General features: G+C 34.9%; 6 protein-coding genes across 6 annotated transcripts; 2 read left to right on the top strand and 4 right to left on the bottom strand.

Annotated features, from left to right (window-relative positions):
- Positions 1-11,271: 11,271 nt before the first annotated feature.
- On the bottom strand, positions 11,272-15,655 carry LOC127075072 (probable polygalacturonase At1g80170). Its single transcript, XM_051016523.1, has 10 exons — positions 15,470-15,655; positions 14,768-14,955; positions 14,540-14,668; positions 14,287-14,457; positions 14,156-14,176; positions 13,859-14,066; positions 13,386-13,467; positions 12,309-12,417; positions 12,104-12,220; positions 11,272-11,819 (listed from the first exon to the last, which is right to left on the bottom strand). The coding sequence occupies exons 1-10, from the start codon at positions 15,579-15,581 to the stop codon at positions 11,514-11,516; spliced, it is 1,443 nt and encodes a 480-aa protein (XP_050872480.1). The 5' UTR covers positions 15,582-15,655; the 3' UTR covers positions 11,272-11,513.
- Positions 15,656-15,669: 14 nt separating this feature from the next.
- LOC127075071 (putative pentatricopeptide repeat-containing protein At3g05240) lies at positions 15,670-17,736 on the bottom strand. The gene has a single exon (XM_051016522.1). It carries the CDS (start codon positions 17,671-17,673, stop codon positions 15,670-15,672), a length of 2,004 nt encoding a protein of 667 aa, XP_050872479.1. The 5' UTR covers positions 17,674-17,736.
- Positions 17,737-33,977: 16,241 nt separating this feature from the next.
- Positions 33,978-37,360, bottom strand: LOC127075073 (uncharacterized). The gene is made up of 5 exons (XM_051016524.1): positions 37,115-37,360; positions 36,656-36,980; positions 35,370-35,474; positions 35,176-35,223; positions 33,978-34,447 (listed from the first exon to the last, which is right to left on the bottom strand). Exons 2-5 carry the CDS (start codon positions 36,914-36,916, stop codon positions 34,208-34,210), a joined length of 654 nt encoding a protein of 217 aa, XP_050872481.1. The 5' UTR covers positions 36,917-36,980; positions 37,115-37,360; the 3' UTR covers positions 33,978-34,207.
- A 14,194-nt stretch (positions 37,361-51,554) lies between these two features.
- Positions 51,555-54,705, top strand: LOC127075070 (transcription factor bHLH49). Its single transcript, XM_051016520.1, has 6 exons — positions 51,555-52,892; positions 53,124-53,342; positions 53,425-53,490; positions 53,599-53,667; positions 54,021-54,092; positions 54,190-54,705. Exons 1-6 carry the CDS (start codon positions 52,149-52,151, stop codon positions 54,436-54,438), a joined length of 1,419 nt encoding a protein of 472 aa, XP_050872477.1. The 5' UTR covers positions 51,555-52,148; the 3' UTR covers positions 54,439-54,705.
- A 1,112-nt stretch (positions 54,706-55,817) lies between these two features.
- LOC127075068 (putative pentatricopeptide repeat-containing protein At1g68930) lies at positions 55,818-58,510 on the top strand. Its single transcript, XM_051016518.1, has one exon. It carries the CDS (start codon positions 55,989-55,991, stop codon positions 58,230-58,232), a length of 2,244 nt encoding a protein of 747 aa, XP_050872475.1. The 5' UTR covers positions 55,818-55,988; the 3' UTR covers positions 58,233-58,510.
- A 303-nt stretch (positions 58,511-58,813) lies between these two features.
- LOC127075069 (uncharacterized) lies at positions 58,814-60,900 on the bottom strand. Its single transcript, XM_051016519.1, has 5 exons — positions 60,575-60,900; positions 59,779-60,389; positions 59,535-59,643; positions 59,133-59,453; positions 58,814-59,043 (listed from the first exon to the last, which is right to left on the bottom strand). Exons 1-5 carry the CDS (start codon positions 60,725-60,727, stop codon positions 59,005-59,007), a joined length of 1,233 nt encoding a protein of 410 aa, XP_050872476.1. The 5' UTR covers positions 60,728-60,900; the 3' UTR covers positions 58,814-59,004.
- Positions 60,901-72,089: the final 11,189 nt, after the last annotated feature.

Here is a 72,089-nt window from a genome sequence, read left to right as displayed (position 1 = left end):
CTTTATCCCCTCTTCTATTCTTTCTTTCCCACCTAATAAACTGAAAAGCCTAACATTCCAAACTAACATTAACGCACACAACTGACCTAATGGTTCCCGTTGAGTACAACGGACGTGAGGGGTGCTAATACCTTCCCCTTGCGTAATCGACTCCCGAACCCTGATATTGGTTGCGATGACCATATCTTATCATTTCATTTGTCTTGGGTTTTATCGATATTTCCCCTTTCCTTTTTAGGAATAAATAAAGTTCGGTGGCGACTCTGTTCAGTCCATCATTGCGAGCGTGCGATCGCGCTTCGCTTTGTAGTCGTATCCCCCATTTTTTCGAGGTGCGACACTATCATTTCTATCTTTTGAATGCTTCATTGCTTCGAATAGATCGAATGTTACTTCCTCATTTTGGACTCTCACCTTCATTAAACCGTCATCAACATCTATCATCATTCGCGCGGTCTTCATGAATGGTCGGTCCAAGATGAGCGGAGCATCATCATCTTCCTCCATATCAATAACAATAAAATCGACCGGGAAAAAGAATTTGTCGACTTTAACCAAAACATCTTGGGCTACGCCATGAGGATGGGTTGTCGATTTATCCGCCAATTGCAACGTCATTCGGATGGACTTAATTTCTATGTTGCCAAGCCTTTTTATAATAGACAAAGGTATAAGATTAATGCTCGACCCCAAGTCAATTAGTCCTTTCCCGACATAGATATCGCCAATTTTAACCGGCAAAGTCACTCTTCCCGGATCAACCTCTTTTTTAGGAAGCGTCCTTTGAATAATTGCACTACAGCTCGCATCAAGGACGATGGTCTCCGGTTCCGTATACCTCCGCTTTTTTGTAAGTATGTCCTTCATGAATTTGGCATACTTGGGCATTTGCTCCAAGGCTTCGGCAAACGGGATGTTGATTTGTAGTTGTTTAAAAATATCCATGAACCGGGCGTAATGCCGTTCATTCTCCCTTTTGGACGGGGCATGAGGATAAGGAAGATTTTGGATTGGAGTAGTGCTCACTACCTCCTTTCCCTTTGCAACTCTAGAACTCCTCCATCTAGGCTTTTTCACTTCCTCCCCCTTTACTTCATCACTCGTATTTTTCTCAATCTCCACACTTTTTTTCTTTTCAACTTCACCATTCTTTTCGTTATTTTCAACTTCTTCCTCCTCATTCCACTCCCCCACTTCACCATCAATATTTTCCTCCACTATTTCCTCCTCATTTTCTTTCTTTTTCTCTCTTCGTTCACTCTCAACTCTTTTGTTATTCTCACTCATCAACTCCTTACCACTTCTCGTCATGATCGCCTTACAATGCTCCTTAGGATTTGTTTGCGTATTTGCCGAAAAGGAAGGACCGGTTTGTTGTTCCGCGAGTTGCTTAGCAAGTTGCCCAACTTGAGTCTCGAGATTTTTTATGGCCGCGTCGTTGCTTTTTTTATTTGCCATTGACATTTGCATGAATTGCGTCAATGTCTCTTCCAACTTAGAAGTTACGACCGACGGTTGTTGAGATTGATAAGGATTTTGGGGAGGGTTTTGACGGCTAGAAGAACCACCTCTATAACCTTGGTTATGGTAATAGTTACTCCTAAGTTGGAACCCTTGGTTCCCTTGGTAATGTTGTTGTTGATTTTGAGGGTGCGGTTGATAAGGTTGTTGTTGTTGTTGTGGTCTCGGTTGGTAATCCCTTTGGTTTGCCATGTAGTTTACATCTTCGAACCCCGGAGGTGGACAGAATCCGGTGTCATGCTCACCTTTGCAAAGTTCACAACAAGCTATTTGTTTAGCTTTAGACGGTTCTCTCAACTCTTTTATTTGTTGCGTCAAGAGTTCCACTTGTTGTGAGATGAGCTTGTTTTGGGCAAGGATGGCATCGTTCGTCCCTAGCTCAAGCACTCTCGGCTTCTTCAAAGAGTTGCCTCGACTTTGACTCTGAAGATCATTTAGAGCCATTCGATTTATAATGTTTGTAGCTTCTTCGGCACTTTTTGACAATAAAGAGCCACCCGAGGTAGCATCCAACAACATCTTGCAATTTGGTTGAAGTCCATTTTTGAAGATATGGATTTGAGTCAATTCATCAAATCCACGCCCTTTACATTTCCGAAGCATGGACTTGAATCTTTCCCACGCTTCATTTAAGGATTCATTGATTCCTTGTGCAAACACCGAGATGGCTGTCTTTGATTCCATGAACCGGTTATGGGAGAAGAATCTTTCGATAAACTTTTCTTCTAACACGTTCCAGTCTGTCATGACGACTGGTGTTTGATCTAAGTACCAATCTTTTGCTTTGCCGAGCAAAGCGTGGGGAAATAATCTTCTGAACAACGGGAGCTCCTGAGCCTGATCCACTCCGGCCGCCAATGCTATCTCATAAAATTTTGTGAGAAAAGCAAAGGGATCTTCATGGTCCATTCCGGTGAATGGACTTCCATATAATAAATTGAGAGTTCCCGTTTTCATCTCAGCTTGCCTTCCCGTGTGGTTGGCAAACTGAGCGGTGTTTCTTGGACTGTTTATGCATGGAGTAGAAATAGGCGGTTGTGGTGGTGGCTCCATGTTAGGTATGAATGATGGTGGATTTGTGGTAGAAGAACTTTCTCCTTGCTCTTGACGTTGTCTAGCCTGTTGCCTCCTACGTCTCGTTTTGCTATTGAGCCTCCTTGCGGTTCTCTCGATCTCAGGATCAAAAAGAAGTTCGTCCACAGGGATTTGCCCTCGCATAAAACGTAAGCTGCAAACTAAACCAAACAAATTACAGGCACAAGTCAAAAATTCAAAAGCTAAAAATTAAGCAACCATTGCGATGCTCGCAATATCAATTTACAATCCCCGGCAACGGCGCCATTTTGTTGATTGTAATTTTAAGTGTCGGGTTTTTGTTATCGTATCCACAGGGATTGTAAGATATCACCGCCTTTCGATGGTTGTATTAATTCTTAACTTAAGGTAACAATAGGGTTTTGGTGTTTGTCACGGTGTCTTGCATAAAATGTAATAAAATGCGGTAAAAGTTTTGGTTTGAATATTTGAGAAATATTGCCAAAGTTAGGGTTCAACGATCACTTTGCATGTATTTGTTCGGTCAACAATCTTATAAACTCCTTTAGATGATAAATTATTTCACAAAGTCCTCCCAATGTGTTTCTCTCGAACACACATTGTGAGTTTTCCCATTTTGATCCATTGTTTATCTCTAACACAATCTATCAAAATGATAACTTTTTGGTTCAACCTTATGGTGAACAAAATCATTCATTACTATCTCTAGCTAACAAACAAGATTGGATGAAAACCTAGGTTAAGAGTTGGTAAACATCTCTCGATCATAAACCAACACAAAGAGTTTTGAATAAGAACAAAGTTTTCATCATAGATTCACCATTAAAGAGTTTACAAATGAAGATCCTTACATTTACACACAAAGCTAATGATCATCTACATCTAACCTTGACAAATGGAGGACTTAGCTACTCATTTTCATGGTAGCTTGGTCGGCAAGTTTCGGAAGAAGGTTGATCAACATCCAAGTCGAATAATCAAGATTGGATGGGAATCCACCTTCTTTTTGTAAAATATGGTTAAGAGATGAAGAGAAATGAAATCTAGGTCACAAAAGATTCTTGGAACAATGTTGTAAAATATCTAGAAAAAGTACAAAAGTAGGAAAAATAAGGTATGGCTCTCAAAAGTGGCACTTGCTACTTATAGAGCAGCTACTGGGCTGTCATGTTCGCTAGGCGAACAGACTGCTTCGCCTAGCGAACCCCTAAATTGGGCACCTGAGGCACCTACGCCCAAAGAAACAGCCTATCTCAGACTGTCATGTTCGCCTAGCGAAGGGCACGCTTCAACCCTCGCTCCAGCGAGGTTGAGAGGTTTTGCTACTGGAATCCTCGCTGGGAGCTCGCTAATGGCTCGCCTAGCGAGTGAGTGCTGGTTGCGCTTTTCACCAAGTCTGGACGTGTTCGCCACACTCCTCGCTGGAAGCTCGCCTAGCGAGTGTGGTGATGTTTGCCTCTGTTAAATACTGGAGCATTTCGCTGCACGCTCGTTGGACGCTCGCCTAGCGAGTCCTTCGCCACAGTCCTCGCCTAGCGAGGAAGCTGATGAATGCTTGTTTCATTTGATCCCTTTGCCACATTTCTTGTGTCTTCATTTTCTAATATTTCATGCCTACTTCCTGCACAATAACACACAAATCAAAGGTACCAAGATAGATTATCATTGTATTGCGTTTCATCTGAAACAAAGGTGGTTTCGACATTTTAGCAAGGAAATGGAGTGAAAGATACCCATATTTGATAGCTCAAATAAGCATTTTTGGGTATCTAACAATTATATGGATAAAATGCCCAAAATTACTCCTAAAGAGTAAAATGGTCTTTTCACGAAAAATGGAATATTGAATTAAAATTATATTCTATTTTCTAAATGAGAAATCAATTAGGTTTTATTGAAATATCAATACTCTTTGATTTATCTATTGAAATGTCAACTAGAACAAAAAAAATCCATAGGTTTTGGGTTTAAAAATATGATAGGTTCATCATCATTATCGCTAGGTTCTGAAACCCTCATCTTCTTTGATGTTCCTTTCTCGCCCATCTTTACTCCTAGCATTTTGGCCCCATAAGAGTTGGTAACAGGTTTGGGTTCAGAAGCTTTATGGCCCATTTTTTAACAAGATTAAGGGTTTTAACAGAGATGAAGAGGAATAAATATGCTAGCACAATAGAGAGAGAGAGAGAGAGTCGAGTTTCTCTTGCATGTGAGGAAGGAGTGATTGTGAGAAAATTTTGAGTTTGAAGATATTTTCCTAATCTGAAGCACTGCAATGATCATAAGAGAGAGAAACTTTCCTTTTAGTCTTGCATGCCTCCCTTGAGTTAATTGCCATAAGATTTCACACATGCAAATACCGATTACACCCTTTAGTTTTTCAACCTGAGCGTTATCTAAGGCCTTAGCAAAAATATCTCTTGGTTGTTTAACTTGTAAAACAAGGAAGTAAGTAAAACTAATATCAATTTCAGACTGCATTTGTTGAACATAATGTTCCAGCATCTTGTCTGACATTTCACCAAACACAAATTCAAAACTGAGTTTTCCTTATTTATTCTTTACATATAGGGAGTTATTTATTCCACTCATGCCTCTCACTTGAAAGATTTCTATAAGTTCATATGAATTAATTCCATAACCTTATAGGAGGAAGGACGTTGAAGCATCTTGTGGGACATCTTGCCTATTTAGAAATCTCCACGGGTTTTACCTTCTTCACATTTTAGCTTTGATAAACCCCTAATTTTTTCTTCAAATATGATATTCTTCATGCTCGTGAAGTTGAAATGACCAAGTTTCTAGTTCCCTAGCCCAATTTCATCAACCTTGGATATCAAACATGATGTGGGTTGAGATACCCATATATAACAGTCATCCTTGGATCTTGAACCCTTCATTAACAATTCTTGATATTTTCCAGAGACAATACATTCAGACTTGTTGAAGTTCACATTTAGACCTTGATCATATAGTTATCTTATATTAATCAAGTTAGTAGTTAGACCTTCTACCAATAACACATCATCAAAACAAGGAAAACCTAGACTAACCAGTTTACTTATGCCATTGATTCTTCCTCTAGCTCTATCACCAATGGTAAAATAAATGTTGGAGGGCTTTAATTCTTCAAGATAGTTCTTTTCTCCAATCATGTGCCTTGAACATCCACTATCAAAATATCAATCTTCTCTTGAGGAAACTCTAAGAGAATGAGCTATGAAACAAGTGACCGTTTCCTTAGGTTTCCACACTTTCTTTGCTTGAGTTTTCTTCCATTTCTTTCTGTTGAGCCTGTATTGACTTAAAGAATGAGGATATCCATATAGTCTATAGCATAAGGGACTTATATGACCAAATAAACCATAACGATGACACCTCCAATATGAGTTCGTGTTGCCTCTGTTATGAGGGTATACATATTGAGCGGGATGATGGGACATGTGGTCCTTCATGACGAACTCAATTTTCTTCTCAGGAGAAACAAACTTCTTAGTGGGAATTTTGACCTTTTTCTTCATGGAACTGTATTCAAACCCTATAGCCTTCATATTTCTATACTTCTTCTCAACCGCTAAGATCTAATCTAACATATCAAAACCATTATTCAACATACATACAAATTTTGTCATATTGTCAAGTTTGAATTTTAAAAATGTGACTTCCTCTTCTAGACTTGCAATGGTTGAGCCAAACTTCTCTTTTTCCATAATTATAGGACTTATAGTATTCTTTTGTTTCTCTTCTCTCAAGAAAGCTTCCTTCCACTGGGTAAGAAAAAGTCTATATGTATAATCTAGTTCTTCTTCTAAGACATCTTCAGTGAAATCCATCACCTTATTTGATATCTCTCCTTCACTTTCATCTTCTGAATCAAACCAAGTGATTGGCAATCCTTTTTTCTATTTCTTCAGAAAAGTAGGACATTCATATTTAATGTGGCCAAACCCTTCACACTCATAACATTATGCTCATTTGCCTCTGTTAGTTTTGAGTTCATCTTTTCTCTTGCTCAGAGGACTGATGTTTGACACCTTGTTTGGGACATTTGTCCTTGAATTTCTATCCAGCCTTCTCAAGGATTTATTAAACTTTCTCTCAACAAGGGATATAGCCTCTGATAGACTTCCTTCACCTTGATTTCCATTCTCTTCAATGTTAGATGCAAAAGTTATTCTTTTGTTCTTCTTTTCAGATATGTCATTAAAAGTCATCTCAAAGGTTTGTAAAAAGCCAATGAGTTTATCAACTTTGATGATGATTAGGTCTTGGGATTCTTCAATAGTTGTGACCTTCATATCAAAATGTAGTTGTATGTCCCTAATACGTTCAGGGGGAGTACCCCTAATATAATGGTTTTGTTGCTTGTCTTATCGCTTTCGTTTTCATTTACTTTCATTTATTGAGTTTCCTTCATGATTTCACATCCTCTTTGAATCAAGTTTTGAAACGATTCATTTTTAGCATGCATAAACTAATATTTATATTTGAATCTGATCATGATGCTTTTAGTCAATTGTATGAGTTAGTGGAATAAGAACCATGTGTGTTATTGATTCAAGTTAGGTGCAAAGAAAAATCTCAAAGTATTTTGAAAATCATGAAAAATTGAGATTTTGTGTACTTGATTCGAATCATGTACATATCCTGAATCGAATCAAATTGGACAAAGGCAAACTAGAATTTTTCAAACACTATGATTGGAATCAGAATTTACACTTGATTTGAATCACGCAACTATGTGATTCGAATCAGAATTTACACTTGATTCAAATCAAAATGATCTAGGTCACCTCTGCTTGATTTGATTCGAATCAGACTTTACACATGATTTGAATCAGACAGTTTTTTCACATTTATATTTTAGCTATGTTTGAATTGATTTGAATCAGAATTTACACTTGATTCGAATCACAGGGTTTCTGATTTGAATTAGACTTTGTTCTTGATTCGAATCACGTGAGAAATGGGTCAAAATCAGTTTTCCTTATGTTTCCACTTCACTTGCTCATTTAACTCAAATCATCAAATGCTCTTGATTCAAATCAACCTAACTTTTTACATCATTCTTGTGCTTAACCTTAAGCACATATAAAATATTTTGCCATAATTTTTCACATATGTTTTTTTACAACCTTTACAACTTACACAATGTTTACATTGTGATTTTATGAAGAAAAGAAAATCAACACCCTTTATTTTTTTTTAAAGTTCAAAAACTCTTGCATATTCGACCTCAAGTTTAATTTCAGATCTTAATCATGAGAGATTTGTAATTGATTGAGGGAGACACCGTCTTGAAACTAGTCGTTCTTGAAAAATTGGTTGAGATTTCCGGTTAGTTTGCAAGACTGAGGTTATTGTTTGTGCTGGAAAATTCCAGTGAAAAGAAGGAGGTTCTTCTTTCCATATTACCTTGGTAGTAATTGTGTGGAAGGCTACAGATAAGGCAAAGTTCTTCTCAAATCTTCGGACAATTCATCACTCAAGGAATCGGTAGGACCAAGGGGTGATTTCTACACACAAATGCTTTGAGAAGATTGGTGATACTGGAAGATTTAAGAAGCGTTAATCGAGTAAAGATATTGTAGAAGAGTTTGACATTACGATGTATACAAGTCAAGATACAGATAAGAGATTTATTTTTCTCAGAATTATTGTAGATTGGTCATTGTATGACCTCTTACAATATTTTTCAAAATAAAAAGGAACAATGTAGGTTCTAATGGGAAACCATTGAAAAATGCAGTAGGCAAAGTGGGGACGAACGCCGAAGCACTATGAATTTCGGTGTACTCTTTCTCCCTTAATCTTGCATTTAATTTTCGTAGGATATTGCATGCTTAGGTATTTCAATTCTAGTGTAATTTATCGTTTATTCATTGGTAGTGATTTATTACGTAAGGTTAGGTTTTGTTAGAATCGGTGCCTAATTGAGCTGAGTTGGTGATTAAATTATGAGAAACAATTGAAGTTAAACTTCATTGATATTGAAGCGTTGTATAAACATACCTCATGGAGTATACAACTGAATCAATTGAATACCTTTGTGTTTCATTATAAAATCATCAATTGATATTTGTAAATTGATTAAGTGTTAATACGATCAAGTTTCAATAAAAGTATAATCTTCATAATTTCGTTTCAAACCTTACGTGCACACTTTTGAAACATCTATGATATTGAAAATCGTTTGAATTTCCAATAAGGGTCTATTCACCCCCCCCCCCCCTCAAGATCGTTTTTCTACTTCCATGTTCTCACCAAAAACACAAACTTCTTAGGAAAAGATCTGAGGATTTTTCTGGAAGGCTTTTATTCTGACATTTTTTCTCCTAAAGCAAAAGAAGTGTTAGCAATGTCACGTAGTCTGATGTTGAAGTTAGAGATATATTCACCTTCATTCATTCTCAGATTCTCAAACTTTGTAGTGAGGAGTAGCAACCTTGACATTCTAACCTTGGATGTGCCTTCATGAGTAGTTTTGAGAATCTTCCATGTTTCTTTGGCTTCAGTACACGCGTTGATCAATCGAAACATGTTTTTTCAACACCATTGAAAATAGAATACAATGCCTTAGAATTTCCAAGAGCTTCATCAACTTCAATATTTGTCAATCAACTTCAGGCTTTAAGGTTGATGTTCCATCTTGAGAGATAATCACAAGATGTTTCCAACATTATATAACAACTTTCCATGTTTTGTTGTCCATGGATTTGAGAAAAGCAATCATATTGGCTTTCCAATAATCATAGTTGGTGACATCCAAAACAGGTGGTCTATTGACAGATCCTCCATTCTTAGTGTTTTCCATCTGAACAGAAAATATCACTCCCTAGAGCTCACCCAAACAAAATAGGGTGTCTGCTCTGATGTCAATTGAAATTTTGTTCTTAAGGGAACATATGTTTGACCAGATGCTTAAGCCAATGTTTTCAACATCTTAAACCATAAAACAAATAATATAAAACAGGATGATAAATCAAAACCAATAAAAGAACAACAAGAATTGTTAACCCAATTCAGTGCAAACAACACCTAAGTTCGGGGGCTTAGGAAATCCTCCAATCTTCAATAGAATTAGTACAAAGTGTCTTAGATGAACAACCACATGTTCAATCTTCTTAATTATACTTGTGTATTTCTATTTAGGAATCTCCCTAAATATTAGAATCCCTATCACTTTCTCTCAATCACTAACCCTAGTGATCACAACAATAATCAAAATATTGAATATTGAATGTTGAATTACAACTCAACTAACAAACCATACCTTATGCATTTATATATGAATGAAAGCGCTATAGTGGTGCACAAACAACAACACATACAAAGACTTGAAGTATAAACTCTAACACACGAATCTTCAATACTTGCACACTTCAAAAGTTAGGTTCGAGTCTCCTTAAATAACAATGCAGCTTCTGGGCTTTTCTCCAATTGGAAATTGATGATGAGATCACGTCCAGATTTGTAGAGGATTTAGTTTTTATTTATTTTTCAACAACCTCCAAAAATATTTGATTTGTTTGAATTCAAATTTAATTCTCTAACTGATTTGATTTGATCCTTTTAATGAGCCAAACAAATCTAATAAATGCATTGCTAAAAGATAGCAACAAATCAGATTGAAACACAATTATAAAAATACGCTCAGAACAACATCCATCATAGTCTACTGACAAAGTCCAAATATTAAACATGTGCTGGAACATCTAGTCTTATATATATATATATATATATATATATATATATATATATATATATATATATATATATATATATATATATATATATATATATATATATATATATATATATATATATATATATATATATATATATATATATATATATATATATATATATATATATATATATATATATATATATATATATATATATATAAGGCATTACAAAAAGTATGATAAAATATAAAATAGACATTTGACCTTAAAAGAAAGACATTTGAACTTTGGAAGCTGTGCAGTTTTCTCCTCATCAAATTTCCACCTTAATGTGTAGAAGAAGTCCAACGCACACTAGCAGTGATGGATTTGGTTGGTGTCCTCAAACTATTTTCCATTAGAGTCAGTGTGATACAATATACTTTTGGTAGACATATTGTTCTCAACCAAAATGTATAGGCTCTTCGTTGATCAGTATATTATGTCTCAAAGTCACAAACTGTAGGTGATAAGAACAATATATCTAACCAGTGAGACATAAAATTAAACATTTCATTTAACATTTATAAGCAGATAAGGAAGTTATGGTTATATGAGAGTGAAACAACAACTGTGCCTATTTATAAACAAAAATTCACGCCAAAATATGAGAGAATATGAATAACAACTGTAGTAGGATTTAAATCCTTTCTTTGAGTGATTTTTGAATTACAAAATATGAGAGAATATGAATAAAGTATGCAGAAATTATGAAATAAAAGATGAGGGTTAGAAACGTGATTTTTCCTCTTTGAAAGTAGAGAATTCTTGTCTTTGTTGGTGTACATTTTTTACTCACTTTCACTTAAAAAATATAAGTCAAAAGAAGAAATATATTCCATTTCACTATCACACAAGTCAAACTTTTACTAAGATTATATTATATCAACAAAAATCAAATCAAGAAGTTACACAAATTTAAACACAAAAGTTCATAAAATATCACTATGCAAACTTTGAAACGCAATAGTAAAATAAAAATCTATACCAATCAATATTCTAAAATTGATATATTTTTTCTTCTTCTTAATCTTCAATGTAATTCCTAATTATTCAATATCATATCCTTTTTAATTTGTCTCTGACCTCATCCCAAACATACCACCACTATAATAGCTACACCCCCTTTTGATGTATTAAACTGTAATCAAAAGGTTATTGTATATTTTTTCGTCTTAACTCTCCGATTTTTACAGAGACGACATTCAATTATAATTCCGTGTGACGAATATCATCATCATCTTGAGAAGTAATAGATTGAGATTCATGAACTTGAGAGGTTTTGTCATTGGAATTAAGGCAATCAGCAGAAGGATGAACTACACCATATCCAAATCCTTGAGCTGAATGGCAATATGTTTCAACTGTGCCATCTTGTTTCTCCAAATCAACATTGCTAAGGATTAATTTGCTGCATGGAACACTGTCACTACAATCAAATTTAATGGCCTTAGCACTATTTGTAGTCCCGCTTATGTTTTGGTACATTATCTCACTTATCTCCAAAGCTGATTCCTGAAATTATACCATATTATACAAAGTGAGAATACATAAGAACAAAAAATTTATATGTTTTGGTTTTCTGCATGACCGTCTTTGATGGCGTGCAAGGCAGACAAGTTACTGCATATGGTCCAAAACTTATCACAATCAGGCGTTACATAAATATGGTCTCATAAAATGTTTGTCATAGTTAAATTGTGGTTAAATAAAGTCTCTGTTTGTTTTTTCATAATTAAACTGCGACTAATCTACACAGGACCTCCAAAAACCTGAGACTGTCCTATAGTTTTCTGTACCTGGTTTTGACATGATGTTGGTGAATCACAGTAAAATTGATCTATAAGAATCGGGTTTGATACATTTTCGACTCTCACATTCTGAAAGCGTACCCCTCGAACATATCCGGCACCTCCCTACATGCCATGAACAAAGCTAGTTAATAATGATGCAAAGCAAATGTTTTTGCCAAAATTCAATTGAGATGGAAATAGAAAACTCTACCTGCCAAGTCTTAATTCTGACACCATTAGTGGTGTCTTTTATAAATGCTGTATCCAAAATCACTTTTGTGACTACACCAGTTGAGTTGTCTTTACCAAGGCTTCCAATGCTGGCAAAAAAATAGTGTTATAGAAAAGAAATAACTATTTTACCTAATTGGGTTTTCTAGAAATCTAATGAATTTACATTTAACTTTGAGTTTGATATCTTATGTTTGCACCAAGTAACCAATCCATTAATGCTACATGTGTGCTTCCTTTAACTAACGCTTCTAGAAAGAAAGAAAAAAAGGTGGGAACCACAAAAGTAGCATCAATTTCATTGGTGTTTGAAGCTAAATATACTTGATTTGATGAAATTGGAGTTTAAAGTAAAGTTAGTTCTTCTTGAATGCTTTTTACAAGTACTTATATACGTTATTCTATAACAAAAGATCAATTAAAGTCAACTATTTATATATAAACTATAAATTTGTTTTAAGTTATTCTAGAGAGCTTATCAAAATAAGCTATTTTCATAAAATATTTTTATAAGCTCTCTCAAATAAACTCACTAATGTTTATAGCAGTATATAAATTTAAACAAGTCAATCTAAAGATACTCTTATTCTAAAAGCTACTTTTTACCTCTTAGTTTAATCTATACTAGTTTTAACTTTTAATATCAATTATGTTTTACAAGTAGTCAAAACATCAATTAACATTCGGACAACGGAAACACGACACCGACACTGGCATGTCAACACCAGTAATAATTAGAAAAAATGAATAAATTATCTGTAATTACAAGTGTCAATGTCAGTTTCAAACACCAACACTGACACGGATATCTTTTTTTAGAGGTGTTAGTGCTACAAGAGTCAAGTGACATAAAAGTTGAAGGTTTCCCTAAACGTTTAGACAAAAGTTTAATGAGTCGATATGTGATTTTTTGGGATGTGTATAGTGACGGATAAAATATGTTCATTCTTTCATAAATATTGTGTCAGAAAATCTTTGTGCAACCATAAGCACTCTAAGTTTTAACATTATCAACATTGATTTTGAACTAAATTGAGAGATGAATATTTGATGATACCTTATTCCATGTCCTGGTCCACAATAAATTCTCTTCATTTTGATATTAGAACTGGCATTCACAATTGAAATGCAATCATCCCCTGAATATAACACGCAAATAGTCAATATGTTCAGTGTGAGCATTTTATACGGTTTAAACAAAATCTTGCAAAATTGTTGAGTAAAATTAAGCTTGAAGAAAGTGGTTTATGATCAGATGTTTATACTTTGAATGAAAATTTGATGTAAGACTTCATTATAGCCCAAGTTACGTAAACAAATTTTGATACTCGGTCTTGAGTTTTCTTTGAATCTCTTGTTGCGTGTTTGAATTGCCAATGAATTTGGCATAAACACGCTGTGCCATTGTGATTTTGGAAAAAATTATATATTGGAGTTTCAATAAACTTGTGGTGCAACTCTGATTCCAAACATGCATTTAATTAGGACATTACGACTCAATCAGAAACATGTTGATTCTAAGTTCAGAACCTGTTCCGATTTTGCAGTCTTGGACAATGACATTTGTTGATTCACTAATATGAATTCCGTCAGTGTTTGGACTGTCTCCTGGTGAAGACACTTTCACTCCTAAAATTCGAACAGAATCGCATCGCGAGATCGTAAAATGCATCTGTTGGCTGTTCTGGATAGTTAGTCCTTTCACCTTTATACCTGAACTTGTATCAATGGTAAATGCCTGCAATGAATCACCCTTCGAAGTTAAAAGTACACTTTTTATGCTAATCTTGAATACAATACAACAGTGGTTAATAAAGTTGTTCTTACCGTCGGTGCACCTCTGCAAGGCTGTTTCGAAAGAAAAAAACAAAAACTATATTATTGTCTGCAACATTAATTTTTTTTATAAACTTGTAAAATAATTAACGAAGATAAAAAATAGTTCTGAAAAATTGTACATTAGTCTTGTTCTTTTTGCAAGATGCTGCCCACCATTTACTTCCTGAGCCGTCGATAACTCCAGAGCCTTGGAAAACAGCTTTGTTCAATTTAGAAAAATCGAGCCAAACGCGTGGAAGTTTTGGATCCCAGCTCTTAGGATCATCCGGGGCAACCAATGTTCCATCAATCTGGAGAAAAGCAAATACCAAGTCAGTAATCGTAATGATGAGTTACCGATAAAACTAAATAATCTTTTTGTGTATGCATTACCTGGATGATTAAATTGTCCTTACAAGGCCCTATGAATTTCGTTGCGTTAACAAGGTAACGGCGTCCTTGTGGAACCAATAGAACAGCTTTTGATGTAGAACAAGCAACTCCCCATGCTTTTTGAAGAGCCTATAAATCACAATCGATTAATGTAGAAAAAAATAAAACAGTTGCATATGCTCAACAACCTCAAATGTGTATAACTTGCGAATAAGGAAAGAACTTTACCTCAGTATCATCGGTTTCTCCATCTCCTGCAGCACCAAAGCTATCAACATTGACAAGAACCTTTCCGCCGCGCTGGCTTGTCCACGAAGGTATGTCAGAAAGTTCCTCTATCTCATTTTCTTCCTCGGCGTCCAACTTGTTGAGTTCTTCAAGCATGCCAAAGTTGTTGTTGTCACACATCATGCTTCCTGAAACTCCGTTAGCCACTATCAGCGAACAAAGTAAAAAAACCAAGAAGAATTTGTTTTCCATATTTTTTTGTTCCTGTTTGAAGTTGGTTGATTTGATTAATGCAGATGAATACTTTGGTTATAATTTATATAGCATAGATTAGCTTTCAAAAATGAAGGATTTGGAGTGGCTTTAAGGCTTGGCTTGTAAGTGGATGAAGGTGGTGTTACATTTTTCCACATGCCTACACTTAAAGTTCAAGAAATAAAAAATTTGTAATAGTTTGCTTTACTCATCAACCATTTAAAGAACTCACAACTAATAGTAAAAGTTGCACTATCTCCACTATGCCTCTCTGAAAGAGAAATCAAGATAGGAAAGTTTGATTATTACATATTCTAAACTATTTCTTTTCTTTATTTTTTGCATTATACAATGTGATGATACACAAAAAAAAGGGGTGAGAAATTATTTTTCTATTTTCAGAATCATTAAATTTGTTACACCAAACAGGGAAACACAAATGCATACCCTCATTTTCTTCGAATGCCGACCAAAAAATCCTCCAAAAAGAAATCTTTCCCTTCAATTCTAGGATTGCAAGAATAGACAAGACAATACCATATGAAGAAATTAACATCATCACCAATATAGCGAAATTTGCTTTATCTTGTGTGAACAATGAGCAAGATGATTCATCAATTCAAGAACTTTATTTTGTTTTGTCATTGTCATGTCTTAATCTCAATCAAACTACAACCAATCTCTCTACTCATCTTCCTTGCTATAGCAACGTCTCTTATTTGCCTTGATGCGTCGAATTTTCCTATCTCGGCGTAAAAATTTGAAGCTTGCAACCACACTGCAGGGTCGTCTGGGTCTAGATCAACCAACATTTCTGCTGCTCTTGTTCCAACCTCTTCATTCTTGTGAACCCTGCAACTTTGGAGTAAAGAACTCCACATGAAACAATCTCCTTTTCCATGTGCCTTTAGAAGAAACTCTTCGGCTTCGTGTAGAAGTCCTGCACGGCATAAAAGATCCACCATGCATGAAAAATGTCGTCGATCTGGATGAACATCGTGAAGAGATTCCATCAAGTTAAAGAGTAATCTTCCTTCTTCAATCAGCCCAGTGTGACTACACCCCGTTAATGCACATAAGAAGGTAACTTTGTCCGGTTTTATGCCTTTCTCGATCATAGCATGAAGCAACGAAAGACCTTCTTTCCCCATTCCGTTTCGGGCGTAACCATTGATCATAGAAGTAAAGCAAATAGCATTCGGAGTTCGAACAGTCTCAAAAATCCGATGAGAAAGTTCCACATGTCCATATCTTGAATATGCATCCATAAGGGAACACACAACCGCGGTGTCTCCTTCAACACCAGATTTCAATACAAAACAATGCAGTAACAGAGAGGTGGTAAAACTTGCAGAAGCAGACACAGATAACGCCTTCAGTGTTGTCGAGACAGTAACTTCATCTGGCATAAGACCTTCATCAACCATTAAACCAAACAACTCCACTACATCTTCAGTGGCGCCACAATGAGACAAAGAAGTCATCAATGAATTACAACACTCCAAAGTTCTTTTAGGAAGGCATTCAAATACAGCCACAGAACTCTCAATGTCCAAACATTTTCCATACATATCTATCAAAGCAGATTGAACAAACACACTACTTTCATCAAAACCAAATTTCACAACACAACAATGAATCTGTTTCCCCAAACCAATATCCTTAGTTCTACTACATAAATTCAAGAACCCGACTAACGAACGAACTGACGGCCGATGTCCACACATTTGCATAAAATTAAAACACTCCAAAGCCTCAATTACCAAATTATTGTCTGCATAAACAGAAACCAAAGAATTCCATGAAATAACATCGTCAACCTTTATCCCTTCAAAACACTTCCTTGCACCAACAAAACACCCACAAGAAGAGTAAAAATCCACCAAAGCATTAGCAACAAAAACATTAGATTCCATCAAACCCATCTTCAACACACAGCTTTGAAGCATCTCCCCTTCATGAAACCTTCTATTACTACTACACCCCCTAATCAAATAGCAAAAACTAACCCCATTAGGGTCCACGCCTTCAAAACACATCCTAGAGTAAAACCCAAGCAACTCTTCCAAATCTCCCATTTCACAAAACCCACGTAGCATCGCATTCCAAACAGCCAAGTTTCTCTCTGACAACTCATCAAACAGTTCAACTGCAACCCCACTCAGCTTAAAACCCATATAAAACCCAACAAGTGCACCACCAACAAACACATTCTTCAAAAAGCCAAACTTTACAACTCTACAATGAACCTGAGAACCTTCTATGCAAAACCCAGCATTTGTACAAAGAGCTATAACAGACGCAAAAGTAGTTGAAGTTTCTCTTATTCCAAACAAACCCATTTGGGCATAGAGATGAAAAGCTTTCTTGGGTGGCAAACAAGAGGATGAAATGAGTAAGTTGTAAGTAACAGTGTCACGGATTTGCATGTTGTGGAATAGTTCAAGTGCTGAGTTTGGGTTTTTTGACTTTATGAAACTATCAATTTGGCGATTGGTGATGTAGATGTAGTTGGTGGGATTGTTGAAAATAGGTGTGAAAGTGTTTGAAGGTGGCGGTGTTATGGATGTTGTTGTTGTTGTTGTTGTTATGGGTCTGATGAAGGTGATTTTGAGGTTTCGATAGCATTTGGTTTGTAATTGTTTGTACATGTTTGCTTGATTGATGATGGTCAGGTACTTGTGTGTATGTTTTTCTTTCTTTTTCCTTTTGGAGAAATATTCTAGTGTTTTATTATCAACATGATTCAAGAATATATGATTGAGAGGTTCCTCTAATGATCAATTTTGAAATTTCTATCTAAATAATTTATTTTTTCAAATAAATATCTAAAATAATCCTCTTTTCTAACTATTTTTTTAAAAGTAATTCAAAAAGAATTCTCAAAATAAAGGAGGTGCTAATTCATTTATATATTATCACCAATTGAATTTGCATCTTCTTTTACGTGTTGTACGTTGTCAATTCTCTTTTGTTTTAAGAGTTTTTTTATAAAAAAAAATATTTTAGAAAATATGTGAAAAAATTGATTATTTTAAATATTTATTTTAAAAAATAAATTATTTGAATAAAATTTTCACTACTTTTATAGGACTAAATTTAAAATAAGTTTGCATATTTATAAATATTAAAATATATTTAACTAAAATTTATGTTATCCAAATTTATCGAAGTTTTAATTTATGGTGTCGGGATTTCATCTTAAAGTTGGATACTATCGTGATAAGTGCAAATTGGCAATAAAGAAATATATTTCATTAAAATAGATAGTTATAGCAAGTTTTTTATAAATAAAAAAATTCAACGTTCCATTTAATAATAGAGTGGATTAAAATATATATATATATATATATATATATATATATATATATATATATATATATATATATATATATATATATATATATATATATATATATATATATATATATATATATATATATATATGAGTTTAATGGTGATTCACTTACCGTGTAAAAAAAATTTACATCGTCATCCAATAGAAATATATCATTTCGTCATGTCATATCAGTATTTTAAAATTTTCGATCTGATTTGACGGAATGCATGGTTGTTATTGGTTGACAGTGTAAAATAAATTTACACTGTGCATCACCCCCTTTTCTCTATATATATTATTAAAGGTGTTTTTTTTAAATTATTGATTATAAATATCAACAATATATTTATATTAAGAGATTAATTGAAATACACTGACAGTGTAAAAGGATTTTAAACCGTCAGTTAATCATAACCGTTGGATATTGAAACAAGTTTGACTTTTATTTTAAAAATCTATAAAGTAATACAAACGGGTGATGATAATGAATCGATTGTGTAAAACTTTTTACACTGAGAGTGCATAGGAATTAATCTCTTATATTAATACCTAAATGTAAATAAATATTATTGTCAATCGAATATTGAATAACCTTACATTTATTTAACAGAACTAACACATAATAATTGATCTACTTCACATATCAATATTATTAAAGATAAGTTTGTTTAAGTAAAATTTCGATGACATATAACTATTAGTAGGTAATTTATATATATATATATATATATATATATATATATATATATATTCCACTAAAGAAAAAACAATTGAATTGAATTCTGGTTATAGATTGTTCGCATGGCTCAAAGAAAAAATCTAATAACATCAATAAGTAGTAAAGTGTGTTGAGCATGTGATCTCTTATTCATTAAAGAACAGACAGTTATACCATCCAAAAACTTCTAGCATCGTCTGTTTAGATCCAACAGATACCCTTATAATGTGACTCACATTATGCAGACGGTTTTAATCGCTCTCACTATATGAATGGAAAAACGCATCATTTCAGATATTCAAATTCATTCTAACTCTCACGTTATTTTTCATTCTCTCACTTATTTGAGCGTTGGAATGTTAACCTTGCAGGTTAGTCTTATCTCTATCGCACCGGGAAGTTGCTTTGTTATACTAAGATCATATTTCACCGTTCATTAAACATTATGGTTTCATAACAAAAATGTGGTGTCGTCTCTAGAAAATGGCATATGACTCCCGCGAATTTTCACTTTCATATTTTCTCTTATTTTCTCTGATCTTAATCTCCGTTTCTTGATTTTCTTCCTTGTAGTTTCAAATACCTCCTCCAACATATTCAACCTTAAGCTCCTTAAGTATGTTGGCATCCAAAGCCACTTGATATATCGTTCAAAGGTAAGTTGTTGTTGCTGACACTAAAGCTCCGCCTCTTCCTCCTCCCCCTCAGACAGAAGACGGACCAATTATGGTAGCGTCTGATTATAATGCTACGCAACAAGATCATGCTCCATTGAGGAATTACATTGTGCGAGAGGTGGTCTCCCAAGACATTCAAGTTATGGTACCTAAGTCATCCTCCATTAGTATAATAGCACCACAAGAAGAGGCCCCGAGGTCACCACTTCGCAACCAACATCAAAGAAATAGAACTCATCCACCTGATCCTAAAGGGATAAGCGATAGACATATTCCCCCTGGGGTTCGTCGTCCTCACCACTCACCAGCACGACATCCATAAGTAAAGGAAATATATGATAAATATGTTCTGGTTCCAGAGCAAAAAAAGAACCCATTATTTACCATTATCCTTGGTATTAGGATTATGGGGGTCATTGGAGAAACCTCTGAAGCTATAGAGTTATAAAGGGGTTGGATATCCAAATGAACATGTTGAGCATGTAGACAACCAAATGGCTTACTACCATGCTCAAGGTGTGGTAAAGTTTAAGGTTTTTGCATTAAGGCTTACCAGAGTCGCAATGATATGGTTCAAGACCTTTTCGGATGGGAGCATAGATTTGTGAAAGAACCTATGTGACATGTTAACTGCCTAGTTTGCCGCAAAAAAATTGACAACCCACAAGCATAATTGTACTAAACGGTGTTACCCAGCGAAAGAAGAAAACCATACGTGAGTACACCGTCCGCTTCACAAAAGTTGTGGTAGCAGTGGGGGGCATATATCATGGGCTGAAGTGTTGGATATTTAAGAAGGGATTGAGGTCGAGCTCCATGTTCCGACATAACATAGGGCTTGAAGGAGCTTGTGGCCTTAGTGGTTTATTAAATAGAGCACAACTGTATATAAATTGTGAAGAAGAACTCTTTGTTGAAGAAGGAGATAGAGGTCATGGAGCAAGGAACATCGACACAATCAGACACAAGAAAGAGATAGAGGCCATCATAATAAGAAGGGAATTACGGACCTCGACTCAGACTCGACACTTACACCCCCCTTGAAGTGTTATGGAAAGAATGTGCAAACACTGAGTTCAAGGAAGTTGGGATCAGGAATCTTTACTCGGTCAAAGAATTATTCAGGACTGATAGGTCCAAATATTATTTTTTCCACAACGGTTACGACCGCAACACAAATTAGTGCATCCATATAAAGAATGCAATAGACGAGTTAATTGAAAAGGGTCAACTTAGTGAGTACATCTGAGTTGATCACCATAATGAAGGCCAAGAAAATATGAGAGGACGTAGGAGCCAAAAAGATTCTCTAAAGAAAAAATGTTCCCCTTGTAGAGAAAAAACCTCCAAGAAGATTATTGAAGTTGTCACTAGAGCCAAGGGGACAAAGATGGTAGTATTGAAGAAGAGGAAGATCGGAAAGGGAAGCTTTAATACATCACGTGTATTACTAGTGGTATTCGAATAGAAAGGAACCCCTCCAAAGGGATGATAAAGAGAAAAATCACTTAGTTGATAATTGTAAGCAAAAAATAGAGGGAAACTTAGGTTGGGAAACTAGAAAAACCCATCCTTACATTCAACGATAATGAAAAGGTAGGAGGGATTCTTAACAAGATCATAACTCTAGTGATAACAGCTACCATCACCAATTTTGACGTCTCATGAGTCCTTAATGATGGTGGAAGCTCTTGTGATATCACGTACTCATACCTTTTTGAAAATTTAGGGCTAAAAAAGAAGAAGTTGTGGCCCTATGAAGGATCTGAATTGCAAGCTTTCAATGGTACAACAACCCATCCATGTGGGTATTTCAAACTAATGGTCACTTGGGGGCAGGGAATGGGTATCGGCCCTTGGCCAGACATGATCCCCAGAGACGTCCAATAAAACTTCAAGTACGATCTCAAAAAATCAGTTATCTCCCAAAGAAACAAACTCGTGACTCAAAGAAATGTTGTATAAAGAGGTAAAATAATGGTAACTAACCAAAATTAAAATGCACACTGCAAAGTAGGAACCATGAAATTCACTTATTCATTGAAAATACAAATACATTAGATACAAGCACACCAGGAAAAAAAGGGATGACGCATCTGGAAAATCCGCCATGAAGACCTGATTTCTGTCCTCCATCATCTGGTTAATAAGGACTTGATCTAGTGAGATAGGCCTCGTGGGATAAAAATATTCCACTTGCTGCAAGTCACTCTTAAAAGGGTCGCATGTAATAAAGTAATTCTTCTCCAATGACTTGGCGTACTCCTTGGCCAAGGAAAGATTCTCAAGATGCATCTTATTGAGGTCGTCTTCATCCTTCTATTAACCTTCCTAAAACTCCTTCAAATATGTCTCAAGCTCTTATATCCTTTTTAGGGAAGGATCCAGTGTATGATTTACTCTAGTCATAATGGCATGCATCGTATCTAGGGATTCATTCTTTTTTGTCACCTCTTACGCAAGCTAATTCACCTTTTCAATCAACAATTAGGGAACTAGAAAGGCTCCACAACGGCCCATGTGCCCAAAATTAAAGTAGACTCCCCTTGAAGCTCTTCTAAATATCGATCTCACATGATGGCAAAGGCATTAACACATTATTTGAGCATTTCCTTCATAGAAACCAGTTTTATTAAGATTATCAAGCTTAGTTTTCATGATTTGATTCCAATAACCAAATTTTGTAGCCTCACTATATGTTTTAAGTTTAGTATATACGGTGATTGAAATACTATAACTATATTGAGAAAGATATAAATTGTAGTAAGAAATGAAATTAGACACATGATAAAAACTACCTGAAGAGGAATGATTTGGTGTGTCATTGAAAGTAACATATACACAATTCTTTAGATGTGAGGGTTGATGTCATACTGTTTGAATATTCTCAGGTATTGGAGAAATTGTGTCCATTATAGGAGGGGTGAATAAAAATTATAAATTGGTGGATCAGGTGTGTTGTTATGAGAATTGGACTCTGACTTGTGATACAAGTCACTGAAATATTCACTATCATTTATGGTTGATGAGTCATGGATTGTAATGGATATGAATACTTTTTAGAAATCAAGATCTAGGATGTCAGAACCTTTAAAACTAATTGCATATCCTAAGAATAAAGACTTTTTTGTTCTGCAAACAATTTTGGTTCTATGGCTTTATAGTGTATAAGCATAGCAAAGTGAGCCAAAAATCTTTATTTGACTCATGTCAGGAAGAGAACTATGATGAATTTGGCAGGATGCTTTTTGTTGAGTAAAGGAGTATTAACTCTATTAATGATGAAAGTAGGATAAGAAACATCATATGACCAAAATGTTTTGGGAAGTTTAGACATATATAACAGGGCTCTACCTACATTGATAAGGTGTTGATATTTTCTTTCAATCCTTCCATTTTTGTTGGGGTGATTCCACACAAGACCTTTGGTGTATGATATCTTTTAAACCATAGAATTAAGGGATGAGGAATTTATGACCATTATCAGTCCTAACAAATTTGGGACAACTTTGAAATCGGTTTCAATAAGGGTGATGAAGTTTTGGACATTAATAGAAACTTCAACATTAGATTTGAGCAAAAATGGTTCATACATATATGATAAAATCGTTTAAAATTATAAGAAAGTACATATGACCATGAATGGAGCCGGTGGATAATGGACCCCATATATCAAAATGCAATAGTTCAAAATTATGATTGGTTTAGGAAATTCTAGAGCTATAAGGCAGTCTCTTATGTTTAGAAAAATGACAAATGCCACAAAAAATATTATTATAATTTGTAATGTTTGGATACAAATAAGACATTTTAAGAAGCCTATCATGAGACAAACAGACTAATATAAATTTCCATAAGGCTTGTACATGTACAACATTGTTATTATTGACACAAATAAAACTAGAGTTATGTTTAGGATCAAAGAAACTATTTGAAATTGATTAAGGTATATGTGAATAATCAATTTGAGCATCAACCTCAATCATAAGTCTATATAGTCCTTCAATATTACTATTCAAATCAATCATATTTTTGTGACTCAAATCCTATAAAAACACATTTATTATCAAAGGAAATAAGAACACAATTAAGGAGATAACATAGTTTTGAGACTCACATGAGATTTAGGAAAATATCAAGAGTATATAACACATTGATCAAGTAAAGTTGAGGAGAAAAAGTGATTGTTCCATCAAACTTAGCTATAATAGAAGAATAATTATGAAGACAAACATTAATGTGTCTAATTTTGTAATATGAGCTTAACCAATATAAAAAAGAGCACAAATGGTCATTTTCTAATGATCCAAATTTTAGATTTTGTATTTAATGAACAAGATATAGTGGATACAAAAGTTTTACTATGTCATAGAGCCCTACTTCCAGGACCTCTCCTATTTTTTTCCCAATATGTGTCTCATTTAAGTTATTTTGACATCATGGGGAAGACCCCATATCTGAACCCAAGTAGGTGTTTTTGAAAATTCCAGATTGTTAATATTGGGTATATCATCCCATTCTTGCAAAATGAGCCACATGTTTCTGAACAATCATTGACTCCCTTTTAGTATGCGTTTATGATCCTCATTATTTTTCATAGTTATTAGAAAGGTAGCTAGTTTCACTTCCTTAACCATCAGGTTTTTTGGATTACACCAAATATTTGACAGAGCATTTTGAAAAGACCTTTTATGAATGGGTTTTTCACTTACAATTTTCTCCAGTAAATTGATTGTAGGAATATTTGGTTTTTCTTGAATTTCCTCTTCGAAGAAGAGGAAAAATCAAGGATTTTGCTTGTTAACTTGATTGTTGTTATTTTAGTTTCTGTCTGGAATCCTGATTTCCATCTTGTTCGTTTGATTATAGATCAAAGAATTCTAATTTGATTTTTCTTGTTGGGAGTTTGTGATTATCTTGTTTAGAATTATATCCTAAAGGCATAATGATATAATGTTTTATATATTTATGTTTTTACAAAATGTAGAAATGGAGAGAGAATGACATTTTTATAATGTTGACAATAAAAAAAGTTATTTAATATTTTAAAATATTAAAATTCGTAGAAGATAATTATTTTATTTTTTAAATGAAAATTCACGATCAAATAGAGGACAATTACAATTTATAAAAACTTTCATGTAATTTAAATTTGTTTTGCATTTCATTACTTATTTTTGTAAATTTTTTAATATTCTTAGTTAAAATATATATATTATTGTTAATCCCATTAACATTAATTCTTGGATCCATCACTAGATAATTTATTATGAATTAATCTTTAAATAGTGTTAGATTTAGATGGTGAAATATCTTTGTGTCAAATCGTTTTAGTCCAAGAAATCGTCCGATCTAAAGACCTTTGAAATTTTTAAGTTTATTTAAAATTGATAGAGTCATCCACACTATATATCCAAACAAACTCGTCAGAAAATTTAATCTTAAAAATAGTTATCTTGTTGACCAAGTTACACATATTATAATCGATTGATGTGCATAATAGAAGTAAGGATGTGTCATTGATAATTGAATATGAAATCTCTCAACTCGGCAATGACGACTATGATAGAATTAGTAGAAAGAACATCTATTGATCAATTACCAAACAAAATATGACATAACTCTCATCAGCAACAAACCATATGCAGATATCTTTCACTTTTGAAAGTTTGCTTTTAATTCCTCCCAAATAAAATAGTGAATGTGTCATTGAATAAAACTTATCTTCCTATGACTCTAAATCTAAGAAAGTGAATCCATTAGTGTTGGGAACTAAGGAGCTCTCACCCCAAGCTTTATTATAGTTGTTTCATTAATGTCTCTAAGAAATGTAATGATCAAACCTCCTCAGAGAATAGGAATACAGACCTTATATAATGATATATTATTAATAATTTTTCTATTATTAATATCACCTGCCCATATAAAATTTCGTATCCATTTGTCAATGTTATTAAGGAAAGTGATTAGCCAATAATAAATAAGAAAAAAAGGTAAATGAGCAACACCCTTACCAAGTTCAACTCTTTGAGTAAGAGAAAAAAGAGATATCTTTCAAACATTCAATTTAAATTTGATCTTTGTGAACAATAAATTGAAAATATTTGAATTTAAATATGTTTTTGAAAATAAAAATCTTAAAATAAATCACTTCACATTCAAATGGCTTCTAACAAAAAAAAAAAAATCAATGTTAATCACCACAAAACTAAACATATTATTATTACATCAAGAACCTAATCATTATTTATCATTATTGAAAGAATTTCCATAAACACTAACTTTAACGGTACCACACCAACTATAACATCATCGTTGCACTCACATTTAAAGCAGGCAAATCTAACAACCTTATTCCACTTTCCTTGTCATACACAAATATAACCCATTTTAATTATTTTAATGAAATTTCACTCCTTAAAACTATAAGGGTATAGGGATGACTCAAGATGATGATGCTTAAAACAAACTTTGAGAAATATTAGTATTTTTTTTCTAGCATGTGACATTTACTTCATGGACTTGAGATTGTTCCTTTTGACTATCATTGTTGCCTAAAAATGTGAAATTTATCTTAAATCTATATTGGACGTCTAATTAAAAAAATATACTTTAACTTTTCTTTGAATCCTTTTAACTTCTCAAATTTTATTTTAGTCCTTCACTAAAAATTTGTTAGTGTATTTTTTTCCCTTGATTTTAGTTTAGGTTTCCTTTTTTTTTTCCTTAATGTGGGTATAAATGATTAATGTGGAGCACTTTAGTAAAATTAAGAACTAATTTACACTTTTTTAGTTAGATGTTCGATATAAACATGGAGGTAAAGATAAGGGGGCAAAAATAAAATTTTACAATAAATAAATTTGGTTAGATATCCATGAATCGTACATTAAGCAATGACATGCCAAATCAAAAAGGAAAAAAAATAACTTTGTTGTTCACTCAATAACTATTATATAATTGCATTTCTATTGAGACAAATAATTTAAATGCACAAGAAAGATGACAAAGTGGACATAGAAGTCCTTGCAAATAACTCAATCAAATGCATTAACATGTATAAGCAATGGCCTCCAAAAAGAGAGGTCGTAAATCTCATGAGTTTCTTCATTGATTTTCGACGATAAAAAACACGGAAAATATTGATGGATATATGTCTAAAATGGTTCACATGAAATATTAATATGTGTAGCACAAGGATTATGAAATTTATATTAGTAAGGGTGGGAAAAAAATTATTGTAAATAGACAGTTGTTTGTTGTCATATGTCTTGTCTTCCATAAACTACCTTCTACTAACTTGGAGTAGAGGTAAACTAAACAATTTGTCCCCTTATTATACTCATGAATCCTCTCCAAGTCAATGAAGTATTTAATGTAGACAATATCGACATAGGTCGCACTTTTATCCATAAAAATGTCACTGCCAACCAAAACCATGAAGTATGACCTCAATGCATATACTCTATGATATGTAATTGATGCATCATAACCCATAATATCTACAGTTGTACCCAGATGGTCAGTTTAATTTTTCATAAGGAAAGAAAATCTAGCATGATATCCTCTGGTGTCATCAATCTCTTGTTAGGCTTTACCTGGATCAACTCATAAATATGTCACCATCAGGTTCAGTGCCTCATGCCTACTGATTCTAGTGTGATCTAACAATCATCTTGTGACCGAAAGATGTAAGAGGTTTGATACATCATCAAGTGTGATGTTCATCTCACTTGTCGGAAGATGAAATGACAACATCTCTTTGTTCCATCTCTCTACAAACGCGGACAATAAACTATGGTTAATATAACCATATTCTTCCATGCATAAATCCTTTAGCCTATATAGCTTCAAGACATCCTAAAATCATGGTTTATCAGGTTGTCGCAGCTTTGTTACCTTCCTACCGTGGTTTATATATTTCAATGTATCACGGTGCAAAAGTTAAATACATCATCGTCAAACAGCTCAATTATTATAAACCAAATATTCAAAAGAGTAATTAAATATTTATATTACCTCTCCCTCTCACATGTGCCTAGCAGCAGGGTGTGCATATAGAAGAAGTAGTGAAAAGTATTAGGGATTTCTCAGAAAACTATCAGGCATGGTAACATCAGGTTTAGTATCAAGTAGAGTGGCATGGAGTAGGGCAGCAAGGGCTTCGTGGTGAGGTAGGTCCAGGAAGACGGTGTTGGAGACACATGAACCCAAGAAGATGATGCTTCAGCAAGAAATGAAGATTCTCCAACTATGGGTCACGATGGTCTAACTTCTCCATGCGTACAAAAGCATGTTGGGTCACGATGGTCTAACTTCTCCATGCGTACAAAAGCATGTTGGGACACTCTATCATGTCTCATTCTTTGTTGTGGTGGGCCATTTTTTCTATAATTAAACAAGCAAAAGCATATCATAATCATAGAAAGCGAAACAAAGTATTGGCAAACTGAAACAAAATGCAAAATAGATAAATCTGGATTTTGTTATCTAGACTAAGGATTTAGATTTCAAAATCTGAACTCCACAAACCTAGATCCGGAGCAGAAACAAAGCATTAGGAACCCTAAGCTCAAATGTTCAAATTTTCTTACCAAATCTAACTAAGACAAAATAAATATAGCATAACTAGTGTAACATAACCTAATGTAGCATAACTAATATAGATGCCAAAATTTATATATTGCATTTAACTTAATGTAGCATAACTAAAATCTATTTAGAAAATGCATGTATCACAAACAAAATAAAAAAGTAATGAAATGAGAACTTGCCAAATGTCAAAGATGGATGATATTGAGTTGAATGTAGTGTAATAGAAGTTGAAGGATGTGCTAAACTTGATTCTAGAATTTGTGAGAAAGCTTGAAAAACGTTAGAGCAAGAGTAGGCTCACGAGCTCTATTTCACTTGTTAACTTTTGTTGAAATGAAAGGGAAGGAAGAAAGAAAGGTTTTGGCGCTAATACTTAAACAGACACGTCTGAATTTCAATCTTTATAGGGAAAATCCGACTTTGATGTCCAAATTATTTTAATTTTTTTACGTAGTTTTAAAATTGGGGTTTGGATGTTATGTGGTAGGTGCGTATGAATTTTAATTTCCCTAAATTATTAATTTGAACTTAATTTTACTTTCGCTTTGGCATGTTTCATAGAGAGTTTGTTGTGTATTTAAAACGTCCAAAATTAAAACTGAAATTCTAGGAATATTTTAGAATTTTGTCGTGGAGTTTGAATAATGTATGGGATGTAACCAACAATCCCCTAACATTATCATGGCACTCAAATTTAAATGGGGTGAGTCTAACAACCTTAGTCGACTTCCTTAAAGTTTAAGAAAAAATAATGCACACCGTCCTCGTCATACAAAAATGTAGCCATTCAAATTTCTTGGATGAGAATTTATGGGGATTTCTTAATGTACCATATATGTTTCTTATGCATCATGCAAAAATACTAAAATGCCCCACAGTTTTCAGAGATGCATTTTCAGACGCACTCAATATACACTCAACGTAGACCATTCTGAGTGACGCTCTATAAGTTGAATTTTTTTAATTCCAAAGATGCATCTCCGGATAACAAAAATATGTAATTTGACAAAATAAAATTAACATTCATAACATAAAAATGGCATTACATAGATGATTGTAACATAAAATACAACATTACACTTCAATATTCAGGTGGACACTTCAACATCTTCACAATATCTTCGACCGATCTTGAAATCGTTGTTTCCAACTCGAGCGGAAATTTTGTTTCAAACCGAAAAAATGTATTTCATATAGCCCTTACATCTCCATTTGCCTTGAGCTCAAAGTTGTTGAACTCAATCTTCTCTTCATTGTCAATCGACGGTGAATGGTACTCGATCTTCACAATTCTTCGATTGTCTCCGTAAGGTAAGAGATGATGGATTTCGTATTTAATATATGCAAGAGATGTGTATTCATTGAGCTTAAACTTCTGCCCGGGAGTCGGGCTGGAGAATGAGACATTTGCGACATACCAATTGATGTTTATTTGTGACATTTGAGACATATTCAGTTTGTGTGAAATGAAAAAAAAAGCACTTTAATCTAGAGAAGTTGTTGACAAATGTGGACCATTCAAAACCTGACATGCTGATTCTGGATATATATCTCTGATTCCGTATCCTATCATCTTATTCTGGAGATGCATCTCTAGAATCTCTCATGAATTGAACGTACAGAAAACAGAACTTTTGAAAACAGAAGTTACATGAAAACATTTTTTTAAAAATGAACAAGTGTTATGGAAAAGATAAAAAAAGTATTAAAATATTAAGAAATTGAATATATTACACTTCATTAATATTGAGATACAATTACATACACTTATTTTTCCGACTAAACAAAGACTTAAAATGAACCGAAACATTTATTGTCGGCTAAATCTATAGGTGTTACCCCCTTTGACTTTTTTGCATTTGATTCTCTTTCAATGTTTCTTAATTTCATGAACTCTTGCATCCTTTTTATGAATATATTTCTGGAAAATTCCAGAAATGCATCTCCGGTATTAAAAAAACTCAAATTATATGGCGTAATTCAGAATGGACTATGTTGAGTGTGTATTGGATGCGTCCAAAGATGCATCTCCGAAAACTAGGGAAAATTTTAGTATTTTTGCATGGTGCGTAAGAAACATATAGGATGTTTTAAGAAACCCCCAAATTTCTTGCTTAAAACTATCATAGTACATGGTTGAGCCAAGATGATAATGCTTCAAGCAAACTTTTGAGAGAGATTTTAGTCTTTTCTTGTTAGTAAGTGAGCTTTTTACTTAGTGGGCTTGAGGTTGGTTCTTTTCACCAACATGTGTTGCAAGTTGTTTGGGGATTTCTTAATGCACCCTATATATTTTTTAGCCACCATGCAAAAATACATAAATGCCCTCAAATTCCAGAGATGCATCTTCGGATGCAACCAAGCTTACGTTAACGCTAAAATATTCCCGAGATGCATCTACGGAATAATGTCGGAGATGCATCTCCGGAATAATTTGGAGCTTAAATCGCACCAGAATCCTTCTCATTCCTCATTTCTCATATTTCTCAAAACCTCTTCAAACTCTCTCAAAAAAATTCATCACCAAGTCCAAAATCAAGCAACCAAGGTCAATGGAACTTCAATCAACATCAGAGACATCATTCAACACTAAAGCAAAGTGAAACATTGTAAGTTTTTTTATGTTTTGAATAATCTTTTAGTTCTTGTGTAAATGAGTAGAAATTGATGTAGAAGTTAGGAAATGAGTAGAAATTGGATGATTGATAGTTTAGACATACTATAAAACATGATAGTTGGCTGAAAATGATGATCAATGCAATATTTTTTTTGTTTCCATGTTTGTGTTGCGCCATTGGCGCACCTGCTGAGTTGCAGAAAATTTTGGAGATGCATCTCTAGAAAATTTCAACGTTTTAGTTTCCCAGCAACCGGAGATGCATCTTCGGAAATTTCTCTGTTATTTTTGTTTTGTTTTATTTCTTGTGGTGTTGTATACTTGCATTAATTGTCTGTTTTAATTTAACTTATAGGCATAATGACTGATAGACATGATAGACTGAGGCATATGAGGGTTGCACAACATGCATCAGTGTGGCGGGAGAAGAGTTAGCAGGTTTCGAAGGCTCCTGGTCCCTTTGGCCATGCAGAGCCATATACTTTTGGGGCTTGTGTTTCTCCTCATGTTTTTCCATCATCCTCTTCCAGTAGGAGACGGGTTTCACCTACCGGCACGTCACTCCCTTCATCCTCCCGCATGCACTAGGTTTCACCTATTCAGACGTCTGAGGTACCAGAGTCACCAGTGGTACCGGAGGCACCACTGCCACCTCCTATTGCTGATGATGCTGGGTCAATGCCACCTTCAGAGGATGAGGCTATTGCGGATACTGAGTCATAAACATTTGGGGGAGGCCATGTAGATTTGTCATCATTGCCTCTATACCCAGACCATACTTCCAGACATATCTGGGATAGAGAGGTAGCATTAGTTAGATTCATTCTTTTTAATTTACGTTTATTTTAATTGACAAGTTTGTGACATTTATTTTTATTTTTTTTAGGACCGTGATCCGTTGAAGTTTATTAACCACAGGTAGAAGATTACTAGCTTGCCTCAGCCATATGAAGATTGGTTTCAGGTTGCTTTCTCCTTATCTGGCCTGAAGGACTTATGCATGATCGGTTATATTACGGTCAACTACGAAATGCTTAATGCATTAGTGGAGAGATGACACTCGGAGACCTCGTCTTTCATATCCCGCTTGGTGAGATGTTTATCACACTCGACGATATGCCGTGTTTGCTACATCTTCCAATCAAGGGGAGACTTATAGATCATTGGAGGATTATCAAAGACGCGACACTCAAGATGGTGGTAGATTATCTGGGGGCTAACCTAGGGGAGGTGAAAGAGGAGTTGGATAGGACCAGGGGGTCATGCTATATTTGAATACATGAAAAAGGTATATACACAGGAGCTCTAGAGAACACATCAGGCTATAGGTGATGTCTTGCAGGTGGGGTTCCACAAAGCGCATGCTATGAGAGCATACCTACTATATTTGGTTGGCACTGCAAAAAAAATTGATAAGAGTGCCATTTATACAAATGCCATCTACCTATGGTACTTCTTGGATTTCGAGTGGATCCATGAGTACAACTGGGGGGCGTTTGTTTGGCCTACTTGTACTCGAAGTTATCAGAGAGTTGTAGGTGGAAGACGAAGCAGGTCACATGCAGTATCACACTATTGACGGTAATATTTATTGGTCTTTTAATCTTTTTGTATCATTTCCATTTCATCTTTATAACGCCATTACTTATTATTTGTGAGGTCCAAACTTTTCAGGCTTGGATCCTCCGGCACTTCCCACGCATCTCTAGTTGGGCGAGTGTACCTACTTACTTTGAGGATATGTCGTGTGTTGTTGCATTTGCCCATCTCATAGGGAACCAGGCGACTGAGTCGTTCAAAGTGTATTTTGACCGCTTGGTTGCTGAGGGCATGCACTTCAACAGTTATGTCGATCATCGTGAGACGCAGCCATTTGACGAGATAGTGTTATACTATTGATGGTTGCTCTATGAATCACGTCTAACTGCTCCTCATCTGCTCGAGCGCGTCATGTCGCAGTTCGGCTACACTCAGACCCTTCCCAAACACCTCGTTGTATCTGCTCCTCCTACTTTAACACGTAGACAAATGGATGACATGTTTGATGATTATTAGAGTCATCTAGTACTGGAGGAGGCACGGAGTATCATAGCCCCGAGAGAATTGAGGTATGTGGACGGGTACATCAGGTGGTTCTTCAGGGTGTCACATCTGTATATGGTGCATGCTGCTCTAGAAGACCCATTGAGGTCAGCTCATCAGGAGATACTAGAGAAGGAACAAGCACAGTTAGATCATGTTGAGGATGTCTTGCATAGATGTCGTCGCATTGTGGAGATTGCGCATACAGACATTGACATAGGTATCTTCCCTGATGGGTCTGATGTGATGCAGGTCCTAGATGTCATCATGACAGAGGCATGAGGGACATTAATGTATCAGAGACAGCGCCGGAGGACGGGAGAATTGATGACCGAGGAGGCAGAGGAGATGTAGTCTGACATGCACGGTAGTGCATTAGTATAGAGTAGTATTACTATGGATTGTATTTTATTTTAACATCATGTTACTTTATCGTTGTTCTAAACTTTTTTACATTTATTCATCTTTTATTTCATCACATAACATGGTCCATAACGCTTATAAATCTTCATCTAAATACACGTAAACAAAACATAACATGAAACATTATGTTCTGATGTGTTGCGGAGATGTATCTCTGATATTATTCCGTAAATGTATCTCCAAAATATTTTAACGTTCAATCATATTTTGATGCATCCAAAAATGAATCTCCAAAATTTAAGAACATTTTTAGCCTGGTGACTAAGAAACATATTTTGCATTATGAAATTCCCAATTATTTGTGTAAGTTCATCCAAACACTCGTGGATGTTTATGTAAGAAGGTAAGTTCAAATAAATCTATACAAATGGATGCTTATGTCAGAAGATAAGTAAATAAGCCTATACGAATAGACATTAGAACTACATTATGGTGTGAAATTGCATAACATTTGAAATATTAGCATGAATCAAGCAACAACAAAAAAAATCAAGCCAACAAGATTTTCAACAATCACCAACAGCATATATATTTGTTAAGAGACCACGAGAAGGAATCCCTGAATTGTACATCGATCAACGACATGCCAAACCAAAGAAAAACAAACAACTTTGTTATTCACTCAAGAACTGTTATACAATTGCATTTCTATTGAGACAAATGATTTACATGCACAACCAAGATGACAAAATGGACATGGCAGTCTTTGAAAACAATTCAATCAATTGCATTATTAACATGCAGAAGCAATGGCCTCCAAAAGAGAGGCTGTAAATCTCATCTGAGTTTCTTCATCGATACTCGAAAATAAGGGAACATGGACAAACAGAGACTTGTTACCCTTCTGTTCAGCAAACCGGAGAGAGTGGTAATACACATAATTGCAAACAAATCGTCCGGCGTTATCTGATATCATCACATCATAACTTTTTCCTTTCAAGAATTTATAGATTGCATCAACGGGTAGAGAAGTCTTCATAAAACAAAATAAACAATAATTGCATGTTAGGAATATAATAAAGACATTCTTAGAATAGCTACAACAGCATGCAATGCAAGTATGAGAGACCGGAACAAGGTATACACAATTGGCCGGCTCTCAAGTCAGAGACGTATGCACAATTGGCTGAACTCTGATCAAGTATCGTGTGTTCACTCTGTATTTTTTGAATCATTTTACTTTAGAACGAGGGTTGTTGTTCTAACAAACTCCAAACTTACAAGTTTATAACCATAAACACAATCACTTTCCGTGGCATTGGATTTTGCAACAGAAATTTTGAGCTATGCCCATTATTAAGGCAAGCATAACCCAAAACAAGAATTGTTGTATTTGTCTTTCCTTATTCATTTGTTCTTCCGATCATTTTCTTAACCCAGTTATACAACATCAATGAAAAGTATAACCTTTCTTCAGTTGTTACAACTCCAGATATTACCTCAACCAATTAATACAACATTACCATTCTAAACCTAACTCAACCCCATAAAATCAATTTATAAGATGAAGAAGATTGTCTAAGCTTTATAAGTGTCATTTAGGCCTTAAGTTTTACTAATGTGGAGTTTTAGTTTTTCCCAATACATTAAACAAAACGAAAATGAAAAAGTAATTTGTGCAAAACTTAACTTGTCCAATAAAATGCAATCCAACATGTTTTGGATCACGCTATAGATTTTTACAAGTAATTGCAGTTTTACCTCTCTTTTTCGAGAAATCCCAACATCTTCAAGGACTATTGGGAATTGCTGCAAAAGAAAAGTGAAAAACAAAGAAAAAGGTATTCAGACAATGTAAAACATGGCATGCTTTCAAACCATTTAAGAAAACCTTTTAGCTATTCTAATTTCATTTCATCAATAAAAGATAAACAAGATGCAAGATCATAACCCACCTGTGGTTGCCATCCTAATTCATCTGGACAGCGGAAAGTGGCTTCATTCGCGCCCAGACGCTCAATGGCAAACCTTGTCGCTCCACTATTCGCCCCCAAGTGAAGCTGAAGCATAAATTCATGGGGAAAAACCATTATCAAAGTAATCCAGGAAATATGATCATATTATAAACATGCATTTCTGCTTCACAGTATCTTTTATTCAACATGTACCGATCATTGGTTTACCACAGTGCTGGCAAATAGCAGTTATAGCAATGTCATAGTGGCTATAGCACCATAGCATAGCGGAATTTAAACAAACCACTATTGTTTTGCAATACACAATTGACAATACTGGTTTCTCACACTAACATATAAAAATTAGTTCATAATTAGCAAGGATCATATAACAAGACACCCTAGAAACAAAAAGAAAATGAAGAGAAACAAAAATAACACTAAATAAGCTAACCATCGCATAATTGTATTGGTGAGTTTATTTCTTCTCAATTTTCATTCAGTCAATTTGTTACAATGTCTGGCAGCAACTTCGGGGCATTAATGTGATGAATGCTACAGATTACATGATATGAAAACTCAATTTTTAATGCAATTCAATATGTCACTACCAGTGGTGAAAATGACAAGTGTGGCAAACAATATTCAAGTCTAATAGATGGTAATTCGGAATTCACATACTTTATTAAATTTCTTTTAAGACATTCTAAAGCAAATCCTTTTTTTTCAAATGTGTGCTAGGTCGTGTTTGAATAAAGTATAAACAACTTAATTAGGCGTTTATGGCAGAGACACTTATCATATAGTAAATGCTTATGTATAAACTATTCCTAAAACAAAAATACAATAAAGTCAAACTAGCTTACCAATCATGTACCAGTGCGCGCACCAAACAACAAAAAAAAAAGGTACGGACTAAGTATGTACCATACGCGTACCAGTATCCACTATGTACCCGGAAATTGTACTTTGCCTAAAACGGTGTACCATTCCTTCACTGATTTTGATATAAGCTCTAAGAGAAAAAGTTTATGATCAAATTACTTTGGACAGTAACTAACTAGGAGTAATAAGTTAGTGGTTATATTAATTTACAGTTCAAACCATGGACCTCCAACTTAAAAATCCATTGATGTCCCTTAGCTCACCAACTGAGCTTCCTACTTGAGACACTCTCATAAACTTCAATGATATTTACAAATTTAAAGACGGCATCATGATCAATTATCAAGAATTAAACTGAGATCTAATAACACAAGAAATTGAACAAGAGAAAACCAATTTACCCAAACAACATTAGCATTGCTATTTGTATCTGATTCAGACACACCAGATTCCAAAGTCTGATACAGTTGAGGAAGTGCACCCTCACCAGACACCTCAAGAACAGTGCAACTTCCAAGAGTAACACCATCCGGAAGACCCTTCTTTTCAACATAACTCTTCAGATTACTAACAATAGCCTCTGTAGGGTTTATTGGCACTCCTTGAAACTTCTTAAACCCAGTTACATGAATTGTTATTTCTTTTGGCCCTTGAGATCCCATTTCTGAATTCTGAATTTTGATACAGTTCCCAATTTTCGTTTAACCCTTTTCACAAACACTTAATCTGCAAAATAATTACAACATGAAAAAGAACTCAAATAAATGAAACACAAGGTAGGTGGAATTGGGATTGTGTGGAAGAGACAAAGAAACATGGTTGGAACAAAAACAAGATGAAAAGAAGAGAAGAAAGGGTACCTGGGAATTCACGCAAGAGTTAATGCGTGCGACAAGTTTGGTTTTATGGTTTTAATTTTGGTTTTTGTTAGATGAAAAAAGAAAGAGAGAAGAAAACATACGTTACGATTGCTTGTTTGACTCTATAGTTGTATGATGGGAGTGAATCGTGAGAAAATGCCACTGGGAAATGGAAATATTACAGGAATAGCACTGATTAGTATATAGCGGGAGAAGTACGTCATTGGACAGTATTTTGGATTCGACGAAAGTGTGATTGCTCCACGAGGAGTATTGAAATATAAATTGATTCAAATAAAAATTATTATTTAATAAAAAATCAAAAATTATAAAAAGTTAAATATTATTAACTCATTTAAATAATATTTTTTTAAATGTTTGGTTCATGAATTAATTTTTTAAAACGATTATAAATTAAACTGAATTGTATGTATAGTTTTATAGTTATTTATTTTTTATGAATATGATATATGATATGTTGTGTTAATTTATTATTGAGTTAAATATATTTGTAGAATATTTTTTTAAAAATAAAAAATATTTTTAAATTAAATTTTAAAATAATTAATATTTTAAATAATTTATCAATTTCAAACAAAAAATAAATTGAACGGCAAGATGGGTAGTTACTCATAGTGGCGCATGTATTGTTTTTTGTACATAGGCGACAACCTTAGTGACGCATGCATTGTTTTTTTTGTACATAGGCAACAACCCTAGTGGCGGGTGCATTGTTTTTTGTACATAGGTGGCAACCCTATTGGTGCATGTTTGTCCAACATGTCACTGCAAGTGGCACATGCATGCATCCTATAGGAGTATACGCCACAAACAGTGGTTATTGCTTTGTAGTGGCATCTATGATATTTATGAAATAAACGTTATTTTCAATATAAAGTAAAATGGTTACATAAAAAATTATGTTGATGTGTTTGGTCCAACATTGAGACAGTTTGTACGATTTTGTTCGGGCTGACGACATGAACTACATAACCTCACCAATTTATTCATTGTATCTATTTCAGCTCGAAAACGCGTGTTGTTAGGGAGATCTTTTTTCTTTCTTCGTATTTTTTCATTGTGCCAAACTATCTCCCCTTGATATGCAGACCAATAATCCTCCTTTGCTACCACTGGAAAGTTATTGTTGTAAATATTGCATAGGTTTATGACTTTGTAAACGGAGAATAGTAAGTTGGAAAGGTCATGTCGAGCCTTTGATCATGTCGTTATGGCATGGGAGCAAGGCATACGAAAGGCTTGGAACTTTTCGCAGTCGCATCAACCTCTATCTAGTTTCACTCGATAATATCCCCTTAGCCTCCCTTCATTGTGATCCATTGCCTCATCTACACTGAACTAACCTTTATGACAGTTAAACATTGTGACCACAAATGTGTTAGCTTTGGCAGCTTCCTTATTAATAAATTGCACTAAAGTGTCACTGAATAGTCGCCCTGATTGTTCTTCGTCGTCAGTTTCACAAAATACTTGTGACGGATCAACGATCTGAGACAACTAATTTTGTTGTTGTAAAATATATAACTCAATATCGTTGAAACTAGAATCTTCATGATTGAGAAACATATTTTGAACATCTTCATCATCTCGGATCTTTAGCTAATAAAACTTGACTTGGTTGTCGGTAAAAAAACCCTGAATTTTTGTATATGATTTGTGCCATCGGACTACACTGCAACTTCTTTTCTATTCTTTCTTTCAAATGTAAAAAATTTGATTGTCTATTTATTATAAACCAAGTAACTTCGATATTACGAAAATTAAAACCGAAAAATTCATATTCAAATACCACACCATTGATGTGAGCATTGATCATGTATTATGGTGAATGAGCTATTTATAGGAAATGCAATGTATTTTAGTGTACTGCGGTTATGATATTATAGTGTGAGTTGGTTCTGAAATAAAGGAGCAGACACTTAAATAGGGATCACATGGAGTTACCAAAAAGTAACCCATGCGCCATAAGGATCAATCTATCTACTTTATCTACCAAAAAACTCAAAATCATTCCAAAAAATGTCTCTACTAACCATGGATGACGAACATCAAGGAACTATCAACAACATTGTGGAGTTTGTAAGTTACTATTTTGAATGTATTATAAAATTTCCCGCTAATAATTTTCCTTATTTACTTTTCCTTAATTCTCTTATGTTAGGATCCAATGAGATTTCGATTTCGTGTACATGAATATGTAGCACACAACTCATTGATAGAACCATATTTAAGAGCAAACAATTTTGGTCATTTACTCAACATAGTCTCACACTCTGTTGATTACAAATTTATCCTTGCTTTGATAGAAAGGTGGAGACCCGAGACACATACATTTCACATTTTGTTAAGTGAATGCACCGTCACACTAGAGGACGTGTACATGTTGTTTGGTCTATCTATTGAAGGTAAGGCTGTTAATGGTTGAGTTAACCAAGATAACGCAATATGCGTAGAATTGTTGGTGCACCCTTGTGTGAAGACATAACTAGGAGTCAAGGTATTAATCTAAAATATCTTAAAGAATACTATTCAAGCTTAACATTAATCGAAGATTCGACTGAGTATGAAAAAATACGTAAAACTCGGTGTTCTATTATGATTCTATTTGGTAATTTTTTATTTCCTGAAACTACTAGTAATACGGTAAATATTATGTATTCTTCGTTGTTAAGAAACATAAATAAAATAGGAATGTATAGTTGGGGTTCAGCTGTTTTGTCTCATCTATATAGCTCTTTGTGTAAAAATGCACAAAAGAATACTTGTTCGTTTTATTCTTGTGCCTTTTTCTATAAGCCTAGGGTTGGTCGAGAATGTCGTCACTCGCCCCGGTCAAAGAAAAGTCACTCACATTCTCTTTTGCAACAAAGAAAGTTTATTTTATTATTACTTTATACTACAACTAATTATAAATAGTTTATTTTCCATCTTGTCGATTTAGGTGGTTTATTCCGGGGATGAACTACAACAGATATCCCAAACACGCTATAATAGTATATCGTAATCTTTTAGACCACCTTGGACCATACGATGTATTACAACTAAATAACTAAATTTGGTTTTTATATTACAAATTACAAATCTTCTAATAATGTATTTTTATTATACAGTTTATCTAGAAGCCGTATATGGGTCTCGACCATCAGGTTAACCTTGATGGTGATGTAGTTTGGACAGAAAAAACACCAATCATTAGGTTCACTACTGTGGAGATGCACCAGAGTGATTGTGTCAAACTATAGTTCGACATGTAACAACAAATTTCAGACCCTCTGACGTGTTTGGGAGACTGACATCAACTAAGAGTCGACGCCCAATGAGGCTATTCCGATTGGAAAGAGTTTGCTAAATAGATGTGTCGTCAATATAGGAATTGACATTGACACATCTTAACCGATCCTATCATACAGGGTGCTAGATCAACTTAAAATTATATAAATTGGTATATTTCGGTTACAACGACACATTTTGTGTCTGAGCCAAGGTATTTGATGCACCCAAGCCAACAATCTTCATCATCACAGGCCCACCAACAAACCCTCGCCCAACAACCAACCCCACACCATTACCAAACCCAACAACAATGTCAATTCACCCAAACCCAACCTCACAACGTCATCATACCAGATACACCCAAACACCAAACACTCAATCACGCAACAAATTCATGTCACACATCCAAACACAACACCAAGAGCATGACCCATACCACCAATAAACACATGCCTCCACCACATCATATTATAGCGTTGATGATTCATACGAATCCACCACATCCCACCATAGGCCCCCGCCAATGTATACCCAAACATCACATCGTCGAAACACCCAACCACCACATGACTTTTTTACACCACGAGAACCATTGTTTCTTTTCTAAAACGGTTCAATGTCCCAATTCAACCAACCATCTCTTCCACGCATAATCCATTCACCACAATCTAACTACGAGAACATGGGCATCAAACTCGACTATGGCACCCCGACTCCTAGGGAGAAATGATTAAAATTTTGTTACATATGTCAGGACCCTCCCACAACCACCTTTGTCTCAGACCAATACTAGGAGACCCCATACACCTCAGAAAAATCGTGGAAGACCTCGAAGGCAAGCGAATGCGTCTGGATATGGAACCGAAGGGCGTTACGATCGACCGTTCATTGATTTTCTATTCAATCGTTGTGTAATTCAATTTTATGAAATAGTATTATAAATTACTTTTAATTTTCTATTTTATTTCAAATTTCTTTATTATTAAAATAATCATGAAAAAAACATAACGAAACTCTATTAAGACATCTCAAAACCTTATTAGTAGCAATACCATTTGAAATAAGTTTACCTAGAGCATTCAATCAGTTAATAAGATGTGTGAACCTCTCTTGCATTTCGGTAATGGTTTCACCATGCTTCATACAAAAGAGTTTAAACTCTTGATTCAATGTTTTGATCCTAGCTTATTTGACCTCGTTAGTTCCCTCATGGGTAACTTGTAACACGTCCCACATAGTCTTGGCGGTTTCACAATGGGAAACACGGTAAAATTTGTAACACCCTTCTAAAATACCCCAAATATTTAATTAAAATAATAAACATAGATCAGAGTAATTATGCAGTTAAGGGTGTCACACAATCATTCACACCATGTTCCAAAATAACTGTCATGCTCTTTATTTAATCAATTAAACATTTGCATAAATCGCAGCGGATATAACTCAAATTAATCAAAACATGTAACATACTACATGTAAACTGGTTCAACAATCATCAACAACACAATTAAAATGTTCCCTCCCGATGTTACATCTATCAGAGCATGACCCACTAGGGAGACTACACTAGACTCCAAGCATTCGCTTCTACTCAACTCATTTCTCGTTACCTGAAAAATAGTTGTAAGGGTGAGTTCCTCAATCGATATAATAAGCATTATAAAATATCATGCAATGTTAAGTAATTTAACACATTAACCACCCTAATCACAACATACAATCAGTAACAGCACATCAGCTCACATCATACTCAACATTCCATAACACACAAGTATAATCTCAAATCATACTCTACAACAACACAAACACACGTATAATATTGGAATACATCCATTCATATTATACGCCATACATACATTATGCAATGAGACTCCACACATGCGGTACCGACTATTCTTGAACATATAGTTCAAGCTCACCGATCCCTCCAGATACGGCTACTAAGCTCACTAGTCCCACTCATTTGAGACCTAGTGACTCACTCACTAATTCCTCACCATGGGAATTAGCTACAGCCCCGAAGGCTAGACTATGCACACTAATCATCTAGCATGCAAACATCAACAACAAATCCACAATGATTCACTCACTAATTCCTCACCATAGGAATTAGCTACAGCCCCAAAGGCTATGCTATGCATGCTAATCATCTAGCAATGCAGCATCAACAACAATTCACAACGGACATATGCTCACACTCTAAGCCATACAACAGTCCATTCACACATACATGCATAATATATACATTCATAGCATTATGCATATCATCATACATCATCAATACATGTATCAACACATCATTATCATGTCAATCAATTAACCACGGTATTAGCACACTCTACTAATACCTATACTGCTCAAAACAGCGGGAAATGATCCCTACTACGTCATACATCAGCTAAGTTACATCACTAAGCCTAAACAACCAAAAACTGCACAACAACAGTTCAGGAAAATCACAAATCTGCCCATACGCGTATTGCCTATGCCCATACGCGTATTGCCCACGTCTGACCAAGTCCATACGCGTATTGCCTATGCCCATACGCGTATTGCCCACGTCTGACCAAGTCCATACGCGTATTGCCCATGCCCATACGCGTATGCTACGCGTACCACATCCTCATACGCGTACCAACAGAGACAATTTTCACGTTCAAAACCTCATCTCTTTCACTCATACGCGTAAGGCCTCATCCATACGCATACCAGCCATATCATACGCGTATTGCCTAGTGCCATACGCGTATGACCAGAAACCAGAATTTCCAGATCTGCAATGGCTTCTCCTGCTACGAGATCCATCCAATTCAACCTTCCACAGTCCAAATTTTACACACAATTCATTCATCTCGTCTAACACGAATCATACACTTTCGATTTCACAAATTTCTAACCTTTCTACCTCTAATTCCTACGAATTTCTTCAATTTTAATCCAAATTTCGTTCATCCCAAAAGTTCACAAATTCATCATACATCATTCAATCAGAGGCATATCAATGGTTTCTCACTACCCATCACATATTATCCCATAATACCCATTAATCGGTGATAAACCCCCTTACCTGAGTAAATCCGGCAATCTCTGAGCTCCAAGCTTTTCCTTCCTTCAACCTTCGTCCTCTGGCTCTTTGCCCTTTTTCCCTTTTCTGCCTCTTTTCCCTTTTCACGTGAAAATAACTCTTTTTACCCAATGGAACCTTTTTACTGATTTCTACTTTTATTCCAATAATAACAATAAAAATAATCCAATAATAATAATCCTAATAATATTCCAATAATTATTATTCCAATAATAATAATAATTCCAATTATTTAATTAAATTAATAAATATATTATTAACTCAATTTAAATAATTATCTTATTTTATCGGGGTGTTACAACTCTCCCCCACTAAAAGAGTTTTCGTCCTCGAAAACATACCTCAAGCGAACAACTCTGGGTAAGACTCCTTCATCTTACCCTCCAGTTCCCAAGTCACATTGCCACCTGCTGGTCCTCCCCAAGCTACCTTCACCAAGGCAATCTCTTTACCCCGCAACTGCTTCAACTCTCGATCCTCGATCCTCATAGGTGATGTTTCAACAGTCAGGTTATCTCTCACCTGTACATCATCTACTTGGACGACATGCGACGGATCATGAATGTACCTCCTCAACTGAGACACATGAAAAACCTCATGCAAATTCGCAAGCGACGGCGGTAAAGCGACACGATAGGCTACTTCCCCTATCCTCTCCAAAATCTGATAAGGACCAATAAATCGAGGTGTCAACTTTTTCGACTTCAAAGCTCGACCAACACCAGTTATCGGAGTAACGCGAAGAAACACATGATCTCCCTCTTGGAACTCAAGTGACTTCCTCCTCTTATCATGATAACTCTTCTGACGACTCTGAGCAATTCTCATCTTCTCCTGAATCATCTTAATCTTTTCTGTAGTCTGTTGAACAATCTCCGGTCCAACTACAACACTCTCACCGGACTCATACCAACATAAAGGCGTCCGACATCTCCTACCATACAAAGCTTCAAACGGTGTCATACCAATGCTCGAATGAAAACTATTGTTGTAGGTAAACTCAATCAAAGGCAAATAACAATCCCAAGCGCCTCCCTTTTCCAAAACACAAGCTCTCAAAAGATCCTCTAATGACTGAATGGTCCTCTCAGTCTGACCATCAGTCTGCGGATGATATGCGAAACTCAATCTCAGCTTAGTTCCCAAAGCTCTCTGTAAACCTTCCCAGAACTTCGATGTAAATCTAGGATCTCTGTCCGAAACAATACTAGACGGAATACCATGCAAACTTACAATCTTCTCAATATACAACTCGGCTAATCTCTCTAACGGATAATCCATTCTGATCGGAATGAAATGAGCCGATTTTGTCAACCTGTCCACAATCACCCAAATGGCTTCAAAATTCTTATTTGTCCTCGGCAAACCAGAAACAAAATCCATACTGATACTATCCCACTTCCACTCTGGAATAGCCAACGGTTGCATTAGCCCAGACGGCTTCTGATGCTCAATCTTTGACTTCTGACAAGTCAAACAGGAATAAACAAAACTTGCAATTTCTCTTTTCATTCCCGGCCACCAAAATAACTTTTTCAAATCATGATACATCTTCGTAGCTCCAGGATGAATACTCAAACCACTACGATGTCCTTCTTCAAGAATACTCTTCTTAAGTTCGGTGACATCCGGAATACACACCCGATTACCAAATTTCAAAACACCATTCTCATCAACTCTGAATCCACCACCTTGGCCTTGATTCACTAAAGTCAACTTATCAACCAAAAACACATCGGATTTCTGACCCTCTCTGATCTCATCCAGAATACCACTCGTTAATTTCAACATTCCCAATTTAACACTATTGTGAGTACTCTCGCACACCAAACTCAAATCTCTAAACTGCTCAATCAAATCCAATTCCTTAACCATTAACATAGACATATGTAACGATTTCCGGCTCAACGCATCAGCTACTACATTTGCTTTACCCGGATGGTAATTCAAACCAAAGTCATAATCCTTCAGAAATTCTAACCATCTCCTCTGTCTCATATTCAGCTCTTTCTGATCAAACAAATACTTTAAACTTTTATGGTCACTGAAAACTTCAAATCTTGACCCGTACAAATAATGCCTCCACAACTTCAGAACAAATACCACAGCTGCCAACTCTAAATCGTGCGTCGGATAGTTCCTCTCGTGAACTCTCAGTTGTCTCGAAGCATAAGCTATAACCTGCTTATTCTGCATCAACACACCACCCAAACCCAACAATGAAGCATCACAGTAAACCTCAAATGGTTCCGACGAACTCGGTAATATCAGAATAGGAGCAGTAGTCAACCTTCTCTTTAACTCTTGGAAACCTTCTTCACATTTTGAGTCCCAAACAAACGCATGCCCCTTTCTAGTCAACATCGTCAACGGTAACGCCAACTTAGAAAATCCCTCAATGAACTTCCTATAATAACCTGCAAGTCCAAGAAAACTCCTTATCTCAGAAACTGACTTCGGAGCTTCCCACTTAGATACCGCTTCTATCTTAGAAGGATCAACGGCAACACCACCTCTTGAAATCACATGACCAAGAAAACTAACCTCTTCTAACCAAAATTCACACTTGGATAATTTAGCAAATAACTTCTTTTCTCGCAGAACTCCTAAAACCACTCTCAAATGCTCAACATGCTCTTCTTCAGATTTCAAATACACCAAAATATCATCAATAAACACCACAACAAACTTATCTAGGTACGGGTGGAAAATCCTATTCATATACTCCATAAATACTCCAGGCGCATTAGTCACCCCAAAAGGCATTACAGAATACTCATAATGTCCATACCTTGTTCTGAAAGCAGTCTTCTGAATATCCTCAGTTTTCACACGTATCTGATGATACCCAGATCTCAAATCTATCTTGCTGAACACACTCGCACCAACCAACTGATCCATCAAATCATCAATCCTCGGCAAAGGATATCGATTCTTGATCGTCACTTTATTCAGTTGCCTGTAATCCACACACAACCTCATAGTACCTTCTTTCTTCTTAACCAACAACACTGGTGCACCCCACGGTGACACACTCGGACGAATAAATTTCTTATCCAACAGATCTTCCAACTGACTCTTCAATTCAGTTAACTCAACAGCAGACATACGGTACGGAGCCATCGATATCGGTCTAGTACCAGGTACCAAATCAATCGAGAACTCAACTTCACGCTCTGGCGGCAATTCATTCACTTCTTCAGGAAACACATCAGGAAAATCACACACCACGGCTAGATCACAAATCACCAGTTTATCTTTAGCCTCCAAGGTCGCTAACAGCATAAACAACGCTGCCCCGTCTGCTACTGCCTCATTCACCTGCCTTGCTGATAGAAACAAACTCTTTCCTTCCTCAATCTCAGGAAATATTACAGTCTTATCAAAACAGTTGATGGAAACACGGTTACACACCAACCAGTTCATACCCAAGATAACGTCAATCTGCACTAGTGGAAGACACACAAGGTCTATCCCAAAATCTCTACCAAAAATACTCAAAGGACAACTCAAGCAAACTGAAGTAGTAGTCACTGAACCCTTTGCGGGAGTATCAATCACCATACTTCCAAGCATCTCAGATATCTCTAACTTAAGTTTCACAGCACAATCCAAAGATATAAAGGAATGAGTAGCACCGGTGTCAATAATAGCTACAAGAGGAAAGCCATTAATATAACACGTACCTCGGATCAAACGATCATCTGCAGAAGTCTCAGAACCCGATAAAGCAAAGACCTTGCCTCCCGACTGATTCTCTTTCTTCGGCTTAGGACACTGTGGACTGATATGACCCAACTCTCCACAGTTGAAACAAGTTACAGTCTTCAACCGGCACTCTGCAGCCAAATGACCACCTTTTCCACACTTGAAACACTTCATCTCAGCACTGGTACACTCATGGACACGATGTCCAGCCCGACCACATCTATAACACTTAGCAGGGGCACTAGAGTCTCCCCCACTAGGCCTCTTCATCCCACTCTGTCTCTGGAAACCTTTGCCAGCTGCATACGGTTTCCCACGATCATTCTGATTCTTGCCTTTCCTATCAACCCGTTGCTGATAGCTCTCTGCTCTGGCTTTGGAATCCTGTTCAAAAATCCTGCAACAGTCAACCAAGTCAGAAAACACTCTGATCCGCTGATATCCAATAGCCTGTTTGATCTCGGGACGCAACCCGTTCTCAAACTTCACACATTTCGAAAATTCTCCAGCAGCCTCATTATAGGGAGTGTAATACTTCGACAGTTCTGTGAACTTAGCAGCATACTCAGTAACAGACCTGTTACCCTGCTTCAATTCTAAGAACTCTATCTCTTTCTTTCCTCTGACATCCTCTGGAAAGTACTTCCTCAGGAATCTCTCTCTGAACACAGCCCAAGTGATCTCAGCATTCCCAGCAGTTTCCAACTCAGTGCGGGTAGCAACCCACCAATCATCAGCTTCTTCTGACAGCATATGCGTACCGAACCTGACCTTCTGGTTATCGGCACACTCAGTCACTCGGAAGATCCTCTCGATCTCCTTCAACCACTTCTGAGCACCATCTGGATCGTATGCTCCCTTGAACATTGGAGGATTGTTCTTCTGGAACTCACTCAGTTGACGAGCAGCTCCTATCCCCATAACATTCGGATTTCCTCCAAGTACTCCAGCTAGCATACCCAGAGCCTCAGCAATCGCAGCATCATCTCTACCTCTTCCAGCCATCTCTATTCTGAAAACCCAACAAGCTAAACAATAAGTACTGATAGGGTTACACAACACCTATCCCGTACAGGGGAACAGAATAATTACGACTCGACTCGACCGACTATGCTCTGATACCACTAATGTAACACCCTTCTAAAATACCCCAAATATTTAATTAAAATAATAAACATAGATCAGAGTAATTATGCAGTTAAGGGTGTCACACCATCATTCACACCATGTTCCAAAATAACTGTCATGCTCTTTATTTAATCAATTAAACATTTGCATAAATCGCAGCGGATATAACTCAAATTAATCAAAACATGTAACATACTACATGTAAACTGGTTCAACAATCATCAACAACACAATTAAAATGTTCCCTCCCGATGTTACATCTATCAGAGCATGACCCACTAGGGAGACTACACTAGACTCCAAGCATTCGCTTCTACTCAACTCATTTCTCGTTACCTGAAAAATAGTTGTAAGGGTGAGTTCCTCAATCGATATAATAAGCATTATAAAATATCATGCAATGTTAAGTAATTTAACACATTAACCACCCTAATCACAACATACAATCAGTAACAGCACATCAGCTCACATCATACTCAACATTCCATAACACACAAGTATAATCTCAAATCATACTCTACAACAACACAAACACACGTATAATATTGGAATACATCCATTCATATTATACGCCATACATACATTATGCAATGAGACTCCACACATGCGGTACCGACTATTCTTGAACATATAGTTCAAGCTCACCGATCCCTCCAGATACGGCTACTAAGCTCACTAGTCCCACTCATTTGAGACCTAGTGACTCACTCACTAATTCCTCACCATGGGAATTAGCTACAGCCCCGAAGGCTAGACTATGCACACTAATCATCTAGCATGCAAACATCAACAACAAATCCACAATGATTCACTCACTAATTCCTCACCATGGGAATTAGCTACAGCCCCAAAGGCTATGCTATGCATGTTAATCATCTAGCAATGCAGCATCAACAACAATTCACAACGGACATATGCTCACACTCTAAGCCATACAACAGTCCATTCACACATACATGCATAATATATACATTCATAGCATTATGCATATCATCATACATCATCAATACATGTATCAACACATCATTATCATGTCAATCAATTAACCACAGTATTAGCACACTCTACTAATACCTATACTGCTCAAAACAGCGGGAAATGATCCCTACTACGTCATACATCAGCTAAGTTACATCACTCAGCCTAAACAACCAAAAACTGCACAACAACAGTTCAGGAAAATCACAAATCTGCCCATACGCGTATTGCCTATGCCCATACGCGTATTGCCCACGTCTGACCAAGTCCATACGCGTATTGCCTATGCCCATACGCGTATTGCCCACGTCTGACCAAGTCCATACGCGTATTGCCCATGCCCATACGCGTATGCTACGCGTACCACATCCTCATACGCGTACCAACAGAGACAATTTTCACGTTCAAAACCTCATCTCTTTCACTCATACGCGTAAGGCCTCATCCATACGCGTACCAGCCATATCATACGCGTATTGCCTAGTGCCATACGCGTATGACCAGAAACCAGAATTTCCAGATCTGCAATGGCTTCTCCTGCTACGAGATCCATCCAATTCAACCTTCCACAGTCCAAATTTTACACACAATTCATTCATCTCGTCTAACACGAATCATACACTTTCGATTTCACAAATTTCTAACCTTTCTACCTCTAATTCCTACGAATTTCTTCAATTTTAATCCAAATTTCGTTCATCCCAAAAGTTCACAAATTCATCATACATCATTCAATCAGAGGCATATCAATGGTTTCTCACTACCCATCACATATTATCCCATAATACCCATTAATCGGTGATAAACCCCCCTTACCTGAGTAAATCCGGCAATCTCTGAGCTCCAAGCTTTTCCTTCCTTCAACCTTCGTCCTCTGGCTCTTTGCCCTTTTTCCCTTTTCTGCCTCTTTTCCCTTTTCACGTGAAAATAACTCTTTTTACCCAATGGAACCTTTTTACTGATTTCTACTTTTATTCCAATAATAACAATAAAAATAATCCAATAATAATAATCCTAATAATATTCCAATAATTATTATTCCAATAATAATAATAATTCCAATTATTTAATTAAATTAATAAATATATTATTAACTCAATTTAAATAATTATCTTATTTTATCGGGGTGTTACAAAATTCATCAACACCAAGTGCAGATATGAGAATGTTTTGTGCTTTCCAATCGTAAGACCATAATTTCTTATCATTATCATTCCATTGATATTCTGGTTTTGGTACGACAATGCCTTCACCATTGGTCATAATAGTTTCATGAGGATCATTGATGATGACGTCCCATACACCCTTATCAACCGAGTTGATATGGATATGCATACAAGCTTTCCAATAGACATAATTTTCGCCAGTGAAATTTGGTGCTCTATTATACGCCTCTTTAGGTTCGGTAGCCATTATCTAATAAGAAAATCTTAAGCACGAAATTAATCGGAGTTCGTGATACCACTTGTTAGACGATAAGTCTAGATCTAAAGGGGGTGAATAGATCCCGAGATAAAAACTTGACAAAAAATAGTTTGAAAATTTTATGGCGCTAAAGCAAGTTACAAATATCCCGGATCAAAAATCGTCTAATCGAATCTGCTATCAAAAAGCTCGGATATGTGTATTAAAGACAACTGTATGGTAATGATTCACAAATCAATCAATAACAACTAATCACAACTAGTTAAATGCAAAGTAATACAAATAAGTCTATCTCCAATGATAATTCACACAAATACAAGTCAGACAATTTGTCGAACACTTAATGTGCAATCAACAATGTTTGGAATTCTATGTGGTTTTGTTGTTCTAGAAATCCAATCACAACCAAATGATTTGTGATATACATAACAACGCTAATTTCAAAATGTGTTCAAAATTATGATTCAAATAATGATCAATGTAATCAACAATTTACGAATCGAAAATAAAAGAGAGATAGAGAGAGATTACACATGAATTTGTTTAGACAGTTTCCCAATAGATCTCGCTATTGATACATCTGTCATCAATTCAAATTTAGATGTTATATTATATCTTACTTTATAAATGTGTGAATCCAAAAAATGAAGAAATTTATCCTTACAAACCCTAGATTTGATGTTGATTCTACCATCTCTAAAACCCCTTGCTAATATTTAAAATAATTCTTTTAAACTCTTTATTTAAGTTTTGAAGTTTCAACATTGCTTTCTATAAGATGCCTATTTGAACTTTCAATAACTTTGCATCTTTTATTTACTATAGTCTTAATTTCACACGAGGTAACTATAAATGCAGGGTTGTGTTCTCTTTCCTCTCTTCTCTCTCTTTCTCTTGTGGCAGTAAATGGCAGGTTCCATAGCAAGAAAATAGAAAGAGAGTTCCCAAAATCAACAACGTTTTTATGTTTAAAACCTTGAAACAGGGTGCAAAAGTAGCTTCAAATCACAAATAGGTATCTCTCTCTTCTCACTTTTGCTTCTTTTTTCCTTTTCTCTTGACTATTCTGCCTTCTGCACATTCTGACCTAAGTTTTGAAATTGGGGCCATTTATGATCCTCAATTCAATGCTCTCTTTTCATCATTGACTGCATATTTTCTCTTCACCCACCACTTTCAACAACCTTTTTTTACCTTCTTCTTCTTCTCTCTCTGCTACCTAATTCGTGTGACATGACATCTAGTACTACATTTTTTGGAAACTTGAAATAAATATATATAAAAAAAATCAATTTTTTTGTTGTTTATTCAACTTTTCATGAGTTGGGTATTTCTCATTTGTTTAGTTTGCTTTTGAGATTTTGATTTCTTAGCTAGTGGTGGATACTTTGGTTTTGGTATATACATGTTAAGGAAATGAGTGAGAGAGAAGAGTTTGAGGTAGATGGAAAAAAGGGTCCTTTGGATTGGAGGTTTGTGAGTGGCAACCTTGCAAATTCATCTATGGGTTTGGTTTCCTTGGAAAATTCTATGATGGGTTGTTCTCCTTCATGCTCTAATTCAATGGTGGATTCATATGGTTCTCACTTTTTGGACCTTCTTCCCAATTCTGAAAGCTTTGGTTTTTGTGATGTTAATGGCCACAGCAATGGAAATGGAAAAGATGGGTTAAGTTTTGCAAGAGTTGGTTGTGATGATAGAACACTAGGATTTGGATGGAATGTTGCTAGTTCTATGATGAAGAGGGATGGTGTTTTAGCAAATGGACCTGAGATGTTTCCTCAAAGTTTGTCTCAGTTTCCAACTGATTCTGGATTTATTGATGCTGCAAGAATGTCGTGCTTTAGTGCCGGGAGTTTCGGAGATATGGTTAACTCGTGTAGGATTCCTCAATCTCGGCCCGTTGAGTATCCTAGATGTGATGGAAGTCCACTAGAAAATGATGGAAGAAGTGATTGTCATGTAATGTCTCTAGATGAAGGGAAGCAAGCACTTGGAGGGTCTTGTAATGAAGCTGATAGAGCTGAATCAAGCGGTGAGGGCGATGATGGTGTTGCCGTTGCCGTTGGTAGCCATGATGGTTCCCAAATGTTAGATTGTAGAAGTGGAGAACCTTCTATTGAAGGTCTAAACCCAAAGAAAAGAAAAAGAAGCAGGCAGGTATGTTTCTTTGAGTTTTTTTTAGTGTAGGTGATACTGTAGTTATCAAACTGAGATTCAAAACCTGAATCTGAATATCTATTTCTGATTTGTGAAATTGTGAAACAATCATATGATACATTATCCATGGTTAATTTTGTATCAAATCAAAATACAACTAGCATGTTTAGTAAGATTTGGTAACCATCGTTAATGCTATTTCCCCTTGTCCATGTGAATTTGTTGTGTTAGGATGGTGATTGTGATAACGCCATTGGAACTCTTGAGTTACCAAGGGAAACTGCAAAGGAGAGTAGGCAGAAGGGAGAGCAGCAACCAAATTCAAAAGCCAAGGTTTATGGGAAAAATGCCAAACAGGGGTCTCAAGCTTCTGATTCGCCTAACGAGGGATACGTACATGTTAGGGCTCGCCGTGGTCAAGCAACAAATAGTCATAGTCTTGCCGAGAGAGTAAGATGCTTTAAAAAGTTTTATGTGATGAGAAAACAAAATTTGGATACGGGATTTCAAATTATTCGGATTTCAACTGCAGGTGAGGAGAGAAAAGATCAGTGAAAGGATGAAGTTTCTTCAAGATCTTGTACCTGGATGTAGCAAGGTACGTTTTAAATTTGAGACCGGAAGATCTCTCTACCTTATATATTCATATGATATGAGGATTTAAAGTATTGTTTTCTTTTGATATATCTGTTATTTCTGTCTATAGGTCACTGGCAAGGCAATGATGCTAGATGAAATCATAAACTATGTACAGTCTCTTCAACAACAAGTTGAGGTATGGATAAAATCATATCTCTAACCATCATCGAACTGATTTCCCCATGTTTTTGTATTTCTGCTTCAGTCAGTGTTGTCATTCGTAAATCACCGAAAACAACGGTTTGTTCAAATCCACCCGTGCTACAATGCTAAGTGCTGCTATAGCTCTATTTTAGAACACTTAGTACTAAATAGCGTATCACATGACAAAAGCGATTTTTTCAATTTCTGCACCGCTATTGCTGCTATTTGACATCATTGGCAATATCAGCATATGTTCCAGTAGAATTTCTTTTTAGCATATCTCTCTGACTGTTATAATGTTGTGTTCCCCGGTTGAAGTTGACACCTTTTTCTTTCTCTTGGCAGTTTTTATCAATGAAACTCGCAACAGTGAATCCACATGTGGATTTTAATATGGAACGTCTGCTTCCTAAAGACGTATGGTTTTAGTTGATTTGTATACCGGAGAGTTAAAAAGCTTACGATTATCTATATTTCCCTGACTGACCTTTTATACAATTGAATATTTTCTCAGAGTCTTCAACATCGACCTGTTCTGTCATCTACACTGGGGTTTCTCACAGACATGCCAATGACTTTTCCTCCATTATTACATCCTCCATTATTACATCCATCTCAACCTGGACTGATTCGTTCTTCTCTACCTAACATGGCTAATTCATCGGATATACTAGGGCGGACCGTGGAACCACAATTCACACCCTTGACTGGAGAATATAAAGAGCCAGATCTCGCTAATCCATTGCAAGAAGCCAAGCACTGAAATTACTGTCAACACTAATGCTTTATTAATTTCAGTTATACACTTATAGTTTAGTTTCTACATCATGCTAGTAGTAATAAGAAATGATGGTTGGAGTCAATGAGCAGTGATGTTAGTATTTAGTGTGCCTTATTGCAGTTATTGCAATATTCGAAAGTTTCACCGAAGTTATTTTGTTTCTACTAGGTTACTTGATTGTTTTATGAACTTATTATGTACATATTTGATACAATTTATAATATAGCTGCACGAGGATGAACTTCATAATGTTCCTGAGATTACATTTACGACAACTTCTCCCATTTGAAATGATTATAAAAGGTAAAAAAAAGAAAAAAATCAATTATACACTCCACTTATCATTCATCATCACATTGCAATTAATTATACACTTCATGAATTGGATTTACAAAGCATTAATGATGCAAATACATCATAACTAACTTGTAACTTACAATGCAAGTAACACACCCAAATCACTTCTTTGAACCACATTTCAACATTCCCTCTTAATCCGTAGTCTCTAAGTTAAATACATTAAACATCTTTCTCATTGAAGCTTGGTCTTGCCCCTTACTCGATCTCATAAATCTCTGTGTAATTGCTCCTCCAATGAAATATGAGATTTTTAGCAAGGCAGATTGTTTATTTGTCGTCCAAAATGGACTTGGACTTGGGTGGTGTGTAATGGATTAGAAACGCAACCTAATCAATTAGATTAAGATATGATTGTTTATTTGTTAGCTTAGTCAATTATCAAGCTTTTTAATTGATTAGGAGGCGTTACACGCGTCTTAATTGATTAAATGAAGGGTCTAATTGATTAGATAATGAGTTCTACTTTCCTAATTGATTACAATTGCTTCTTAATCATATAAGTACTCATATGTATTGATATTTAAGAAGTTTTAAGTAAAAGATGAAGACTTTGAAATAATTTTAGCACTTGTGTGCATCATCTTAGTACTCAAAGACTTACTTTACATACATTACATTCAACTGATCAAATACAAGATAAAACAAATGATCATGCGAGCTTTCATAAGTTCACAACTTTAGTTCTTTGGTCTAATTTTATTTAGTCCTTTCAACTAGAGCTTGAACATTAATCTTGTGTCTGTTTCTTAACTAATCTAACTATGCTTGTGATTTATTCTTTATGTTCAGTTTTCATTATCAAAATCTTTACAAGACAATAGTCTACACCTCGTATAGAACCACATTATTCCCCTTTTGACGATGATAACACATATTTTAGGGGAGTTGGTAATTAAAAAAATATAAATGAAAAAATTGAAGTTGTCTATGATTTATTTATTTTTATTGACAAACTATATTTATTTATTTATTTATTTATTATAGTAATATTTAAATTAACCGATTGGCGGCATATACTATCCCATTGCGTTCCCGTCTGCGAACTGATTGATGATCGAAAGCTGAAGAATCCAATCCATGCCAATCTCATTGTCACTGTCTCCATCCTCTCCATTCCTCGCCATCTCTCTATCCTTTCTTTCCGCCTCATATAACAATTCAGTTTCAAATACATGTCACTATCACACTCTTCTTCTTCTAACCACTACTGTGCATTGCTCAAACTTTGCTGCGAAACCCGCAACTTCACCAACGCAAAGAACCTCCATTCTCACATTATCAAAACCTTTTCAAACCCAGAAACCTTTCTCTTAAACAATCTCATCGCCTCCTATGCGAAACTCGGCTCCATCACGTATGCCCGCAGGGTGTTCGATCGAATTCCCCACCCGAATCTATACTCCTGGAATACCATTCTTTCGGTGTATTCTAAATTGGGTTGTGTTTCTGAGATGGAATACATGTTTGATAAAATGCCAACACGAGATGGGGTGTCGTGGAATTCGCTAATCTCGGGCTATGCTGCTTGTGGTTCTGTTTATCAGTCTGTAAAGGCTTATAATTTGATGTTGAATGAAGGTTCGTTTCATTTGAATCGGATTACGTTCTCGACTTTGCTTATACTTGCATCCAAACGAGGTTGTGTTCGATTGGGTAGGCAGATTCATGGACATGTAGTGAAGTTTGGTTTCATGTCGTATGTTTTTGTTGGGAGTCCTTTGGTGGATATGTACTCGAAGATGGGGTTGATATCTTGTGCAAGGCAGGCTTTTGATGAGTTGCCTGAGAAGAATGTTGTTATGTATAATACACTGATAACGGGATTGATGCGATGCGGTAAGGTTGAAGATTCGAAGCGACTGTTCTTTGATATGCGGAAAAGGGATTCGATTTCTTGGACATCGATGATTACAGGGTTTACTCAAAATGGATTGGACAAAGAAGCGGTTGATTTGTTTAGAGATATGACATTGGAAAAGCTGGAGATGGATCAGTATACATTTGGAAGTGTTTTAACTGCTTGTGGTGGTGTTACGGCTTTACAAGAAGGCAAGCAAATTCATGCTTATATTATTAGGACAGATTATAAGGATAACATATTTGTTGCTAGCGCTCTTGTTGACATGTATTGCAAGTGTAAGAATATAAAATCAGCAGAAGCAGTTTTCAAAAAGATGACTTGCAAGAATGTTGTATCTTGGACTGCAATGTTAGTGGGTTATGGACAAAATGGTTATAGTGAAGAAGCTGTTAAAACTTTTAGCGATATGCAAAAGTACGGGATTGAGCCAGATGATTTCACCTTTGGAAGTGTAATTAGCTCATGTGCAAACCTTGCCAGCTTAGAAGAGGGTGCCCAATTTCATGCTAGAGCTCTCATTTCTGGCCTAATTTCTTTTATTACTGTTTCCAATGCTCTTGTTACATTATATGGTAAATGTGGAAGCATTGAAGACACCCATAGACTTTTTAGTGAAATGAGCTTCAGAGACGAAGTCTCATGGACTGCACTTGTTTCTGGATATGCTCAGTTTGGTAAAGCCAACGAAACAATCAGGTTGTTTGAAAGCATGTTAGCGCATGGTTTAAAACCTGACAAGGTTACATTTATTGGGGTTCTTTCAGCTTGCAGTAGAGGAGGATTAGTGGAAAAGGGAAATCAAATATTTGAATCGATGATTAAGAAACATGGGATTGTACCAATTCAAGATCATTACACCTGCATGATTGATCTCTTCAGTCGATCTGGGAGGTTAGAAGAAGCAAAGGTTTTTATAAACAATATGCCTTTCAGTCCTGATGCAATTGGTTGGGCAACATTGTTAAGTTCGTGTAGATTCTACGGGAACATGGACATTGGCAAGTGGGCAGCTGAGTTTCTTATGGAATTAGATCCACATAACACTGCTAGCTACGTCTTACTTTCAAGCGTCTATGCCGCTAAAGGAAAATGGGAGGAAGTTGCCAGATTAAGAAAAGGCATGAGAGATAAGGGTCTCAGAAAGGAACCGGGATGCAGCTGGATCAAATACAAGAACCAAGTGCATGTTTTCTCTGCCGATGATAAGTCAAATCCGTTTTCAGATCAAATTTATTCTGAGCTTGAAAAGTTGAACTACAAAATGATTAAAGAGGGTTATGTGCCTGATATGAATTCTGTTCTGCATGATGTTGAGGATTCAGAGAAAATAAAGATGCTGAATCACCATAGTGAAAAGCTTGCAATTGCCTTTGGATTGTTATTTATTCCTCCTGGTCTGCCCATACGAGTAGTGAAAAACTTGAGGGTTTGTGGGGATTGCCACAATGCAACTAAATATATATCGAAGATCACCCAGAGAGAGATTCTTGTAAGAGACGCAGCCCGGTTCCACTTGTTTAAAGATGGAAAGTGTTCATGTGGAGACTTTTGGTGATCGTGTACTGAAGTCACTGCACATGGGGTAGCATTATGTTCTTTTGTATCTATTAAACTTCTTCACTATCCTCAATTAATTATTCATTTCTCTTAGAGTCGGGTCTAGCTCAACCTCTTAAAACAAGTTTTAAGATGAGAGATGCCCATTTTTTCTGAACAATTTTATAGAATCTTATCTCTAGTTATTGTGACACTTGAGATTTTACAATATGTCCGTTACGCCTAACACTAATGGGTTTGGTGCGTGGATAATATAGTGGATGGCCGGTGAATCTATGATAGACTTTGATACCATCTTAGAATTGAGTTTAACCCCACATAACCTACTTTAAGGGTAGTGGTGTAATTACCTTATAGACTCTTTTTCAGATCTTATCTCTGAATAATGTGAGACTTGGTTGGTTTTTCCCCATAATTTCAACCATCAAATGCATCTTTGGAGATGATGGTTTTGTTTTTCTCTAAAAAAGACAGTTTTTCATGTTCAGATTACCGTTCCCCTTAACAAATATGTATTTTAATAAATTCATTCTGTTCTATTGGTTTATAAAATATATTTTCTAACCAAGAGCAGATAGCAAAAACTGAAGCATTAGGCTATTGGATCAATTTACATTGGAATTCAATTACTGTTGATCCATTCAAGCTACATGAGAAGCTGCTGACTTTCATATTACAAAGTTGTACAATGATTGTAATGGAGATGTAATCATTTCAAGGAACATAATTGTAGTGAGTACACGTGCAATATGTGCAGTCACTGCTTCCTTTCAAGGCAGCTCAAGTACACTTTGACCTTGCTGTTGTTTCTGCATGAGATTCAGGAAGATTTGGTTAAAGACTGTCAATTAAAGGGGAGCAATAATCATATTGGACAGGAAAACACATGAACAATAACCTGCAACTGGGTACAGATCTCAATGACTTCAGCTAGAGGTGCCCAATCACCAAAGTTCCTCTCAATAAACTGGTAAGCAATGCCAGTCTTTCTACTTCCTAGTATGAAGAGTCCACCCTTTATTTCTCCTTCCCCTCTAAAGTTTTTTTCAAATCCTGTAGCTTTTGCACGCTTGTAATTGGCAATTGCTCGGGGGTTCAGCAGAAATCCCGAGAAAAACTTCTCCTTGTGCAATTTCCCCCCTCCAAGAGCTTTGAAGAAATCCCTACCCCGATCGAAAAGTATAACGCCACCCCAATATCGAGGCCAGAAATCTTTTATCTACACCATTATGATAATAAGTCAAGTAAAGACTAGTTAGTTGAAAGAACAAATTATTGAAGTTGAATTTTTTGCTACTACCTCTGCCTCCATGTGTTCATGAACAACTGCAAATAGTTGAACCCCAAGTGCATCAAATATGGGTTTCCTAGAGAAGAGCTTGTGCGCATCTGCTCTGCACATGATGCACCTGTACAACAGATTTTATAGCTTAAAGTTCTATTTCCGTTCTACTTTTGGGTTTCGTTCATCCCTGTTGTGTTTAATGTTTCTTTTATAGCTTTTAACGCAATGATGGAAGTTACAGAGTAATATAAGAATTTACCCTGGTCGTCGGAGACAAAGGAAAATAGCTGGTTTGTCTCGCCACAGTTCTGCAGCTTTCATTGGAGGTGTCTTCATTTTCACCAATGGTTCCATCCCAATCTTATATTCTGGAGTTAGTTTCTGAACTGAAATATTTTCAAGAGCAGCATAAGGAGCCACCTGGTCACTGATTGGAGGAGGTTGCACACAGCCACATGCTCTAGGCTCAGCTGGCTCAGAAGCCACAATTCCTTTAAACACATATCCATCTTTAATCTTCAGCTCAGTAAGTGATTGTTCAATTGATCTATCAGTAGTTGTATTACTTCTAATTTGCATTCTCATCATACTATTGGAGCCAGTAGATGCAAGACTCTTTGGGATGCTTTCATGTCTATACATCATGCTACTTCTTCTCCTAGCCATAATTGCCCGTAACTTAAAGGAATCATCGCATTTTGTTCTGTCTATGAAACGGACAATATGGCCTCTCTTCATGTCAAACTGAGCAGAAAGATCCATGCTGCTTAAACTCATAAGCTCTGGTAGACTTTTTCCAGTAGCCTCTAGCTTATCTGCATATTGCATCAATCCGCGATCGTGCAGGTATGACCTTATTCCAATTGAGTCCTATGCAATCAGAAAATAAAGACTTAGGAACATTAATATTATAGTTGATATTACTTACTTTACACTCTAAAGTGAGTGTTTAGAGGAGTCATATCCAATGGGACTATAATCGAAAGATAATAATAGCACACTTTAATGTAGGCTTGTTTCGTGTTTGACGAAAGCTGGCAATAAGAATAACCAACCTTTTGCCGTTGTGTCATTTTTATTGAGTCCATGTCGTCCGAGTCCATGATCTTCAGTGTTGGCACATCATCCCAGCCTTCATCCAACAGTTTTGGGAGCAGCTCTTTCAAAACTCCATTTCCAATAAATTCTTCTATTGAAAATGAAGCCATTCTTTTTCTGACTCAGATTGTTTGATCTGAATAAGTTATGCTATCATATATATGCTTTTAAATGTGTATTTGTATGATGCAAGTTATGATTTATTCTAGCTTTGGCTAATGATGTGACAAGCTAGTTAAAACCATTACTCTGCCGTATATGGCCAACTTATTCTTTTAAAAAGAGGGAGGATTATGACTTGTAGTAAACAAACCAAATGTGCAGGTGCATTTAGCAACTTTATAGTTGCTTGATACCTCAAATGGTTTTCCTTGTGCCGGCCAAAATCTGCATTGCACTAGGTATTATTAATTCACTCTTGCTTAGTTTAAGGGTTTGTCCAAACATTGCTTTCATTGCTAATAATGATTTTTGTTTCTAAAGTAGGATATCAAAATTTTCAAGTTCTGTCTTAGTCTTACTATCCTCTATGTTTATGTTTAACCATTGTTTTAAGTTTATTTACACATTCCGCAACAAAATAAGTAAATTGTTATTTTTTTTTTAAAACTTGAGTATCTTATGTGCACAATTATAGAGATTAATTTTTCGTCTCGGGAATAATAACAATAGGCAGTAAAGCTCTTCCTCTAGAGATTTAACAATGCCGCGTGCGGTACTAAATTATTGCTTTTTATGAAATTATTTGTCATTTTAATATAATTTCTTAACTAAATATGTATGTCTTCCTATAAATAACCTAAAATTCAGTTTTAGTCCTTATAAAAATTTCCTTCAAAGAATAGTCTTCCTAAAGTTTTCCGTCTACAATTTTAGTCTCTCTCGTTTATTTGGTTTAATGGAAGTTGACGAGAACATACAAATGACATTTTTTTTAAATGTTGAATAATTAATTCCGACTTACTAGGGAATATGATAATTATTTGACACATTTATTTATTATTAATAAAGGATTAAATCATCCCATTAAATGGTAACATTGTTTGGGTTTTTAGAACGTGTTATTCTTCTTAACCTAATTCTCCTTCGTCTCATTCTATCTCAGTTGTAGAAGTTACTCGCATAATATTCAAAAATAATGTATTTTCATATTGTCTTCCAAATCAAGGGGTACAAAACCCATTTTAACGTCTTCCTCCTCTCTGAAAAGTCGATCAGAAAGAAAGTGTGGTTGTGAAGTTTGTATGGTGTCATATTATTGTAAGAACGACCATAATAGAGAAAAACTCTTATGGAGATGTCCATTTTGATAGGGTGATGATACATGTGATCTATGAGATGAAGATTTAGTTGAAGCAGAAGATGTTAATGGTGTTGAAAATATAGATGTCAACAAGTTGAAGGATTTGGAGGTTGTGGAACTATTGAGGAAGTTGTGTGAAGCTTTAAAGAAGAAGAACAAAAAGCTGCAGTCGAAATTAAATTCAAAGGCTTATGTTGGTAAAATCAAGTTGTTGTGTTTTGTAGTTTCTCTTACGATTAACATGTACTTTATAGTTACATGTGATTGTTGAAGTATAAACATGTTAGTGTTATGTAAGGTTGTTAGTGAGTTTTTGTTATGTAACAACTGTTTTTAATAGAATGTTGGTGTTTGTGACATACTAAACGTAAAATTTGAGTAATTACGGCTTAGTGTGGTTTATTTGTTAGAGTATTTCTGTAAATATTGCTTTTGATTTTGGCAGAATTTTGCTTAATTTTGGCCTACTTTGGTATGCCCATGATGGCATATTGTGTGGAACAAATTTGACAAAGTATTGTCTAACATTTGATAGAAAATATGACATAATTTTGTTTAGACTAACATTTGACAAAAATTATGACATATTTTGCCTAATATTTGACAATAATTTTAAAACAAAAAGAACCATATGATTCATTCATGACATCACAAACAAGTTGTCCTACGTAGTAGTGCTGATGCAAAATATAACGTAATAATGCAAACAAGTTATTTCTGACCATCTCAATTGTTTTGTTCATTACATAGACAAAATAGACCATAACAAGTGTTTGACAGAATACATAGACAAAATACAACTTTAAAATATCATCATTGTTTTAATTTCCTTCCTCATCTTCATTGAGTTAAACCCTTTTGAATTTCATATCAACTTTTCATTCTCCTAGCACTCCCAGTTGCATCTATTGAGATATCCTTTTCAGGAATTACAAGTGGATCTTCTGGATGTTTTCCAGGTCCCATGATATCTTTTGTTTTGAGAGTCATAATTCCTTCACTCTTTCTTGTATGAATTGTACCATACTTGACTTTCTTCCTCTTTGAAATCATACTATTTACCTATGATGATGAGAAGTAAGAGTTGACACAATTATCTATGTGTATAATACAATGTGAATTTTAAAAATTTGACATACACTTATAGGATCACTGGTAGTTGGATTCACAATTCTCATAGGCTTGAATGCTATGGACTTGAAATGTGTAACTTAAAATGTTAACTTTCCTGCATAAGTTGTAATCTAACTTGCACTTTTTTCTATATCTCTCTCTAATATCCTAAGTGGTTTTGACATTATATTTCCCTTATGCTCAATAACTTTTTCTCTTAGTGTGACAAACTTATCCATAACATAAGTTCTAATTCATTCAAACATAGTAATAATGAGTTTGTTCCTTTGTAGCAAAATCGTTGCATTGAAAGATTCACTAAGATTATTCATCAACACATCACACTTAGAATATAAAGGAAATGCATGCTTACACCATTTTGTTTTTGTAATTGCCTCCAACCATTAATAAACATCTATATTGACCTCCTATATTTTCTGCATACGTCATTCATGTGTCACAAAGTATGTTGTCTTTGTTGCAGCCATCATGAGATCCCTAAACAGAGTTCTACCTCTAAACTTCTTATTGAAGTTAGCATATAAATGCCAACAAAGCATGTGCTCAAGTGTTGGGTACTCATCCTAAAATACCTATACCAAAATCTGCCACAAAAATAAAACAATTCAGTTGCAAAGCATTAACTACTTAACAACAACTAGAAGGACCATGACATACCTTTTGTTGGTCAGAAATGAAACACCGTCTCCTTTAACCAATGTCTTCAAGTTGAAGCTTAATAACCAAAATCCAAGAGTTCTTGATTTTAGTTTCTACTACTTCAAATGTAATAGGTAAATATTGATCATTATAATCTCTTCCAACAACAATCAACAAATATCCCACCATATGGGTGCTTTAAAGAACATTAATCTAATCCAATAAATTGTCTACATGCCAATTTTAGAGCTTTATTTGTTCCATCAAAACACATGTAACACCTTTCAAGCCTTGGTTGTAATCCTGGATCTGGATATTGAATGTTCAACTTAAATGTATTTTCTGGTGAAACCCTCTTTAATTCAGCACCATATGCCTGTAGCAAACTGTACTACTTGTTGGAGTCACCCTCAGCTATTTTGCTACCATGTTGCATAGATTTAAAAGCCATATAACCAGGGATTTTAGTTGCATACCTCATCCTAATATCTACAACTACATCATTCAATTGTGGAATTTTCTTCTGTCACTATCATAGACATCAACATTCTTAATTCAAGAGATTATCTCTTTAAACTAGAAATCAAGAAGAAATACATTAAAGTGTGTGTGGGACGGTTTGGTTCCGTTTTAAGAATATTTGATATCCAAATCCATCAAAAATATATGAATTGATTTAGATTTGAATTTGCATAGTTTTGTGATAAAATTCAAAGCAAAACAAATCAAAAAAACAACACGAAGGCTTGGATTGGATGGATCGAAGCACATTAAATATTTTTTAAAAATATTTAATTTACATAAACTAAATTTTCATAATAAACTTAATTCTTAATATTTTTAGAAATCCGATTTTCAAACTAATTAACACCCGGTTTTATTGGTTTGTCCTAACCAATAACACCTCTAGAAATACATACTTGAAATAGAAAGAGTGAATGGCGTGACCCTTTTCATAAGAAGAAAACGTGCCTTTTCATAGACATCATTTTTGTTGGAATCTTACTATAGTGTTATTGTTGCTTGCATATAGAATTACCTTGAAGTTGTCTTGTTAATGTAGAACTGATGAAAACAATTTTCTCACATTGGGTAGGGATCCATCATTGAGATTTAATTCATAACCATGTTGAAATGTCATTTAAATTCTTCAAAAACATATGACATACTACATATATCTCATTGTTGCTTAAGTCTCGTGTCTGCTTCGTTAGTTCAATTGAGAATTCAGAATTAAGGAAAAAGCTTAATATCTTTCAACAAGGCCATGAGCTCGTTGAAGAAAACCATTGTTTGAATTAAATACAAACATGAAACAAAATCGGATGAATTAATTACAAACATGAAATGGAATCGGATGAATTAATTACAAACATGAAATAGAGTCGAATGAAATGCATTCCTGCACTCCATTTATTTTCAATCATTTTTTCTCATTCAAATTGAATGGAATGACAAAATTGTTTTATTCATTCATAAAATATCCAAAGTAAAACCGATTGAAAAACAAAGCTAAACTTTATTTAATAAATAAATAAATAAAATATAGGGCAGTTTATCGAGATCTAAATTTAAGCATGAAATAAATAAAAAAACATGCAAAATATTGAGACCGCCCCCAACAAAGAATAACTATTGGCCGGGTGAAATAGAGATCTCATAACAGAATTTACAGAGAACCCATTGGATCGGCCGAAAATAAATTATCAAAGAAATAAACAAATAGAAAATTATACAAATCCTTTCAAAGCTATAAATTATTGCAGAAGAATAGAGAAAAGGAATTGAAGATTTGTTGTATGCCCGCAACGGAACTCAGACGCAAATGTTAGCTGCTACGCCCGGTTCTTTCAAGGCATTTGGAAACCTAATTTGGACTCCAGATCATTTTATAGCCAATGAATAGCTTATACTTACTATCTTACCCTTATTCGATGGAGTACTTCTTAGACTATTTATTTATGTTTTCTTTTAATTTTTTTATTTTCTTAGCTTCATTCTATGTGTATACTTCTTCCTCTGATATATCAGAAAATGATTTACATTAAATAAAAATAATATATTATTAATTTTTACATTAATAAATTATTAAGTAAAATGACTAGCATAAAAATTTATTTTTATGATAGAGTTAATATTTAATTATTATTTTAGTTTCTCTAATATATCCTACAATCGAATTTTTATCTTTTAAGTTTTTAGTGATTTCATTCTTGGATTTAGATAGTTACAATTAAGCTTCTTCGTCATTTTTTAAATTTAAATCTCTCAAAGTTAGAATATAAAGGAAATGCATGCTTACACCATTTTGTTTTTGTAATTTCCTCCAACCATTAATAAGCATCTATATTGACCTCCTATCTTTTCTGCATACGTTATTCATGTGTCTCAAAATATGTTGCCTTTGTTGCAGCCATCATGAGATCCCTAAACAGAGTTCTACCTCCAAACTTCTTATTGAAGTTAGCATATAAATGCCAACAAAACATGTGCTTAAGTGTTGGGTACTCATCCTAAAATACCTATACCAAAATCTGCCACAAAAACAAAACAATTCAGTTGCAAAACATTAACTACTTAACAACAACTAGAAGGACCATGACATACCTTTTGTTGGCCAGAAATGAAACACCGTCTCCTTTAACCAATGTCTTCAAGTTGAAGCTTAATAACCAAAATCCAAGAATCCTTGATTTTAGTTTCTACTACTTCAAATGTAATAGGTAAATATTGATCATTATAATCTCTTCCAACAATAATCAACAATATCCCACCATATGTGTGCTTTAAAGAATATTAATCTAATCCAATAAATTGCCTACATGCCAATTTCAGAGCTTTATTTGTTCCTTCAAAACACATGTAACATCTTTCAAAACTTGGTTGTAATCCTGGATCTGGATATTGAATGTTCAACTTAAATGTATTTTCTGGTGAAACCCTCTTTAATTCAGCACCATATGCCTGTAGCAAACTGTACTGCTTGTTGGAGTCACCCTCAACTATTTTTCTAGCATGTTGCGTAGATTTAAAAGCCATATAACCAGGGATTTCAGTTGCATACCTCACCCTAATATCTACAACTACATCATTCAATTATGGAATTTTCTTCTGTCACTATCATAGACATCAACATTCTTAATTGAAGAGATTATCTCTTTAAATTAGAAATCAAGAAGAAATACATGAAAGTGTGTGTGGGACGGTTTGGTTCCGTTTTAAGAATATTTGATATCCAAAACCATCAAAAATATATGCACTGATTTAGATTTGAATTTGTATAGTTTTATGATAAAATTCAAAGCAAAACAAATCAAAAAAACAACACGAAGGCTTGGATTGGATGGATCGAAGCACACTAAATATTTTTAAAAAATATTTAATTTACATAAACTAAATTTTCATAATAATCTTAAATCTTAATATTTTTAGAAATCCGATTTTCAAACTAATTAACACCCGGTTTTATTGGTTTTCCCTAACCAATAACACCTCTAGAAATACATACTTGAAATAGAAAGAGTGAATGGCGTGACCCTTTTCATAAGAAGAAAACTTGCCTTTTCATAGACATCATTTTTGTTGGAATCTTACTATAGTGTTATTGTTGCTTGGATATAGAATTACCTTGAAGTTGTCTTGTTAATATAGAACTGATGAAAACAATTTTCTCACATTGGGTAGGGATCCATCATCGTGATTTAATTCATAACCATGTTGAAATGTCATTTAAATTCTTCAAAAACATATGACATACTACATATATCTCATTGTTGCTTGAGTCTCGTGTCTGCTTCGTTAGTTCAATTGAGAATTGATAATTAAGGAAAAGGCTTAATATCTTTCAACAAGGCCATGAGCTCGTTGAAGAAAACCATTGTTTGAATTAAATACAAACATGAAACAAGATCGGATGAATTAATTACAAACATGAAATGGAATCGGATGAATTAATTACAAACATGAAATAGAGTCGAATGAAATGCATTCCTTCCACTCCATTTATTTTCAATCATTTTTTCTCATTCAAATTGAATGGAATGACAAAAAAAATTTATTCATTCATAAAATATCCAAAGTAAAACCGATTGAAAAACAAAGTTAAACATTATTTAATAAATAAATAAATAAAATATAGGGCAGTTTATCGAGATCTAAATTTAAGCATGAAATAAATAAATAAAACATGCAAAATATTGAGACCGCCCCCAACAAAGAATAACTATTGGCCGGGTGAAATAGAGATCTCATAACAGAATTTACAGAGAACCTATTGGATCGGCCGAAAATAAATTATCAAAGAAATAAACAAATAGAAAATTATACAAATCCTTTCAAAGCTATAAATTGTTGCAGAAGAATAGAGAAAAGGAATTGAAGATTTGTTGTATGACCGCAACGGAACTCAGACGCAAATGTTAGCTGCTACGCCCGGTTCTTTCAAGGCATTTGGAAACCTAATTTGGACTCCAGATCATTTTATAGCCAATGAATAGCTTATACTTACTATCTTACCCTTATTCGATGGAGTACTTCTTAGACTATTTATTTATGTTTTCTTTTAATTTTTTTATTTTCTTAGCTTCATTCTATGTGTATACTTCTTCCTCTGATATATAAGAAAATGATTTACATTAAATAAAAATAATAGATTATTAATTTTTACATTAATAAATTATTAAGTAAAATGACTAGCATAAAAATTTATTTTTATGATAGAGTTAAGATTTAATTATTATTTTAGTTTCTCTAATATATGCTACAATCGAATTTTTATCTTTTAAGTTTTTAGTGATTTCATTCTTGGATTTAGATAGTTACAATTAAGCTTCTTCGTCATTTTTTAAATTTAAATCTCTCAAAGTTAGAATATAAAGGAAATGCATGCTTACAACATTTTGTTTTTGTAATTTCCTCCAACCATTAATAAGCATCTATACTGACCTCCTATATTTTCTGCATACGTTATTCATGTGTCTCAAAGTATGTTGCCTTTGTTGCAGCCATCATGAGATCCCTAAACAGAGTTCTACCTCCAAACTTCTTATTGAAGTTAGCATATAAATGCCAACAAAACATGTGCTCAAGTGTTGGGTACTCATCCTAAAATACCTATTCCAAAATCTGCCACAAAAACAAAACAATTCAGTTGCAAAACATTAACTACTTAACAACAACTAGAAGGACCATGAGATACCTTTTGTTGGCCAGAAATGAAACACCGTCTCCTTTAACCAATGTCTTCAAGTTGAAGCATAATAACCAAAATCCAAGAGTCTTTGATTTTAGTTTCTACTACTTCAAATGTAATAGGTAAATATTGATCATTATAATCTCTTCCAACAACAATCAACAATATACCACCATATGTGTGCTTTAAAGAACATTAATCTAATCCAATAAATTGCTTACATGCCAATTTTAGAGCTTTATTTGTTCCATCAAAACACATGTAACACCTTTCGAACCTTGGTTGTAATCCTGGATCTGTATATTGAATGTTCAACTTAAATGTATTTTCTGGTGAAACCCTCTTTAATTCAGCACCATATGCCTGTAGCAAACTGTACTGCTTGTTGGAGTCACCATCAACTATTTTTCTAGCATGTTGCATAGATTTAAAAGCCATATAACCAGGGATTTCAGTTGCATACCTCACCCTAATATCTACAAAGAAGGAATATCTTAATAGACTAAATCAAACCTAAAAGCTACCATTTCTTATTTATAGGATAACAAAACAACCATTCTTTCTAATTAATAGGAAAAATAAATAAAATAAATAACCACTAACTTCGACAATAATAAATTAGTATTATGAATTATAAAAACTGATTTCAAAAAATTATGTTAATGGAGAGATATTGTGTTATTGTGTTAGGGATAATAGAATAAATTAAAATATAATGTTCAAGTAATTGAAAAATGTTCCTTTTAAAAGTATCAATAAGTAGTCCAATCAATTGAAAATTATTTGGATTATTATTATTTTTAAAAATGTTCAATTATATTAATGTTTGATTATATACATGATTTTTTCCGATTATTAATTAAGAAAAAATAACTTTTGATTTAACTTACAAGTTCAAAATAATTGATCATTGAAATGGTTACATATGGATGTCATTTCTGTTATGCTTTTGTCATTCTCTAATATCAATTATTGATGTATCTTTTTTCTTCTTCTCTTTTATATTCTTGTTTTTTCCCCACATCATTTGGCATGCCATGGCACAATCTGATAGATGACAATGAAATTATTATATTATAGTGGAAAAGGGGTCATTTCCCACGTTAAAAAATTGATAATCTGCACCATTGAAATAATAATAATAAAATATGAACGGTGATGTGGGTCCCGCAAAACAGTAAATATATTAATAAAAAATAAAAAGTTGTATGGGCTGGTTCAAGACGTCGTGGAACTGTTGAAAATAAACAATTTAGAAATTATTAAAATATTCTGGCGTGTTAGGTTTAATTTTAAGGATAATAAATTAATTCCTCTTGAACCATTAGTATTAATATTTTTGTGGACTTAAGTTTTTTTTTTGAGAATTCATTATCATTAATGTGAGTCCCCGCGCAACAATTAAATATAATAAAAAATAAAAGATGGTCTGTACTTTATCGAGATTAAGTGGGCTGAGAAAAAAAATTGTTGGGTGAATATTATTGTTGTGGGTGTTGATCAATTTTAATTTGAGATTCATATTGTTTTGGACTCGTTTTAAATAATCATATTGATAATTATTTTGGTGTATTATTATTTTTTAACAAATATCATTTTAAAAAAATTGCAAAAATGTTAAAGTGTTTCCATCATCTTCCCATGGTTGCTATAATCTATGATGAAGGAAACAAGCAACCACTGCGAAATCTGATGATCAATAGTGTCTCCGACCACCACCAATGTTTCGGTTGTTAATTGCGAAAGTTGCAAAAACTTAGTCGAGTGCTTCCATTATGATGATTGATACATAGTGTGACGAATGAAATGACGAACCACCACAAAATCTTATGATTGTTAATGACTCTGACTGTTTGTTTGTTAACATTGCAAGTCCATCAACATGACCAATCAGCCAAATTGTGACTATCTTCATTCATTTTTCTGATATCTTGAATTTTTTGCGTTAAAGATCATTGTTAAAATTCAAACAGATGTTTAATAAGGTATGTCTGAACCCGATTGGCTACATTTTTTTTCAACTACAACATATCGTTACTTGTAAGCATTTAACTCACCACACAATGTGCACTTAAAATGAAATAGTTTGTGTGTTCATCATCGTCTATGAATACCAACATATGTAACATTTTGTATATCCAATATCATTTTAACTGAAATTGAAGGGAATGTGAAGTTATTCATCAACGAAGTACATAACGCAGTCGTAACGACGTAAGTATCTGACTTTGTTCAAATAGTTTGAGTAAATATTATGTGATACATTAAGACATTTTGTGTGTTTTTTTTCTATAGAACGTTGAACGTTGACGTTGAAGCTAACAGGAATATACCTGAATGCATCGCAAGATCAAACATACAATATAGTCACAACCGAACTTTATTTATCCCAAAAAGAGGGAAGGAAAAATATCGATAAAACCCAAGGCAAAAGAGAAATAGGTAAGAAAGTCGATTATGCAAGGGGGGGGGGGGGTATTAACACCCCTCACATCCATGGTAACCGTTTTGATTTCTCTTGCTTGGATGGGTGTTGTTATCTTCGGGACATGCAAAATAGAAAATGGGTTAGAGAGAGTGCTCGAGGAGGATTGGGGACCTCATGCCTACGTATTCTCACAGTGCAATGAGAAAGTCAAAGCCTCGTAATTTGTGGAATCAGAGAAAGAAAATGGGGAAAAGAAGAAAAGTGTTCGTCAATGATTCACATCCCCGTGCCTAAGTATCCTTATAGTGAAATAAGGAAGTCAGAACTTCGTAGTTCGGGGGACTAAGACTGAAAGAAAGATAGATCAAGGGGTGGTGTTTAAACCGAAAAGGCTAGAAACTGACGGAAGCGGTGTTTAAACCAATGGCTAAAAAGAGGTATAGAAATGGTGTCAAAACCAAGAAAGGGGTGTTAACCACGAAGGTGATTAACCCGAAATTGTGGTGTCATAACCAAGAACAGAAAGATAAAAGTGGTGTTAAAACTAAGAAAGGGGTGTTAACCGTGAAGGTGATTAACCCAAATTGTGGTGTCATAACCAAGAACATAAAGATAAAAGTGGTGTCAAATCAAGAAAAGAAAGATAAAAGTGGTGTCAAAATCAAGAAAATGGTGTATAACCATGAAGGTGTCAACTCAAATTATGGTGTCATAACCAAGAACAGAAAGATAAAAGTGGTGTCAAAACCAAGAAAATTGTGTATAACCATGAATGTG

Source organism: Lathyrus oleraceus, chromosome 4 (assembly GCF_024323335.1).
Source record: "Lathyrus oleraceus cultivar Zhongwan6 chromosome 4, CAAS_Psat_ZW6_1.0, whole genome shotgun sequence".
In the NCBI taxonomy this organism is placed as follows: domain Eukaryota; kingdom Viridiplantae; phylum Streptophyta; class Magnoliopsida; order Fabales; family Fabaceae; genus Lathyrus; species Lathyrus oleraceus.
The sequence above is the reverse complement of the archived record's forward strand: the minus strand, read 5'-3'. Positions and strand labels throughout refer to the sequence as shown.

Excerpts from the sequence above, each read along its gene's own strand:
- LOC127075072 (XM_051016523.1), bottom strand. The coding sequence starts at position 15,581 with ATGATGTTAATTTCTTCATATGGTATTGTCTTGTCTATTCTTGCAATC. Across the intron at positions 14,458-14,539 it reads AGGACAATTTAATCATCCAG|ATTGATGGAACATTGGTTGC; the intron begins GTAATGCATACA and ends GCTTTTCTCCAG. Across the intron at positions 13,468-13,858 it reads AGACTGCAAAATCGGAACAG|GGGATGATTGCATTTCAATT; the intron begins GTTCTGAACTTA and ends TGTTATATTCAG.
- LOC127075071 (XM_051016522.1), bottom strand. The coding sequence starts at position 17,673 with ATGTACAAACAATTACAAACCAAATGCTATCGAAACCTCAAAATCACC.
- LOC127075073 (XM_051016524.1), bottom strand. The coding sequence starts at position 36,916 with ATGGGATCTCAAGGGCCAAAAGAAATAACAATTCATGTAACTGGGTTT. Across the intron at positions 35,475-36,655 it reads GCAATGCTAATGTTGTTTGG|CTTCACTTGGGGGCGAATAG; the intron begins GTAAATTGGTTT and ends TTTATGCTTCAG. Across the intron at positions 34,448-35,175 it reads GGATTTCTCGAAAAAGAGAG|ACTTCTCTACCCGTTGATGC; the intron begins GTAAAACTGCAA and ends TGTTTTATGAAG.
- LOC127075070 (XM_051016520.1), top strand. The coding sequence starts at position 52,149 with ATGAGTGAGAGAGAAGAGTTTGAGGTAGATGGAAAAAAGGGTCCTTTG. Across the intron at positions 53,343-53,424 it reads GTCATAGTCTTGCCGAGAGA|GTGAGGAGAGAAAAGATCAG; the intron begins GTAAGATGCTTT and ends TTTCAACTGCAG. Across the intron at positions 54,093-54,189 it reads AACGTCTGCTTCCTAAAGAC|AGTCTTCAACATCGACCTGT; the intron begins GTATGGTTTTAG and ends ATATTTTCTCAG.
- LOC127075068 (XM_051016518.1), top strand. The coding sequence starts at position 55,989 with ATGTCACTATCACACTCTTCTTCTTCTAACCACTACTGTGCATTGCTC.
- LOC127075069 (XM_051016519.1), bottom strand. The coding sequence starts at position 60,727 with ATGGCTTCATTTTCAATAGAAGAATTTATTGGAAATGGAGTTTTGAAA. Across the intron at positions 59,644-59,778 it reads CTTTGTCTCCGACGACCAGG|GTGCATCATGTGCAGAGCAG; the intron begins GTAAATTCTTAT and ends TCTGTTGTACAG. Across the intron at positions 59,454-59,534 it reads ATGAACACATGGAGGCAGAG|ATAAAAGATTTCTGGCCTCG; the intron begins GTAGTAGCAAAA and ends ATAATGGTGTAG.